This window comes from Nannobrachium achirus (assembly GCF_963921795.1).
Source record: "Nannobrachium achirus genome assembly, chromosome: 1".
Classification (NCBI taxonomy): Eukaryota; Metazoa; Chordata; class Actinopteri; order Myctophiformes; family Myctophidae; genus Nannobrachium; species Nannobrachium achirus.
Window position 1 is genome coordinate 70,517,258 of NC_137810.1, and position 72,089 is coordinate 70,589,346.

At 41.8% G+C, this 72,089-nt stretch overlaps 1 protein-coding gene across 1 annotated transcript; it reads left to right on the plus strand.

The window, feature by feature from the left end:
* Nucleotides 1-265: 265 nt before the first annotated feature.
* On the plus strand, nucleotides 266-57,496 carry LOC308289679 (uncharacterized protein; the record flags this gene model as incomplete). The annotated part of the gene is made up of 4 exons (XM_080731419.1): nucleotides 266-433; nucleotides 18,676-18,757; nucleotides 42,095-42,885; nucleotides 56,946-57,496. 4 exons carry the CDS (start codon nucleotides 266-268, stop codon nucleotides 57,492-57,494), a joined length of 1,590 nt encoding a protein of 529 aa, XP_080587545.1. The 3' UTR covers nucleotides 57,495-57,496.
* Between the last annotated feature and the right edge of the window lie 14,593 nt (nucleotides 57,497-72,089).

Below are 72,089 nucleotides of genomic sequence, written 5' to 3' on the forward strand. Positions count from 1 at the left end.
TTTTTGATTGACAGGCTTGGAATTCTTCTGTGTGCGTAAGGTCGGTGGGCAGGTTTGAATGGAAAAGTTCCGGAAAAGACGCGTTGTGATTGGCCAGTAGTGTTTTTGAGTGGCAGCCTGCCCTCGACACTTCCTCTTTTGAGCCCACCAAGGCGAGACGGGTCGCTCCAATCAACTGCAGTGGGTTGACGAGGTATCTAGCTTTTTATATCTGTGGTGTGTACCTGTAGCGTGACTGATAGCTCAAACAAATTCAGCAGCAAACATGGATATCCGTCCATTTCTGAAGCGTAAAACGCCAACACAGGAGCCGCAGCCGCCTGACGACGGCAGCCAACAGCAGCCGGTCCCGACCATAGCAGCAGATTCTGCCGAGATACCAGCGGCCCCAGCAGAGCCGCCAGGCCCGCAGCCGCTAGGCTGCGGGCCATCAGTTAGAGTGGATGAGGCCCCAGAACCACCACCCAGCCCGGGGCCATCAGTTAGAGTGGATGAGGCCGCGGGGCCTTCGGTGGATGATCTTGGGGAAAAACACAAGCAACCTGTTCTATCTGAATTCCCCCAAAAAATGATTGGAAAAAGCAGAAGATCTTTTTCCACCATTTATTGCAATAAGCACCCATAAGGTTTACAGTTTACAGTTTAGGCATTTAGCAGACACTTTTAATCCAAAGCGACTTACAATAAGCAAATAAACATCACAATAATAAACAAGATTAAGTGTCAGTACATCAACAGCAATATAACAAATGTAAATGAATATATATCTAGAAAGAAAAACTATATAATCCGTAAAAAAAATCTAAAAACCTAAAAACAAATGCTAGCTAGCTTCATGTATGTATGGTCCGTAAAAAAATATTCCATGGATGGAATATTCTATTGCAAAGGACGCTGTCTTTTGTTTTCCCTGCCGGCATTTCCAGAATGACAGCAGCGTCAAGGATTCATTTCGTAAGGACGCAATATCTGAAGGCCATAAGAACTGCATCATTAAATGGGACAACTTTAAAAAGAGCACATCTACAGGCTCTATTGCAGCTAAACTATCAGATAGTCATAAAGCTACTGTTGAGAAGAACAGATCTTATTTGTGCAAAGTGGTTGATGTCAGTTGTCTGTTGTCTAAACTTGGATTGCCTTTCCGTGGACACAGGGAGGGGAAAGAGTCAGACTCACAGGGCAATTTTCGTGAGTTTTGCAGCTGGTATTCTAAATATGATTCTGATTTTGAAAGCATGCAGTCAAATTATTTTAATTCTACAAGTCCAAAATTCCAGAATGAAATAATTGAAATATGTGCTAATTTGGTTTATGCAGACATTGCAAAAACTGTGCAGGATAGGCCTACGTTTTTTTTTTTTTTTCTTCTTTCTATTATGGCAGACGAGGCTAGGTCCTCCAAAACGGAACAGTTGTTGATTTGTTTAAGATATACAGAGCAGCTTGAAATCAAGGAGCGTTTTCTGTGTTTCCTTGACTGTTCAGCATCTCGTGATGCGGCTGGGATCGTGGACGCTATAAACACAGGACTGGAGATGGGTGGTCTCAACAACATCCCAATTGTTGCACAGAGTTACGATGGTGCCTCTGTAATGTCGGGGCACCTGTCAGGAGTACAGCAGGGCATCAAAGAGACCTATCCCTACGCAGCTTATATTCACTGCTTGGCACACAAACTAAATCTGGTGCTTGTAGAGTGTTGCACTGTCAATCGCAGCGTGAAAACATTCCTGAACGTTATTGATAAACTGTTCTCTGTATTTGCACAACCGTCAAATCACCATAAATGTATTGAAATCCAGAAATCACTGCACATGAAAAAAAGGAAATGGTACAGCCCAGTGAGACGAGATGGGCATGTAAGTGGAGGGCCGTGCATGCAGTTAAAACCCACTACTCTGCTATCACTGGGTGCCTAAAAGACATTAGTGATGAGGGAGGGAGATGGGCTGTTGATGCCACTGGCCTAAATGAACACATGACAAGAATGTCATTCATTGCATGTCTTGTTTTATCTGAGGATATACTGCGTGTGATCCACGTTACACACAAGGCCCTGCAGTCCAGCAAAAGACGTGGCGGCGGTGACTGTAACTGAGGAGGATGCTGAAGCAGTAGCAGCCCCTGCCCCTGGCCCAACTGCAGACAAACAAAAACGGACCACTCCAGTGACTCCACCCCCCTCCTCCCCAGGGGCGTCACAAGGGGTAGGAAAGTGGGACTGAGTTACCGGGGCCCAAGGTGGAGGGGCCCTAGTAACTTTAGCTATTGAAAAATAGCAGATGTACAAGCTCAAAGCGCGGCACCGAGTGCCGCGCTGCGAGCTTGTAGATCTGCTATTTTTGAAAAGTTGTGAATTTTTTTGAAAATCTTTGAATATATATATTTTTAAGAGAACATTTCGAACTCAAATTTTGCTTCTGGGGGTCCCTGGAACTAAATATTTTGAGATCGGGGTCCGTGGCCAAATACATATCATCTTGGGGGTCCTTGACATAGGTTTCTTGCACACATTTTCACGTTTTTTCAAAAATAGCAGATCTACAAGCTCGCAGCGCGGCACTCGGTGCCGCGCTGCGAGCTTGTAGATCTGCTATTTTTCAATAGTTAACATTCATGGGGGGCCCGCAGTGACACCTTGTACCCAGGGCCCAGAATTTGGTGTGACGCCCCTGCTCCTCCCTGTCGGGTTTCCTGATAACGTCTACTTTGGGCCAACGCCAAATGGATGATGAAAGTGAGACAGTCACAGAAGTGAGTCAGAGTGTGAACACCAACACCTTTATCTGCCCGTATTGGATTCTCTGATCGCCGAACTTGACAGACGGTTCACGGGGGAGTCAATAGAACTTGCACAGGCATGTGCAGCAGTGTTTAAATGTGACAAGAACGGAGTCCAACCTCTCCTAGAAAGATATGCACAGCCACTGAAAATCCATCCTGTCCTGCTTGGAGCAGAGATGGATCTGGTGAAAGCCTCGGCTGCCTCGTCAAGCACAACAGTTTCACTTGACCTTGACCATCTTAAAAAGACAGTTAAAAAGGACAGCTGTCCCAATCTGTTCAAGATGCTACAGTTGGCACTGACTCTGCCAATTGGATCTGCTACCACAGAGAGGAGTTTCTCTGCCATGAGGAGGATTCCATGTTGGCTGCGCTCAACAACACTTGCCATTCTGAACATTGAGGATGACTTCACAGCAAAGTTGTCGCCTGAGAAGATTGTGGATGTATATGCAGGACGCAAGAACAGGCGTTTACTTCTACACTAGGTGAGACAATGATTCAATATGACTTACAGCCTGCTGTATACTGTTTACTGTACTGTACTGTGTGTGTGTGTGTGTGTGTGTGTGTGTGTGTGTGTGTGTGTGTGTGTGTGTGTGTGTGTGTGTGTGTGTGTGTGTGTGTGTGTGTGGGGAAATAAATCTTGAAATATTCTGTAACCTAAACTCTTCCTTGATCTTCATTTGACTCTTAATCATCATATATCTCTTGACTCTCAAAACAGCAATAAAAAAGAACAGCAGAGAGCAAAACATTCTCCCGTAAATTCCCGCGGAAAGAGGTGGATATATAAACATCTGATGGCGGCTACATCTTGTGTACAATTATGCTGTGCAGCACTGTGGTCTGCCTTTGGTTGTTTTGTGTTTTATAAATAAAAAATACTTGTTTTAGGAGCAGGCTGTCTTGAACACACCTATAGGTATATAAATACATTATTGACTTGCTGCCATGCGTTTGTCTTATTAGAAACATTACAGTTAATTACGTGTGCATTTAGATTTTCCTTCTACAGCCTGGAGTAGAATCCTTAGCTTTTTAAGTTAACACGTTGCAGTCCGAAATAGAATGGGGGTTGGTAGATTAGCCGTGAAATTTCTATTATTGTATTGTGATCTGAGACATAATATTATGTTTATAAACATGACCCCGCAGCCCCTCCATCTTGAACAGCGCCGCTGTTTTTTCTTTTTTTTTTCCCCCCAGGCCAGTAACTCACCATGATTTTCTCGATCTCCGTTGGGATAGAATGGGGGTTTTGGCCGATCGTCGATGTCCCCGTGCGTTTCGCGTGCGCGATCCTTTCACGTAAATGTCCCCGCAAATAGTCCATGTGTGACTGAAGAACAGACCTGAAAAGTTTCGCTAGCATAGCCCCAAGCATGGCTGCAGGAGGAGCTCGAGTGTGTAGACAGTAAACGGATGGGTGGAAGGTGCCTTGGAGAAGGAGAGGCGCTGACGTCACCTCTGCTTCATGCACGGTCTGCATGAGCCATCAGTGCACGAGTGGTGACTAGGGAAGGTTAGACGATCGCCGATTTTCGGATCAAAAGCTTTTATTCCGGTTTTAAAGACAAAGTCCGGGAATGTGCGACGTGGCTGAGAGTCCCTGGGGGGATGTGCGATATAGTACGGTTTTAACATTAAGGGGCTCCCCTTGGCTTAGAAGGTGTTAAGTTCATGTTGGGTCTGCTGTCAAGATGTGAATTAACAGAAGACCAAATTACAAACGTATTGCAATTTAAGTTGTAAACATTTGCAATTCTAGTTGTATACATTTTCCCTGTATGTATATGGATGTTTTAGTTTGTTATTTTGACTGGTCTTAGTGAATTCATGTTGGTCATGTTGGTTAGTTTTTGTCTCATTGTTTGTCAAATTAAATGGGACTGTCTTTTGTGTTCACATGTTCTGGGTTGCTCAACCACCTTTATTAGGCAGATTGGACCAAGCCTAACTTCATCTGGTATCTGTCATCCTTGACCTAATATCTAAAAAATAAATTGATAAAAAGGCTGCCGTTCCGGACCTTACAGGCCATCGGTCGGTAACCTTTCCTCATAACAACACACATCTTCACCCTACAGCAGTTTGGCTCACACTGATCCAAGGGCAGGCAAACACACTGGAGTATATATAGACAACTCTTAACAGGACACAGCTGAACACTGTGGGCGATTAACACGTGATTGGCTATGAGTCTAATAGGACACAGTTGATTGGCTATGGGTCTAACAGTTACAGAACACCAGAGATGGACAGAGTAGGCCTACTCCAGGGGCGTCAATTGGGTATGGCAGGGGTATGCAGCTGCCATATCCTGGGACCAGGGGGGTCCAGGGGTATGCAGCTGCCATACCCTGGGCCCAGGGGGGAAAATAAAAGTTACTTTTAAATATAAATCCATGAATGTCTCTTTGTCTATCTGTGCTAGTTATTATGTTGTTAAATTACAGTAAAATAACTACAAATGCAAAAGGTTACAAAATGGTCACTTTAACAAGGTATTATAATTATATTCTCTACACTTGTATTCACCCCATCTTGACAAAATGGTATATTCCCAGGTTCTGCAGGTCAGCTGCACAGGTGCAATGCACTTGAACAACCGTTCCAGACCTTAGCTTTTTCTGAACTGACACCACTGGCCTACTCGACCCCAGTACCTGAGTAAGAGTACAGACACTCTACACAACAAGTAAAAGTAGCTCAGTCAAATGTTACTTGAGTAAGAGTAAAATTGATTTTAAATGTAAGTATTCAAGAGTTCATGTTTTTAACCCATTCAGGCCTAAGAGTAAGAGCACATGAATTAATGGATGAATTATTGTCTTTTTTTCACAATTAATTTATGGACCTTGAACTAGGGCATTAATGAACTGTGATTTTTGCAAGTCGACTCGACTCAGTAAAAAGTTGAGTTGAAGTCTGACGACATCACATCACACAGGACCCCCCAATTATTTTGGGGGGGGTCCCCAGATGATTAACTTAATGTGAAACATTGTTTTCTCACTCAGCTGTAAACAAACCAACATAAAGTTTAAGTGTATAGAGGGTATCTTCACATTTCTAAAGTGACAATTTAAGGACTTTTTAATACCTCTAAAATGACAGATTAAACATTGTCAAAATTGTCAAATATATAGAGCCAGAAATTGTGAAAATAGCAGATCTACATGCACGTGGATCTGCTATTTTCACAATAGAACTTTTTGGCAACTTCGACTTTCTCTGGTGGGAGTCGACTTGTGTAATGAAGTTGACTGAGTCGACTTGTCGACTTTTTCGTTAATGCCCTACTAGTCGGGGACCCAGTCCCCAAAAATGCTGTACTTTTTATTTCTGTTTTATCTATTAGTTTGGCAATTAAGGTCCACAGAATGAGAGGCCTGCTCTGCCGTAAAGTTCGTGAAAAAAAGTTAGAGGCATTTTTGTGTAATAAAGCCTTCATTTTTTGACCCTGTGATATGAACTAGGTTTCCTTTCTTAAAGTGCTCTTTAAGTTGTGTAGAATGTCAATAAATCATTCCCAGATAAACAGAACACATGTGTGAACAACACCAAGTCAAGAAATAATCTCCCAAAGCCTTTCCAAATGATTTATAGCCATTTTATGTACAAAAATGTACCCGTTTCTTGCATTTTTCCCAATAATTCTATCTTTACTTCAATTGTAATCAACTTTGCCATGGCTTATGACATCAGGCAATGTTTCATCCTTTTCAGCAATCTTTATAGTTATTCCACACAAAATATTATTAAAATCAACCCTAAATTAAAGGAACTGTGGTGATTTTATTACCCTTATGCTCCGAATTCATTTAGCCTTTTTTTTTGGCAGAAAAAAACCTGTACCCCCTCAAAAAACGTAAAATGTAACACAACAAATTCAAGTATTTTTTTTTATCATAAACAGCTGTTATCTTATACAGTATATGAATTGATAAAACAGGAAATTAAACATTTAGCTGAATACAATCAAGATTATGATATCTAATATCACGAAAATGAAAATAACTAACGATTAACTCATTCACTGTCACTGTCCTCAAGTATGAGTTCAACTCGTGAACATTTGTTTGGGTCCCCAGTGCAGAGACATGCAATTACACACTTGACCCCGGCTCTTGCACATGAGCATCCTCTGGTACACTTGCTCTTCTTGCAGTGGCAGTATTTGGTGCGTTTATATTCTGCAGGTTTGGCATCCTTCAGCATCATGGTTGCCACTAGCTTACCACTGACAAGCTCTCTCCCAAAGTTGGTTGCAACAGGGTAAGTTGGCTGAGACGTGTGCTCGTTTACATACAGCCAACTGATGCAGGGCTCTGTAAAGGTGTAATTGGAAGGCATCTTCAGTAGGTGGAAGACAACGTATGTCTCCTTTGATGTTGCCAAAAAGATGAGCTCGCAGTGCTCGCAGTACAACATCTGCACCACGAACGGGCTGTAGTTGTTGTGGCTACTGACACAGATGTGATCATGATGTGCATATACTACATCACACACATGGATGGCCTACATGAGTTATGGGTAAAGAAGATGGACACTTACCTACCTGCTCATGCAATTGTGGATGCCCTGGCAGTGAAGTATGATGTTGAAGCTTTAGATCTTTCATGCATACTCCTCAGCAGCTACATACTGACTGGATGTGACACAGTGAGCTATCTTTACAGAAGAGGAAAAAGGCGTGCCTACAAAACTGCTGTTGAGCACCAAAAGTCCTTCTGCCTCTGTGCCGATATGGAGACTCTGGGGAAAGTCTGGAAGTTACAGAAGATGTTGTGACGGTGGCTAGACGATACCTGGTTTCACTGTATGAGAGGAGTGATTTCAGTGGTAATCTGGATGCACTGCGAGCTCATCTTTTTGGCAACATCAAAGGAGACATGCGTTGTCTTCCACTGAAGATCCCTTCCAATTACACCTTTACAGAGCCCTGCATCAGTTGGCTGTATGTAAACGAGCACACGTCTCAGCCAACTTACCCTGTTGCAACCAACTTTGGGAGAGAGCTTGTCAGTGGTAAGCTAGTGGCAACCATGATGCTGAAGGATGCCAAACCTGCAGAATATAAACGCACCAAATAAGAAGAGCAAGTGTACCAGAGGATGCTCATGTGCAAGAGCCGGGGCCAAGTGTGTAATTGCATGTCTCTGCACTGGGGACCCCAACAAATGTTCACGAGTTGAACTCATACAACAAATGTTCACGAGTTGAACTCATACTTGAGGACAGTGACAGTGAATGAGTTAATCGTTAGTTATTTTCATTTTCGTGATATTAGATTTTATTCAGCTAAATGTTTAATTTCCTGTTTTATCAATTCATATACTGTATAAGATAACAGCTGTTTATGATAAAACAATACTCGAATTTGTTGTTTTGTTTTTTGAGGGGGTAAAGGTTTTGTTTTCTGCCAGAAAAAGGCTATATGAATTTGGAGCATAAGGGTTATAAAATCACCACAGTTCCTTTAATTTAGGGTTGATTTTAATAATATTTTGTGTGGAATAACTATAAAGATTGCTGAAAAGGATGAAACATTGCCTGATGTCATAAGCCATGGCAAAGTTGATTACAATTGAAGTAAAGATAAAATTATTGGGAAAAATGCAAGAAACGGGTACATTTTTGTACATAAAATGGCTATAAATCGTTTGGAAAGGCTTTGGGAGATTATTTCTTGACTTGGTGTTGTTCACACATGTGTTCTGTGTATCTGGGAATGATTTATTGACATTTTACACAACTTAATGAGCACTTTAAGAAAGGAAACCTAGTTCATATCACAGGGTCAAAAAATGAAGGCTTTGTTTGTTACACAAAAATGCCTCTAACTTTTTTTCGCGAACTTTCCGGCAGAGCAGGCCTCTCATTCTGTGGACCTTAATGACCAAACTAATAGATAAAACAGAAATAAAAAGTACGGCAGAAAATCACAGGTACCCCTCTTTTCTTTGAGCTTTTGGCCATGTGGGTCCCCGACTACTACCTTGAAACTCTTGTTTCAGAGAATTTTAAGCCACCTGTACTGATGTACATACGTTGAGCAACTATGTTATACAAAGCCTGCAGAAACACCTCTAAAAACTGTAATAAAATGAATGGGATCATAAAAAAGGACAGTTGTGTCATTCTCACGTTTTATTAAACACCCCCCGCACACACATCACATCAGGCAAGGCATCGCTATCTCCCCCTCACACAAGGTCCATTCATTGTTCTGCATTTGAGCCACGGACCACCATTATGAGATTTAACCTCTCAGAGCCAAGATTTGTCTTGTCCACACTAGGGCATAACGAAAAAGTCGACAAGTCGACTCTGTGGACTTCATTACACAAGTCAACTCCCACCAGAGAAAGTCGAAAGTCGAAGGTATATATAGTTATATATAAAAAAAATCGCACTGTTTCCAGGTATGTCAAATATCATTCTGTGATTAAAATGTGATTAATTGAGATTAATGTATTAGCCTGCCTACTGGAATCAGTTTTAACCCTGTCATCGCAAGCGCAAGTAGTTAGCGCATGCACAAGTAATTTAGTTTTGGGTTAAAACTGATTCCGGTTTGGTAGTTCCGGCCAAAATGTAGTCCGTTTTTACTACAAAATAACGTAGGATATCATCCGGTCTAGACCGGATCAACCGACCTTTTTAGTAAACGAATACCAGGCTTTCCCCAGAAAGCCAGGTGACGCGAGGTTATCTCTTAATCACTATATATATGATCACTATAAGATAATCACAATTATTTTACATATTCCTCAGAATCCTTTCCCTTCATCTGTATGAATTAATCTGTTGAAAAACAACATTGGTTTTGTTTAAAATTGGTTTTGGTCAAAATTGGTTTCTAAAAGTCCACAAGGTCACAAGCTCACTTGCACTATAAACTATTTGCACTATACAAGCATATTTAAAGTATTAAACACGTAATATTGCCCTACAAATGATGTATTAAGATTATTGTTAACGGACATTGTCATTGTCATTAATTTGTGTATTTAAGTCATCATATCTTTCTTCTAGTGCAATGTTTGGTAACAAAGCATAAAAGCATAAAACTATTCTTCTATTCTTGTGTCAACGTTCAAGGCCAATATTATTGTTGTTGATATCATTGTTTGTATGATAATGAATCAGCAACTACAATGTAATGATGGAGTCACTCCTAGAAGTGTTCAGTCGTTGTGGATGTTTCTCGTTTGGACCAAAGAGTTCTTGGCTGCTGAAGACCAAGAACTAATTATTTATGTAAGAACAACCTATTTTAAACACTTATGGCTTTTTATATGTATCTGACTGTGCCTGATTGATATGAACTTTTTATATTTTCATAAAATAAAATACTTTGTAAACATCCTAATTGTGATGAAGGACATTCTATTTAATTACTTGATTGATTATTGATTATTGATAATTTGTGTTTCAGCCTAGAGAGAGGGATTGGCAGCTAATTGCAGGTGCCAGGTGTGTCCTGGAGTGTGGGGGTTGCTGCTAGTTCAGCTCAGTTTGTCTGCAGCATTCAGAGAGTGAGGAGCTGTTTAGATGAGTGAGGAGCAGTTTTTCACCTGTTTGGACATTATTCTTGTGTTTTTGGATAACATTACATAAGAGACTTTATTTTCCTTATATGCAAATTTGGGACTGCGTTCAAGCACCCTTTTGTGAACCTTTTTGTTTGGAATAAAACTACTTAAAGAGAAGAAGAAGCCTCTCTTGCATTCTTACAGATGCACCACAGCGGTCACCACTCCCCAATCAGCGAATGTAATTATTCTACAGTTCACTAATCGTACTCTGTAGTTCGCTTAATAGATGTAAACTTTAATTAAATCTTTGTCTCAGTCTGTGATTAATAAATGCATTATGACGTTAATAATAGGACATTATTTGATGCTCTATCAACAATACCATTAATATTTTACTAAATGGTTCCTGTGTAGATATATTGAAAATGTCCTTGACATGAAACTGTTTGAGCGCCACTAAGACACCAAACTCATCTTACCAGCTTTTTTCAATCCTTTTTCAATCCTGCCATAATTACTGTCATTCAAAAGTATGCAATATTACAGAATACTAAGATATTATATTGTACTGTCATCAGTAAACTCTGTGCTATTCTTCTGCCATAAACACAATGATCAATACATGATGTCATACAACGTCATACTGTACTATAATACTGTATATTGTCCAAACATGTAAAAGAACATTAATGTTCCAATGTTCCAGCATGGATTTAACATCAGCCTGTTTAATGCAGTACCTTTGTCAACCTGTAGGTGTCCTAAAAGACCACAGGAACATAACATGGTCAAAATAATGTCCTATTAACACAACACAAGAAAGGGGAAGGTCTCATGACCCAAACGTTGATCTAATAAATTATTCTCTTGAACTTGCAAGATCGAGGCACGTTTGTTTTCATTCTTTTCTCTATAAACTATACGCAAGGCCAGTGGTTCTCAAAGTACCCAGGGGTACGTGTATTTTTCATTCAGTAGGTGGGGGTAAGTGGGGAACATAGAACCTGGGGAACATAGAACCTTTTTTTGCGGGGGTAAATAGGGAACATAGAACCTGGGGAACATAGGAAATGAGCTCAGTACGGTGTTTCTCAAAGGGACCCCCGGGGTTCCTCCAGTGGGTTCTAAATGGACCCTTACAGGTCCATGTGTTTCTATTTATTCATTCTCCAGAACCAACCGTCTCAGTTCAGTCAGTGTGTTGGTGTTTGCATGACTTTCATCATTGACTGATTATTGTTGTGATCACTGAAGTGTAGTTACCCAATGTGACCACGGGGTGGCATCTAAGTGCAGCATCATGTAGTTTGCTTGTTTGTGCATGTTTTTTGTTCTTCAAAATACTTAGAAAATAGCACATGTACAAGCTTGTGATGTGCTGTGAGCTTGTACATCTGCTATTTGTGAATTATACAATAGGTTACAATTATTGTGGCGCTGTATATGGCATAAAATGATGTTCTAAGCCATTGGTTCTCAAAGTGAGGTCTGGGGACCCCCAGGGGTCCTTGGGAGGGTCCCCAGGAAAAGTAGTTAACATAGCATCACAATCAATTGAACCACTTTATCCATTGTTATGTTGGCTATTCAAAAATAGCAGATCTACAAGCTCACAGCTTGTAGGTGTTTGAAAATATTTGAAAAGAAATATATATATATATATATATATATATATATATATATATATATATATATATATATATATATATATCGAAAATGTTTAGAATGTTTAAAATAATTGTGAAAATTGTTTAACACAAATGCTCTCTTCTGGGGGTCCCTGTTCAAAATCATTTTCAGATGGGGGTCCTCGGCCAAACATACATTTGGGGGTCCTTGGCATCTAAAGGTTAGAGAACCAAGGCTTAAAGGACATCCCTCATCTTACAGGATGTCATTTGTATAAACTGTAGATGTGAGTGGACTAGGATTTTCTCACTCAGTGATCACCCTCCAAGGCCTATTTGTAGTTTGGGTTCAGCTTTATATCAATTTCACCACTTTTGCAGTAAATGTTTTTATACAAGAATCCATGTCATGCATAGGAGGCCTTAGAGAGAGTTGTGTTTGGTCCTGTCTTTCTGTGTGTTTGTTTCTGTGTGTTTGGTCCTGTCTTTCTGTGTGTTTGGTCCCGTCTTTCTGTGTGGTTGGTCCTGTCTTTCTGTGTGTTTGTCTCTGTGTGTTTGGTCTTGTCTTTCTGTGTGTTTGTCTCTGTGTGTTTGGTCCTGTCTTTCTGTGTGTTTGTCTCTGTGTGTTTGGTCCTGTCTTTCTGTGTGGTTGGTCCTGTCTTTCTGTGTGTTTGTCTCTGTGTCTCTGGCTCCCGGTTGCGGCCCGCACTGAATACAAAACACTGATGCTGACCTTCAAAGCAGCCAAAGGTATGGATCCTCCATACCTCCAAAACCTGATCAACCCCTACACCCCCACCCGCTCACTTAGATCAGCCAACACAGGGATGCTGACAGAACCCTCGCTAAAAACTCCAGGGCAAAAATCCACTCATCCGAGACAGTTTGCCCTCCTGGCCCCCAAGTTGTGGAATAAACTCCCTGTCGCACTTAGAACAACGGACTCACTCGCTAGCTTTCGCCGTGGACTGAAGACTCACCTTTTCAGACTCCACCTAAACCCTTAGCACTACAGAAAAGTCAGTGACCATACATGAAGCTAGTTAGCATTAGTTTTTTGTCTTTAGGTTTTTAGAACTTTGATTATACTGTGTTTTTTCTAGATAAATATCCATTTGCATTTGTTATATTGTTGATGTTCTGACATATTATCTTGTTTATTATTGTGATGTTATCTGCTTATTGTAAGTCGCTTTGGATTAAAAGCGTCTGCTAAATGCCTAAACTGTAAACTGTAAACTGTGTGTTTGGTCTTTTCTTTCTGTGTGTTTGTCTCTGTGTGTTTGGTCCTGTCTTTATGTGTGTTTGTCTCTGTGTGTTTGGTCCTGTCTTTATGTGTGTTTGTCTCTTTGTGTTTGGTCCTGTCTTTCTGTGTGTTTGTCTCTGTGTGTTTGGTCCTGTCTTTCTGTGTGTTTGTCTCTGTGTGTTTGGTCCTGTCTTTCTGTGTGTTTGTCTCTGGTCTGTTGCTGTTGGACTGGTTTGACTCACAGAGAGATGGGTGCAGTCTGGCACCATGCCAAGAGCACTTGAGGACGTTTAGGTGTGTGTGTGTGTGTGTGTGTGTGTGTGTGTGTGTGTGTGTGTGTGTGTGTGTGTGTGTGTGTGTGTGTGTGTGTGTGTGTGTGTGTGTGTGTGTGTGTGTGTGTGTGTGTGTGTGTGAATGTAATGAATGTTTATGTGAATGGGTGAATGTGATGAGTGTGTGTGTGTGTGTGTGTGTGTGTGTGTGTGTGTGTGTGTGTGTGTGTGTGTGTGTGTGTGTGTGTGTGTGTGTGTGTGTGTGTGTGTGTGTGTGTGTGTGTGTGTGTGTGTGTGTGTGTGTCAGTGTGTGAATGGTAATGTAATGCACAATCTCTGTAAAGCGCCTTGGATACACACACACACACACACACACACACACACACACACACACACACACACACACACACACACACACACACACACAGGGTGGGGATGGTGTTGTTACAGCACACACTTGTGTTTGTCTTTCTCTCCTGATTTCGTCAAACTGGAGAAACTCCTGTTTAGTTTAAAGACATACCGTATCGTCTGTTCTGTTTTATACACTCCTGTATAGCTGCACTTGAACAACCGTTCCAGGCTGCCATATCCAGCCCAAGAAACCGTAGAAACAGGGGAAAAAATGTATCATACCTGTTGCTAAGGTATGGCAACATGACTGGTGCTTCACGCGTGTGCAAGACACCAGTCATGTTGCCATACCTTTTGGTCCCATCCTATTTTACAGTACACTTTAAGACATAATAAGACATAATAAGACAGAATAAGACAGAATAAAGCCATAATAAGAAATAATGTGTTGGCAATTAGAACTAATATTATTTTATAAGATAATAAAGCAGTCCCGGCAGTAGGACCGGCGGCTGCCGCACGGAACGGTAGGTAGGACCCGCATCGCTGGTAACAGCCGCTGCAGCCACCACCACACGGACGGGAAGTTTACCTCTACGGGACCTGCTGGTCCGTGCGGCGGGAATGCTGGTCCTATCGCCGGTGATGCAGTGCGACTGCTGGTCGAACTGCCAGTCGTGTGGCAGTGTCTGTCGCTGCAGTTCCGCGGCAGGTGCCGGTGCCAGAGAATGTATTTGCTCTTTCTACTATTCTGTCTTTGTTTCTGTCTAATAAAATATATTAGCTCTAATTACCACCACATTATTTCTTATTATGGCTTTACCCTTATACACTGCTCACCTGTGGGGCAGGTACATGGCTAAATCCTTACAGCGACTGAATGTAGCCTACAATGATGCTCTGCGGCTGTTATTGCGTGTGCCTAGATGGCACAGCGCCAGCCAATTATGTGTTAGCCTGCGGTTACCTACTTTTAAAGCCCTACTAAGAAACTTGATGTACAGATTCATGTGTCGGTTGAATGAATCTGAGAATGACATTCTAATGAAACTAACGGACCCTACTAAAAGCTCTCTTAGGTATAGCTCAAGTCTGTGGCGCCATTGGCGCAGAAGCCTTTTTGTTGCGCACTGACAGCATATGGTAGTTATGTGCCTTTTATGTATTTTATGTATTTTTGTATAATGTATTGTTGCTGTTGTTGTCATTGGTGTTTTTGATATGGACCCCCTGTGTGTTTCCTGAATAAAGATTATATATATTCTGTCTTATTATGTCTTAAAGTGTACTGTAAAATAGGATGGGACCAGCTTTTTCTGAACTGACTGATTCATTCAGACCAACACTCCATTATTCTGTATAAGAATCTTTAAAACATTGAAATGTAGACACCCCCCACCCATTCATTATGATTAGATCTAGTTGATCCTGCTGGGGAAATATTTAGCTCCACCCAGGTGACCTCTATCACAGTTAGAGGGTCAGATAATTCATAGACATGGTGACACATAGCGGGGCTTGGAATGGAACCCTGAAACTTGCTTTGCAGGTTGGCTCTGTTTCTACCCATATATCACTGAGAGAGAACAAGCATGGTGTCTTATCTTACCAGTCACACAATATGGTTAAACATTGACCGTGTGTGTGTGTGTGTGTGTGTGTGTGTGTGTGTGTGTGTGTGTGTGTGTGTGATATGGCTGCAGGTCAATGTACCACATTGTTTCATAATGGGGGCAGGGCAGTCCGTCCTCTAGGATTGAGAACAACACACAGCTGTTAGTGAGTTGATTCACGTTCACCTGAAGAGACTGGACTCCATTTAGTTTGATTCACCTGTAGAGTCTGGACTCCATTTAGTTTGATTCACCTGAAGAGACTGGACTCCATTTAGTTTGATTCACCTGAAGAGACTGGACTCCATTTAGTTTGATTCACCTGAAGAGTCTGGACTCCATTTAGTTTAATTCACCTGAAGAGACTGGACTCCATTTAGTTTGATTCACCTGAAGAGACTGGACTCCATTTAGTTTAATTCACCTGAAGAGACTGGACTCCATTTAGTTTGATTCACCTGAAGATACTGGACTCCATTTAGTTTAATTCACCTGAAGAGACTGGACTCCATTTAGTTTAATTCACCTGAAGAGACTGGACTCCATTTAGTTTGATTCACCTGAAGATACTGGACTCCATTTAGTTTGATTCACCTGAAGAGTCTGGACTCCATTTAGTTTGATTCACCTGAAGAGTCTGGACTCCATTTAGTTTGATTCACCTGAAGAGACTGGACTCCATTTAGTTTAATTCACCTGAAGAGACTGGACTCCATTTAGTTTGATTCACCTGAAGATACTGGACTCCATTTAGTTTAATTCACCTGAAGAGTCTGGACTCCATTTAGTTTGATTCACCTGAAGAGTCTGGACTCCATTTAGTTTGATTCACCTGAAGAGTCTGGACTCCATTTAGTTTGATTCACCTGAAGAGTCTGATCCGTTTTACTTGGCAAAACAAAATGGAGTCCAAAGCGTAAAGATTGTTGCAGGGTAAGTGATTTTAATCACTACCGTGTTAAATGGATTTTTCACCCCCAGAATTATGTTTTTTCCTATCCATTACTCACCCCATGGAGAATGAATTCATGGACATTTGTCTTTGTTTGTTTTTATCGCATTCCAGCGACAATAATTTGAGGAGGCTCTTTGTGTCTCTATAGGGAACAAATCAGACTCTTTGCAGGCTCTTTGTGTCTCTATAGGGAACAAAGCAGACTCTTTGCAGGCTCTTTGTGTCTCTATAGGGAACAAAGCAGACACTTTGCAGGCTCTTTGTGTCTCTATAGGGAACAAAGCAGACTCTTTGCAGGCTCTTTGTGTCTCTATAGGGAACAAAGCAGACTCTTTGCAGACTCTTTGTGTCTCCATAGGGAACAAAGCAGGCTCTTTGTGTCTCCATAGGGAACAAAGCAGGCTATTTGTGTCTCAATAGGGAACAAAGCAGGTTATTTGTGTCTCCATAGGGAACAAAGCAGGCTCTTTGTGTCTCCATAGGGAACAAAGCACTCTTTGTGTCTCCATAGGGAACAAAGCAGGCTCTTTGTGTCTCCATAGGGAACAAAGCAGGCTCTTTGTGTCTCCATAGGGAACAAAGCAGGCTCTTTGTGTCTCCATAGAGAACAAAGCAGGCTCTTTGTTTCTCCATAGGGAACAAAGCAGGCTCTTTCTGTCTCCATAGAGAACAAAGCAGGCTCTTTGTGTCTCCATAGGGAACAAAGCAGACTCTTTGTGTCTCCATAGGGAACAAAGCAGGCTCTTTGTATCTCCATAGGGAACAAAGCAGACTCTTTGTGTCTAGTTGTAAAAAGGAGAACTGTCAAAATGTTAAAATAATATATATAATAATTGTATCTAATAATAATTGAGTGTGTGGCCACGGCATGCACACTGACTGCACACAGAAAGACAGTTATACGTTGTGTTTTGCTCTGTGTATGTTAGTGACACCCGACACCGTTGTTTCAGCTGCAGACAGAGGAGAGGCAGGAAAAGACTGCTCTCCTCTCTTCCTTAAAGTTTTCCCCCATGAGCTTCTCTTGAAAGAAACATTTAAGAAACTGTAATAATTATGACAACAGTGAAAATGTAATGTAATATTTGTCCGTCTGTAATGTAAAGGAGCTGTAAGCAGCTTCTCTGTTCTCTGCTGCTCTCTGTCACTCACTGGTTTCACTCCAGACTCACTGCCTGCTCTCTTCACTCGTCTGTCTATGACCACAACATTTAGTTGAGTTAGCTCCGCCCCAGTCGATCTGCAAGCCCACAACGCACCGCTGACATAACGTGGTGTGGACTTGTAGGTTAGCTTTTTTGTCCCTGCACGAGGCCATTGTACGTTGAAGCAAATATAGCAGGCACCAGCAAGCAGACCCTATAGCCGCTTTCCAATCCGAAGGGTTCACACTTTGAGGTGCGCATTTGAAGGGCTATGACGTCACTGGGCCGCGCCAAATAGCAATCTACAAGCTCACAATGCGTTGCGTTGCGACGCATTGTGAGCTTGTAGATCTGTGACCAGTGACGTCATAGCCCTTGAAATGCGCACTTCAAAGTGTGAACCCTTCGGATTGGAAAGCGGCTTATGACATGAAAGTAGCACTGCTCTATGTGTAGCAGGTGTAGGTTAGCCTAGTAAACTGACTCCTCCCATCTACGAGGCTAGGTGTAGGTGTGGCTGTGGGGAATGACAGGGAAGTGATCCCACAGAGCAGGGGTCTTCAACGTTCTAAGGCCAAGGACCCCTTAGTTGAGAGAGAGATGAAGCAGGGACCCCCACAACCCATAGATTCCATATAGTTTCATCATTTGACGGCACAATCATCAGTGTATTTTGGATTCATGTCAATTTGTGTTTTCAGATATTTAACCACTTGAACCGTCAATACATAATACATTTGGCCTTTCACTCTGTACTTAGTCTGCTCTTTTTCTCCTCTAAACCAAAGCTCTTTACCAAAAATAGCCGATCTACAAGCTCACAACGCCTCGCAGCGCGAGGTGTTGTGAGCTTGTAGATGGGCTATTTTTGGCTAAAGTTATCAGAATATGGACGCTAGGGTTCAATTGGTTAATATAAAAAAGGAGGAAGAAAAAAAGCTTCTATCACACAAAGATTTGGAGGACCCCCTGTAGTAACTCTGAGGACCCCCTAGGGGTCCCGGACCCCCTGTTGAAGACCCTTGCCACAGAGTGACTGTCAATCAACAACAGCCGTGGTGGACTGGAGGAGCACAGAATGAGTTCCTATGAGCTTAGACTGCGTGTGTTTCTGTGGTGTGAATGCAGGTTCACCTCATGATGATGAACAATGGCTTTCTGTGGTGTGAATGCAGCTTCACCCTCATGATGAGCAATGGCTTTCTGTTGTGTGAATGCAGCTTCACCCTCATGATGAGCAATGGCTTTCTTTACTTTACTTTATTTGTTTATTTAGACGGGACAATGCATATTAATGAACACTACATAAATGCAATGTAAATACACCGGAATTAGCAAGAATGCTACATTTCATCCATAGTCCCCACATGACAAAACGATACATACCAACAAACAGTAACCCTACATTAGGAGAGGGCATTTAAAACATACATACAAGTACTGTATCATTCCTCCTGTAAACAAGAAACAACACATATTACCAACAAAACCCTACATTAGAAAAAATAAATCAGATGAAGCCACTCCTCCTCGACTCTTTGCACATGTATTTCTGCCATGCACATCAGCAGCATCTGAACAGTCAGGGGACAACCTACAACCTTTAACAATGGATTCACAAAGTCATGTCAATTACAAAATGTTGACTTTCACTACAAAAATGCAGCGTTGTTTTATCTATGGTTTTGATTGATTGAAGAGTTTATTAGCAGTTTGCAATAGCAAAAAAGTTTCATGACAGCACAAATCACTGGTACAAGTTCAACTACGTACCGGTAAAAGGAGATCCTAGTAAGCTTTATGGCTTATTTACACAGGAACCACTTTATGTATCTCATATAACACTGACAGACAGACGGACAGAACAGAGTACTTTGCATAGGATAACATCAATTACAAAAGCAGAAATTAAATAATAAAAAAGGGCAATAAACACAACAGATGGGTCTAGTCTATTTAGGCCTGAGGGTGACTTTTTTTGAAGGAGGCTAGGGATTTGCTCTCTTTTAAGGCCTGAGGTAGGGCGTTCCACATGTTGGTGGTATAGCTGGATAACGAATTAGAGCCTTGTTTAGTGATAAATCTAGGTTGAACATGATGGAGCTGCCTCTGGTGTTGTGATCATGGACACCCTTGACCTTTAGGGTGTCAGGTACATATCTTGGAGGTGTAGTGTATCTTGTACACCAGTAGTTAGTCAGGTACATGGGTATCTTGGAGGTGTAGTGTATCTTGCACACCAGTAGTTAGTCAGGTACATGGGTATCTTGGAGGTGTAGTGTATCTTGTACACCAGGCCCATTGCAAGATGCTGTACTCTATCATTAGTTTATTATTATGTGGTATTCATAATCATAATGCTTTGATGTGCCAAATCTCCCTGCCTCCCTCCCTCTCTCTACTTTACTGTAAATCACGTGTCTTCAACAGCAGTTGGCCAATGGCCATGAGAGAGAGAGAGAGAGAGAGAGAGAGAGAGAGAGAGAGAGAGAGAGAGAGAGAGAGAGAGAGAGAGAGAGAGAGAGACCTGGGTGTCATATAGCTAGGTGTCATATAACAACAGCAACAACAGCAGCAGCAACAGCCAGTGATAAACATACAATAAGATTAGAATATAGACTGGATATGAACAACATCTATCTAAGCCCACACTCACCTCCCCTTTCCACTGTAAATCAGCTTCTTCTGTTTATTGTATTGGTGTCAGGCAAATTCACCTAAAACTATTGGTGTGATTACTATGGAGTGCATAAGGTCAGGATAGCCGTGTGTATACCAGACCTACTAATGGTCACGGTTTGACAGGTGACACCACTGTCAATTTAAATTACAAAGGGATAATATGCAAACATGGACAGAGGGTAGGCGAAATGGCTCTTAAACGGCCGTGTCTGTCTGTTGTGTGAATAGGCTATTAGGCTATTGTGCCAATTGTATTTGAGCTTGTTTTCATGCAGGGTGAACCCTGTCCTCACGTCAGTCAGCCCAATGATCTTCTATTGTGTGTTTAAACACTGACTACAGTCAGGCTATACTCACAACATAATAACTTGGAGTTGGAATGAGACATGGTGGAACTTGCCCAACTCGTTCCCTGACTATTATGTGTTCACCTGTGTATGACGATATCATCTAACTGACTGTAGCCCTAGAGCTGTAGAGGCGGGTCAAAGTCACATTATAAAGGAAATTAAAGTGCGAAGCTCGGGAACCCTTTTGAGACACGACAACAACTGTGAACTTGACAGTCTGTGCGGATGACAAAACAAAACAGAATGGACCAAACTTAACCAACTTTACGTAAAGTAAGTGTTGTTGTTTTAATATTCACTACTAGAACCACTTGGTTCTCACAGGAACAGTTTATAGGCTACTTTATGCTTCTAGTTTCTACTAAAGCTACCACTCCCTGTTGTCTAGTCTGCCTGTCTGTACTTGTTCTCTGTGGTTAATCTGGTTATGAATCTTATGATTGATGTCACCAGCAAAATAATTATTTAGACAGAGCAGAACTTTATGAAATAATTATGTTGATTATTTAACCCTATAAGTAACGCTTGTATTTGGTATAATTATTTATGACATTTTATGTCGGTAAAACTGCGTCAGCTTTGCACTTTCCCACTCGGCTGAAACCTTTGGTTTTCATTGTGAGTTAAGAGTGTCATCCGGTCTGGAGCCCGCCTACTGTATCCTGTTATTTGCGTGCACACACACGAACACACTGCTAGTGGAATGGCGCACACATGCAAACACGGAACGTTTCCGTTGCAGAACAGATGTGCAATTCATGCAGAAAGACTTGATCCCAGTTTCTATGGTCTACTGCTCTGCTTGAATATAAGAGGAGGCTGCATGCCTATGTCTGCCTATGCCTATGACTCTTTTCAGACTCTACCTAAACCCATAGCACTACTGAAACACTCAATGACCATACATGAAGCTAGTCAGCATTTGTTTTTAGGTTTTTTAGAATCCTTTTTTCTTTACTGATTATAGTGATGTATATCTGCTTATTGTAAGTCGCTTTGGATTAAAAGTGTCTGCTAAATGCCTAAACTGTAAACTGTAAACTATGTGAGGGAGTTGTTTTAAGGGTGTGGTGTGGTTTGGTTGGTTTCCTTTTGAGTATTTAGTGTTTGTGAATGTAGTAAGCAATGTTACAATTAACAGTTTTAGAATCAAAATAATTGTAATCCAATCAAGAAAACTATGTACTGTATATTTTAAATATTTTAATACAAAGGAACTGTTGAGCTGGCGACATCTCAAAGCTGCCAGCAGTCCATGACTTGTTTTAGTGAATGAAACATTATTTTAACCAGGGTACAGTATGTTAATCAATAGTATTATTAACATGATATTCAAAGGTCTACCTTGTTCTGTTGGAACATGAGCGTCTCCCTGTTCTTCTATTGTGATATTTCAATTCTGTGGTGCAGTAGGACACCTGTTGGTTGACAAGAGCTACTGCATGCATCTGCATCTACTGTAGTCTCAGCATTATGATGGTGATATTGTTGTTCATCTACTGTAGTCTCATCATTATGATGGTGATATTGTTGTTCATCTACTGTAGTCTCATCATTATGATGGTGATATTGTTGTTCATCTACTGTAGTCTCATCATTATGATGGTGATATTGTTGTTCATCTACTGTAGTCTCATCATTATGATGGTGATATTGTTGTTCATCTACTGTAGTCTCATCATTATGATGGTGATAGTGTTGTTCATCTACTGTAGTCTCAGCATTATGATGGTGATATTGTTGTTCATCTACTGTAGTCTCATCATTATGATGGTGATATTGTTGTTCATCTACTGTAGTTTCAGCATTATGATGGTGATATTGTTGTTCATCTACTGTAGTCTCAGCATTATGATGGTGATATTGTTGCCTCATAGCAGCTCACAGTTAATATTTCAACGTATCATCCTATGTCAATGTCATATTAATAATACAGAATGAGATTGAAATATTACTGACACTGTTCTAGAAGTGTGTGTGTGTGTGTGTGTGTGTGTGTGTGTGTGTGTGTGTGTGTGTGTGTGTGTGTGTGTGTGTGTGTGTGTGTGTGTGTGTGTGTGTGTGTGTGTGCGTGCGTGCGTGCGTGTGTGTGTGTGTTTTGTACATTCATTCATTAATCATTTACTATTTTCTGCTAACCTTGACAGGTTAAATAAAGACCAAAGATGAGTGAGCGTGTGGAGAGAGAGGAGGAGGAGGAGGGAAGAGACAAACATCTCATCCACAGAGCAGAGTCTCCAACAGCCAGCTATGGGTCTAAAGATGAACCTGGACCTCCACGCTTAAAGTAAGACAATCCTCCTGTACCATATACACACACTGGCAGTGGTGTAAAGTAACTAAGTACATGTACTTAAGTACATTTTTTAGGTATTTGTACTTTATGGGTATTTCCAATTTACTGTACTTTTACTTCTACTCCTCTACATCTCGGATCCAAATATTGTACTTTTACTCCACTACAATTATTTGACAACTTTAGTTTTGTCTTTTTAAGAAAGTCCAAAGCAAAGCCCATAGACCTTATTCACACTGCGGCCATCTTGTATCACATGACCACATGGGGTGGCAGCCTGCATTACAAACCATTGTAAACAATGGAGCGATGGTCCCAAAATATGAGTTTGTTCAACCAATGTCTTTTGACCAAATTGACAAATGGGCAGATGACAACATCAACATCCCCTAAAGGATTCAAAAGAATCCACAATATTCATGGCAGTTAGGTTGCAATTTTACTTGCTACATGATCTGAACTTTCCTCCACTTGGAGACATCATCTGCTCCAGTGCCTGACATTATCATTCAGGTCCAGTCTATGTGTTCATTCACATGATCATTGTATGAATATTGTTGTGATTCCAGAAGTCTTCACCACAGAGCAGAGTCTCCAACACCCAGCTGTGTGTCTATGAAGAGTGACGCGTCTATGGGAATGCCTCCTCACTTCAGTGAACCTGGACCTCCACACACACAGTATGTCAATCCTCCTGAGCTTCTTAAACTGTAGCTTACTGTATGTGGGAGCCGCGGGTGAAGAGAAACACTTCCATTTCTAGTGATATTTTATCAGAGAACAAGAACACGATTCATGGGCAGAATCTCCACTTTTGTCAACAAAAGTGCCCTCCTCATGGTACTCCAAAATCACTAAAGACTAAGCTCCAAACCTCCCAAAACAAACTGATTCGGCTACTTCTCGACCTGGGGCCCATGACCCATGTTTCTCCCACACATTTTGCTAGCCTAAGATGGCTCTGCGTTGAAGTTAAACAACTAAAAATGGGAGTGACTTTAAAAAATAGTCAACGCAAATCTGCCCTCCATCCCCTCAGTACCCGCATATCTGACCAAACATCTCCAAAACGTTATTGACACCCACAACCACTACACCAGAGGGAGCGCGCACAATGATCTGATAACACAAACTCATAAGCCAAATATGGGTAAATTCTCCTTCTACAACACTGCCACCCAGGTGTGGAATTCCTTGACTACCTCCCTTAAAACATGTATCTCGCTGGCATCCTTCCAAACTGCCCTGAAAACTCACCTTTCAGGAGGCCAGAGAAGGAGGTAGTTATCACTTCTCCCATAGACAGGTGAAAACTCACCTTTCAGGAGGCCAGAGAAGGAGGTAGTTGTCACTTCTCCCATAGACAGGTGAAAACTCACCTTTCAGGAGGCCAGAGAAGGAGGTAGTTATCACTTCTCCCATAGACAGGTGAAAACTCACCTTTCAGGAGGCCAGAGAAGGAGGTAGTTATCACTTCTCCCATAGACAGGTGAAAACTCACCTTTCAGGAGGCCAGAGAAGGAGGTAGTTATCACTTCTCCCATAGACAGGTGAAAACTCACCTTTCAGGAGGCCAGAGAAGGAGGTAGTTGTCACTTCTCCCATAGACAGGTGAAAACTCACCTTTCAGGAGGCCAGAGAAGGAGGTAGTTATCACTTCTCCCATAGATAGGTGAAAACTCACCTTTCAGGAGGCCAGAGAAGGAGTTGTCACTTCTCCCATAGACAGGCCAGAAGTGAGCACCCCCACCTTTACCTTAGCCTCACCCCCTTGTTACCCCAATCCTGTACGTATAGTGTTTTTATAACTGTGATATTATTGAATGTTTTCTTTGCTTGCTATTCATTATGTCCTGTCCATGAATTAAATACTGAGGGCTTTCATCCTAAAAAAGACTGTAAAAGGTCATATTTGAGATGTTCCTTTTAGGCAGGGTGTTTAACTGTACTTGTACTGTACTACATTTATACTGTATTGACTATACTTTTACTGTTCTCCATTTTTGTCTAATAAAATAATCAATCATAATGTTTTTCCTATTACTTCAACATGGAGTTTTACTCTCTTGTAAAATGCAATGTAACAATACAGAATCTATAACAAACAGACTCTTTCATTCACATGATCATTGTATGAATATTGTTGTGATTCCAGAAGTGTTGACCACAGAGCAGAGTCTCCAACACCCAGCTGTGTGTCTATGAAGAGTGACGCGTCTATGGGAATGCCTCCTCACTTCAGTGAACCTGGACCTCCACACACACAGTATGTCAATCCTCCTGAGCTTCTTAAACTGTAGCTTACTGTATGTGGGAGCCGCGGGTGAAGAGAAACACTCCCATTTCTAGTGATATTTTATCAGAGAACAAGAACACGATTCCTGGGCAGAATCTCCACTTTTGTCAACAAAAGTGCCCTCCTCTTGGTACTCAACAACAACATAAAGAAATCACTAAAGACTAAGCTCCAAACCTCCCAAAACAAACTGATTCGGCTACTTCTCGACCTGGGGCCCATGACCCATGTTTCTCCCACACATTTTGCTAGCCTAAGATGGCTCTGCGTTGAAGTTAAACAACTAAAAATGGGAGTGACTTTAAAAAATAGTCAACGCAAATCTGCCCTCCATCCCCTCAGTACCCGCATATCTGACCAAACATCTCCAAAACGTTATTGACACCCACAACCACTACACCAGAGGGAGCGCGCACAATGATCTGATAACACAAACTCATAAGCCAAATATGGGTAAATTCTCCTTCTACAACACTGCCACCCAGGTGTGGAATTCCTTGACTACCTCCCTTAAAACATGTATCTCGCTGGCATCCTTCCAAACTGCCCTGAAAACTCACCTTTCAGGAGGCCAGAGAAGGAGGTAGTTATCACTTCTCCCATAGACAGGTGAAAACTCACCTTTCAGGAGGCCAGAGAAGGAGGTAGTTGTCACTTCTCCCATAGACAGGTGAAAACTCACCTTTCAGGAGGCCAGAGAAGGAGGTAGTTATCACTTCTCCCATAGACAGGTGAAAACTCACCTTTCAGGAGGCCAGAGAAGGAGTTGTCACTTCTCCCATAGACAGGCCAGAAGTGAGCACCCCCACCTTTACCTTAGCCTCACCCCCTTGTTACCCCAATCCTGTACATATAGTGTTTTTATAACTGTGATATTATTGAATGTTTTCTTTTCTTGCTATTCATTATGTCCATGAATTAAATACTGAGGGCTTTCATCCTAAAAAAGACTGTAAAAGGTCATATTTGAGATGTTCCTTTTAGGCAGGGTGTTTAACTGTACTTGTACTGTACTACATTTATACTGTATTGACTATACTTTTACTGTTCTCCATTTTTGTCTAATAAAATAATCAATCATAATGTTTTTCCTATTACTTCAACATGGAGTTTTACTCTCTTGTAAAATGCAATGTAACAATACAGAATCTATAACAAACAGACTCTTTCATTCACATGATCATTGTATGAATATTGTTGTGATTCCAGAAGTGTTGACCACAGAGCAGAGTCTCCAACACCCAGCTGTGTGTCTATGAAGAGTGACACGTCTATGGGAATGCCTCCTCACTTCAGTGAACCTGGACCTCCACACACACAGTATGTCAATCCTCCTGAGCTTCTTAAACTGTAGCTTACTGTATGTGGGAGCCGCGGGTGAAGAGAAACACTCCCATTTCTAGTGATATTTTATCAGAGAACAAGAACACGATTCCTGGGCAGAATCTCCACTTTTGTCAACAAAAGTGCCCTCCTCTTGGTACTCAACAACAACATAAAGAAATCACTAAAGACTAAGCTCCAAACCTCCCAAAACAAACTGATTCAGCTACTTCTCGACCTGGGGCCCATGACCCATGTTTCTCCCACACATTTTGCTAGCCTAAGATGGCTCTGTGTTGAAGACAGAGTTAAACAACTAAAAATAGGAGTGACTTTAAAAAATAGTCAACGCAAATCTGCCCTCCATCCCCTAAATACCCGCATATCTGACCAACATCTCCAAAAAGTTAGCGAGACCCACAACACCAGAGGGAGCGCACACAATGATCTGATAACACAAACCCATAAGACAAATATGGGTAAATTAAATTCTCCTTCTACAACACTGCCACCCAGGTGTGAAATTCCTTGACTACCTCCCTTAAAACACGTAGCTCGCTGGCATCCTTCAAAACTGCCCTGAAAACTCACTTTCGGGAGGCCAGAGAAGGAGGTAGTTGCGACCATAGGTCGCATTTACTACCAAAACCTCCACCGGCTGTCTGTCCGTCCGTCTGTCTGTCTGTGAGTCAGTCACACTTTTGCCCTGCTCATATCTCCACAACCGTTGCCCCCATCCATGCCAAATTTTGCACACACACTCCTTACCTGCCAAACTACAACCTCCAAGGACCCCCGGAGCTCCAGGGACCCCCAGGTCCCTCGGGGACCCCCAGGTGTAAAAAATGACCAAATGTGCAAAAATGACCAAATGACCACCCCAACGGGGCTGCTCACGGGGAATTCCTGGGGACCACCCACTCCTGGTGCTCCAGAACGGATGCAAAAGTGGTGGCGCCCCCAGTGGAGGACCCCCTCCACTGCAGCTCACATAAAATGCCGTAACTCCGGCTAGGAGCGTCCGGGAGAGCCGGGGCCGGTACCTATTTGTCCGCCAAGGCAACGCGGAGACCCCACCCCTCATTTCTCACATGCCCCTCTTCTAGCGCCACCTTCAGGCCGATTTTTAAAACACATTTTTGGACACTGCTCCTACAGTTTTTGCCCTAAAATCACGCAAATCGCTACACAGTATGTCTACACTCATCCCATCAACATGAATCTGTCCCATATAGCGCCACCTTCAGGCCGATTTTTAAAAACACATTTTTGGACACTGCTCCTACAGATTTTGCCCTAAAATCACGCAAATCACTACACAGCATGTCTACACTCATCTCATCAACATGGATCAGGAAGATTTTGGAAAAACACATTTTTGCCCTATTTGTGGAGATAAGCGACCTACGGTCGCTTATCTCCCGATTAGGGAGTCTTACTGGTTATAACTTCTCCCATAGACAGGTGAAAACTCACCTTTCAGGAGGCCAGAGAAGGAGGTAGTTATCACTTCTCCCATAGACAGGTGAAAACTCACCTTTCAGGAGGCCAGAGAAGGAGGTAGTTATCACTTCTCCCATAGACAGGTGAAAACTCACCTTTCAGGAGGCCAGAGAAGGAGGTAGTTGTCACTTCTCCCATAGACAGGTGAAAACTCACCTTTCAGGAGGCCAGAGAAGGAGGTAGTTGTCACTTCTCCCATAGACAGGCCAGAAGTGAGCACCCCAACCTTTACCTTAGCCCCACCCCCTTGTTTCCACAATCCTGTACAAATAGTGTTTTTATAACTGTGATATTATTGAATGTTTTCTTTTCTTGCTATTCATTATGTCCATGAATTAAATACTGAGGGCTTTCATCCTAAAAAATACTGTAAAAGTTTGAGATGTTCCTTTTAGGCAGGCTGTTTAACTGTACTTGTACTGTACTACATTTATATTGTATTGACTATACCTTTACCGTTCTCCATTTTGTCTAATAAAATAATCAATCACAATGTTTTTCCTATTACTTCAACATGGAGTTTTACTCTCTTGTAAAATGCAATGTAACAATACATAATCTATAACAAACAGACTCTTTCATTCACATGATCATTGTATGAATATTGTTGTGATTCCAGAAGTGTTGACCACAGAGCAGAGTCTCCAACACCCAGCTGTGTGTCTATGAAGAGTGACGCGTCTATGGGAATGCCTCCTCACTTCAGTGAACCTGGACCTCCACACACACAGTATGTCAATCCTCCTGAGCTTCTTAAACTGTAGCTTACTGTATGTGGGAGCCGCGGGTGAAGAGAATCACTCCCATTTCTAGTGATATTTTATCAAAGAACAAGAACACGATTCCTGGGCAGAATCTCCACTTTTGTCAACAAAAGTGCCCTCGGGACTCTTGCTGGGCCCTCATTCAGTCCCTCTTTGACTACGCTTGCACCTCATGGTACTCCAACAGCAAAGAATCACTAAAGACTAAGCTCCAAACCTCCCAAAACAAACTGATTGGGCTACTTCTCGACCTGGGGCCCATGACCCATGTTTCTCCCACACATTTTGCTAGCCTAAGATGGCTCTGCGTTGAAGACAGAGTTAAACAACTAAAAATGGGAGTGACTTTAAAAATAGTCAACGCAAATCTGCCCTCCATCCCCTCAGTACCCGCATATCTGACCAAACATCTCCAAAAAGTTAGCGACACCCACAACCACAACACCAGAGGGAGCGCACACAATGATCTGATAACACAAACCCATAAGACAAATATGGGTAAATTCTCCTTCTACAACACTGCCACCCAGGTGTGGAATTCCTTGACTACCTCCCTTAAAACATGTAGCTCGCTGGCATCCTTCAAAACTGCCCTGAAAACTCACCTTTCAGGAGGCCAGAGAAGGAGGTAGTTATCACTTCTCCCATAGACAGGTGAAAACTCACCTTTCAGGAGGCCAGAGAAGGAGGTAGTTATCACTTCTCCCATAGACAGGTGAAAACTCACCTTTCAGGAGGCCAGAGAAGGAGGTAGTTATCACTTCTCCCATAGACAGGTCAGAAGTGAGCACCCCCACCTTTACCTTAGCCCCACCCCCTTGTTTCCCCAATCCTGTACATATAGTGTTTTTATAACTGTGATATTATTGAATGTTTTCTTTGCTTGCTATTCATATGTCCATGAATTAAATACTGAGGGCTTTCAAAAGTAAAAAAGACCGTAAAAGGTCTTATTTGAGATGTTCCTTTTAGGCAGGGTGTTTAACTGGAGAACGGGGTAAGATGAACCACTTCGTGCTTATGTTGCCCTGGAAGCAAGAAAAAGTGAGCTGGCAGTAAATTCAAAACATCTAGACATATTTCAGGATGTCTGCTATCATTTGAAATTATAAGTAAGTGTCTATGACAAAGGACCATAAAAATATGACTTATTAAAAAAAAAGTGGTCATCTGGTTCAACTTGCCCCAGGTGAGGGGTAAGTTGATCCAGGTAAAGGGGTAAGTTGACCCACGTGATATTCTAAACTTTTAAGAGTTTAAACTTGAACAAAGAATGTATGTACTTATTAGAAATATTTGAATAACACATTTCCCTTTTACAAATAGTCTTATTTCCTTTCTTACGGTTATTTAAACCGTAAGAAAAACCATTAAGACCAATTAAATTAAGTTTGTTATTCAGAACCTTTTAATATCTGCAATTATTAATATAATATTAAAAACTTCTCTTAAATTAGTGTATTCATCAAAATGAAAGATCATTCAGCATAAATTGAGTAGCAAAGACATAATACAAAATATGAATGGTGATTCACATAGTTCAATTTACCCCAAGGCATGTGGTTCATCTTGCCCCACGGCCACCATTTTGACAAAACCTGGCAAGCTTAATGCTTAAGGCTCATCTTTAGCTAAATGATTCACATAGTTTTATACATTGGGATATTACCAACATGCATGATATATAAGTTTAGACCTGGGTACATTTGCTTTAACATAAAAATCATTATACCATAAAAGTAAAAAAATTACTTCGACCAGCAAAAAACACTTTTCGGGGTAGAAATATGCTTTCCACTTTGCCCAGGTGTCTGTAAACTCCACAGCCAGGTGGAAATGATGTTTGCGTTCTTATTGTGGGGTCAAATGACAACTCATGTGTAGGCCTGGGGCGGTATGGACATTTTGTTACCGCGATTACCGTCTTCCCATTTACCGCCGGTACTGCGGTAATTACCGCACCCCCGTATCTATTAATTAAGGTTCGGCGATAAGCCAAAATATTGCAATCATCTTCCCAAAAGTCGCCTCTCCACAGTGGAGAGGCGACACAGCCTGACTGCCCAAGTTATACTTCTCCGTACAGCACAGCGGGTATGGCTTTTAAAGGAGCAGATCTACAAGCTCACAACACATCGCATCCGCGACGCGTTCTGAGCTTTTAGATCTGCACTGTCGGGTTACCATAGTAACGTAGGCTAGCTACTTGGGCTTTTCAGACACAAACAGCTGTGTGAACAAACCAGAAGAGGAAGGGTAGTCAGATCGTGTACAGTGATTCTGTAAACTCACGTCACGTCTCAACTCTCAAATCGCAGTGATTGAGTGCTGCTATATACAGGTTTTAGTTACAAGACTTGACAGAAAAGGTTATAAAATCGCCGACGCGGTGGAAAAAGTAAAATAGTTTCATTTTCGGTTTTAGTCCACGCGGCCCGCGCTCCGACAGTAATCCGCATGAATAAAAAAAGATATGCCACAACACAAGGTATGTATTAACATCCTTGTGTCGCGTGGATTACAGAGAAAGTTTATGCTGCTCCGTCATAGAGTTGTGCTCCGTACTCTACTGCCCTGTGCACTGTGTGCAGGTCTGTGTCTGAGTGACATGTGGCTTCCAAAGATGTGGTACACAGCCCAGAGCAGAGCGGCATGGAGCGCATGCGGTCCTCGCTTCTCCCCCGTTTTAAAACTCGCTTGTTAAAAAATAGACCTTTTTTTGTCTTTTTACCGCGGTAAGCACAATGACACCGCGGTAGACCTCGGTATACCTCGGTATACCGCGGTACGGCGGTACGGCGGTACGGCGGTTACCGCCTCCATCCCTACTCATGTGTATAGTTTTAAAGATAAAGGGGGTGGTTCATCTTACCCTGCGGTTCATCTTACCCCGTTCTCCCCTACTTGTACTGTACTACATTTCAATTGTATTGACTATACTTGTACTGTTCTCCATTTTTGTCTAATAAAATAATCAATCATAATATTTTTCCTATTACTTCAACATGGAGTTTTACTCTCTTATAAAATGCAATGTAACAATACAGAATCTATAACAAACAGACTCTTTCATTCACATGATCATTGTATGAATATTGTTGTGATTCCAGAAGTCTTCACCACAGAGCAGAGTCTCCAACACCCAGCTGTGTGTCTATGAAGAGTGACGCGTCTATGGGAATACCTCCTGTCTTCAGTGAACCTGGACCTCCACACACACAGTATGTCAATCCTCCTATTATACAATAGACACATATATGTTATACACAACGCCATAACACAACAAAGTAATATCACGATAATGAGCAAATAATGGATAAAAACAAGACACAGAGTCTAATAACAGTATCCTCCCCTTTCATGCTGTATTCATAGCAGTGGTTCTCAACCTTTTCAGGCCTTGACCCCCAAAATAATCATATTTGAACTGGAGACCCCCAAAATAATCATATTTGAACTGGAGACCCCCAAAATAATCCTATTTGAACTGGAGACCCCCAAAATAATCATATTTGAACTGGACAGTGTTGGGAAAGTTCACTTTAAAAATGAACTAGTTCAAGTTCAAATTCAAAACTTCTAAAATGAACTAGTTCATTTCATAGTTCATAATTCTATATTTTGAACTAAAGTTCATGGTTCCCCAAAATGAACTAACTTAGTTCTTTTTCGTTCTTTTTTAACCATAATATTTTTATACTTTTGGCTATTCAAAAAAAGAAAAGAAAAAAAAAGAAAAAAAGTTTAGACGTTGCTGCATGCTATTATTTGTCAAAATTATTGACACAGCCCATATAGAACCACACACAGCAATAATTTCATCCAAATTAACATTGAGGTGCCCACAATATTTAGGTGCCCAGTGCCCAGTCTTCCTGCACCTTTATTGTGAAGGGCTGAAGGCAGAAGTTTCTAAACCTCGCGCACAGCATGTTTCCGCGTTGGTTAAAATAGCTGATCTACAAGCTCACGTTGTCTCGTGGATGCAACGCGTTGTGAGCTTGCAGATCAGCTATTTTCGCCGTGCAACACACATGACAAAGTATAGTCAGGCTTTACTTGCGAGACGGATTCACAGTGCAGCTGCAGACAGCACCGCATATCAACGTTCACAAGGAGCTGCGTGCAGTGCGTACTATTATTGTCTCCACCAGCCGAAGGCAGGGGGAGAGTATGTTTTCGCCCCTGTCCGTCCGTGCGTCCGTCCGTCCGTCCGTCCGTGCGTCTGTCCGTCCTCCGAGTTTGTGTACAGCTAATCTCCGGTGCCGTTGGCCCGGTCACTTTCAAAATGAGCACACACACTCCCTGGATGCCAATTCAGAACCTCTGCCCCACATTTCTTAAATGGCCCTGTTCTAGCGCCACCATGAGGCCGATGTTTGCAAAACACATTTCTGTACACTACTCCTAGATTTTGTCCAAAAATCACGCAAATCGGTAGACAGCATCTCTACAGTCATGTGATCGACACAGATCTGTCTGATGGTCCATATTCCATCCTGATTGGCTGATATTGGCTTTCAAAGTTTGTAAGATTGGTCCATTTCGGATAAAATGCCTCAAATCACAAATGCAGAGTGCAACTAGAAGCAGTGCTCTTCCGAGCACAGGTCTCCACCAGGCTGTGTGTCCTGGTGGTGCTACTGTATAATAGGCCAATGTAAAAAGGGTGGCATAAGTTCTTCACCATAGATCTTTCATGGAAATCAGACGCTGCATGCATGATTTGAAGCATTGTGTTCCAAAAATTTGTTTTGCTAAAGGCTACCTGCTGGTGGCGCTATAACAGGCCAATGTGAAAAAAGGTAGCTTTTGTTCCTTGACCTAGTGGGAATATGTGTGCAGTGTTGGGAAAGTTCACTTTAAAAACGAACTAGTTCAAGTTCAAGTTCAGAACTTCTAAAATGAACTACTTCATTTCTAGTTCATAATTCTATATTTTGAACTAAAGTTCATGGTTCCCCAAAATGAACTAACTTAGTTCTTTTTCGTTCTTTTTAACCATATTTTTTTTTTATACTTTTGGCTATTCAAATATATATATATATATATATATATATATATATATATATATTTATATATATATATACATTTTTAGACGTTGCTGCATGCTATTATTTGTCAAAATTATTGACACAGCCCATATAGAACCATACACAGCAATAATTTCATCCAACTTAACATTGAGGTGCCCACAATATTTATGTGCCCAGTCTTCCTGAAGGCAGACGTTTCTAAACCTGGCGTTAGCGACACCCATAGGAATGGAGTGCCTCCTTCCGAGTCTTAACAAACAGGTGTTTCATACGAAACACTTGTGTTTCCGCGTTGGTTAAAATAGCTGATCTACAAGCTCACGTTGTCTTGTGGATGCGACACGTTGTGAGCTTGCAGATCAGCTATTTTCGCCGTGCAACACACATAGGACAAAGTATAGGCTTGTGAGACGTAACGAGGAGGAGATTCACAGTGCAGCTGCCAGCTCCAGAGTGCAGAAAGCACCGCATATCAACGTTCAAGAGGAGCTGCGTGCAGTGCATTATTGGAGCATGTGAATGAAAAGAGAGAGGAGAGGACAGGCGACCGCGGAGGCGCGGACCGCCGCATGAACGGCCGACGAACGCCGACGAACGCCGTTCACGGGCGTCAGAATGACCGCGTTCGACAATATCGTTCATCAAGCGAAAACAATTACGTTCAGTTCACGTTCGCCCAAAATACGAACGTGTTCACGAACGATCGTTCTTTGAACGCGTTCGGGTACAACACTGTATGTGTGGCAAATTTCACGGTAATCGCAAGCTGCGTTGATGATTTGAAGCATTTTGTTCAAAAACGGAGCAATCCTGCAAACTTTGGAAGCTAATATTAGCCAATCAGGATGGAATATGAAATATCAGACGGATCGGACTTGATCACATGACTATAGAGATACTGTGTACCGATTTGCGTGATTTTTGGATAAAATCTCAAGGAGTAATATCCAAAAATGTGTTTTACATAAGTCGGTCCAAAGGTGGTGCTATAAAAGGCTGGTGTGAAAAATGCAGGGCAAAGGTTTATCCTTAGCCTCTAGGGAGTGCGCTTACAAAGTTTGAAACTAATCGGTGGAGTTATAGGTAAAACCACAAATCGGCCTGTTACAGCGCCACCAAAAATTAAGTGGCTTTTCTTCCTCGGCCTAGTGGGAACGTGTGTGTGCAATTTCATGATAATTGCACTTTGCGTTTGGGATTTGAGGCATTTTGTTCAAAACGGCTCAATCCTACAAACTTTGGAAGCCAATCTTAGCCAATCCGGATGGAATATGCAAAATCGGACAGATCTGTGTCGATCACATGACTGTCGAGATGCTGCCTACCGATTTGTAGGATTTTTTGACAAAATCTGTAAGAGTAGTGCACAGAAATGTGTTTTGTGAACATTGGCCACTAGGTGGCGCTAGAAAAGGCCCATTTGAAACATTTAGGGCAGAGGTTCTAGATTGGCATCCAGGGAATGTGTGTGCTCACTTTGGCAGCGACCGGGCCAACGGCGACTGAGATTAGCTGCACACAAACTGTGAGGACACACGGACGGACACACGGACGGACGGACGGACGGACGCACGGACGGACGGACGGACGGACGGACGAAGGAGAAAACATACTCTCCCCCAAGCCTTCGGCTGGTGGAGACAATTAACATGAAATCGAGCACACAGCTTCCCACTAAGCCGAGGAAGAAATGCCACTTCAAAATATTATTATTTGACAATCTAGCTAATTTGACCATTTCTTCCTTTTTTATAGTTTGTTGATTACTTTTGATGAAGTAATAAAGGTCTCTTCTTTTTTCAACTTTTTAACTTTTTTGGTAAGAAAAGGGTTACTTAATAGCCCAGCAGATGAATGGGTCATTTCATCAGAATCGTTCACTTTGATGCAAGCATGAAATTTAGCGCAAATACTCTCTAAGGGCCACTCTCATAGAAAAAGGCACTGGCCACTCAGAATTCCAAGATGGTGACCTTATTTTTCAAAATGGAAGCCACCTTTTCAGAGGAGATCTTGATATAATAAGAATAAGAATCGTTCACTTTGTGATACAAGGATAACATTTGGCACATTTACTCTGTAAGGGCCACTCTTATGGAAAAAGGCGCTGGCCACGCAAAATTCCAATATGGCAGCCCCCGAAATCCAAGATGTCTTTCCAAAAATCTTGTTTTTCCTTTATAACTCGAGTTGCATTCATTTTAAGACACATATATGTATTGAAGTTGAATATAAAGATGGATATTGCGGATGTTTTGGTACCAAGTACATGTCTGTATCTATTACGGTTCTTGAGATACAGCATATAGTCGGAGCAGATTAAAGGCAAATTTTGAAAAAAGGAACAAATGATTCAGTGGCCAGTGCCTTTTTTCATAAGAGTGGCCCTTACAGAGTAAATGTGCCAAATGTCATCCTTGTATAACAAAGTGAACGATTCTTATTCTTATTATATCAAGATCTCCTCTGAGAAGGTGGCTTCCATTTTGAAAAAAAAAGGGTCACCATCTTGGAATTTCGAGTGGCCAGCGCCTTTTCTATAAGAGTGGCCCTTAGAGAGTATTTGTACCAAATTTCATGCTTGCATTACAAATGAACGATTTGTATGAAATTAGCCATGAATCTGCTCTGAGTGTATGCTGTATCTCAAGAACAATAAGAGAGTGGCATTTTAATACATTTTACTGCTTTCCAGTGATATTTTATCACAATGTTTTTCCTGTTACTTCAACATGGAGTTTTACTCTCTTGTAAAATGCAATGTAACAATACAGAATCTATAACAAACAGACTCTTTCATTCACATGATCATTGTATGAATATTGTTGTGATTCCAGAAGTGTTGACCACAGAGCAGAGTCTCCAACACCCAGCTGTGTGTCTATGAAGAGTGACGCGTCTATGGGAATACCTCCTGTCTTCAGTGAACCTGGACCTCCACACACACAGTATGTCAATCCTCCTGAGCTTCTTAAACGGTAGCTTACTGTATGTGGTAGCCGCGGGTGAAAAGAAACACTCCCATTTCTAGTGATATTTTATCAGAGAACAAGAACACGATTCCTGGGCAGAATCTCCACTTTTGTCAACAAAAGTGCCCTCAGGACTCTTGCTGGGGCCCTCATTCAGTCCCACTTTGACTACGCTTGCACCTCATGGTACTCCAACATCAAAGAATCACTAAAGACTAAGCTCCAAACCTCCCAAAACAAACTGATTGGGCTACTTCTCGACCTGGGGACCATGACCCATGTTTCTCCCACACATTTTGCTAGCCTAAGATGGCTCTGTGTTGAAGACAGAGTTAAACCACTAAACATGGGAGTGACTTTAAAAATAGTCAACGCAAATCTGCCCTTCATCCCCTAAGTACCCGCATATCTGACCAAACATCTCCAAAAAGTTAGCGACACCCACAACCACTACACCAGAGGGAGTGCAGCAGCGCACACAATGTTCTGATAACACAAACAAATATGGGTAAATTCTCCTTCTACAACACTGCCACCCAGGTGTGGAATTCCTTGACTACCTCCCTTAAAACATGTAGCTCGCTGGCATCCTTCAAAACTGCCCTGAAAACTCACCTTTCAGGAGGCCAGAGAAGGCGGTAGTTATCACTTCTCCCATAGACAGGTGAAAACTCACCTTTCAGGAGGCCAGAGAAGGAGGTAGTTATCAATCACTTCTCCCATAGACAGGTGAAAACTCACCTTTCAGGAGGCCAGAGAAGGAGGTAGTTGTCGCTTCTCCCATAGACAGGTGCAAACTCACCTTTCAGGAGGCCAGAGAAGGAGGTAGTTGTCACTTCTCCCATAGACAGGTGAAAACTCACCTTTCAGGAGGCCAGAGAAGGAGGTAGTTATCACTTTTCCCATAGACAGGTGAAAACTCACCTTTCAGGAGGCCAGAGAAGGAGGTAGTTATCACTTCTCTCATAGACAGGTGAAAACTCACCTTTCAGGAGGCCAGAGGAGGAGGTAGTTATCACTCCTCCCATAGACAGGCCAGAAGTGAGCACCCCCACCTTTACCTTAGCCCCACCACCTTGTTTCCCCAATCCTGTACATATAGTGTTTTTATAACTGTGATATTATTGAATGTTATCTTTGCTTGCTATTCATTTTGTCCATGGATTAAATACTCAGGTCTTTCATCGTAAAAAAAGACCGTAAAAGGTCTTATTTGAGATGTTCCTTTTGGGCAGGGTGTTTAACTGTACTTGTACTGTACTACATTTCAATTGTATTGACTATACTTGTACTGTTCTCCATTTTTGTCTAATAAAATAATCAATCATAATGTTTTTCATGTTACTTCAACATGGAGTTTTACTCTCTTGTAAAATGCAATGTAACAATACAGAATCTATAACAAACAGACTCTTTCATTCACATGATCATTGTATGAATATTGTTGTGATTCCAGAAGTGTTGACCACAGAGCAGAGTCTCCAACACCCAGCTGTGTGTCTATGAAGAGTGACGCGTCTATGGGAATACCTCCTGTCTTCAGTGAACCTGGACCTCCACACACACAGTATGTCAATCCTCCTGAGCTTCTTAACATGTTAACACGTACAGAGCAATGAATGTGTTGAGCAAAACTACTCTGCCTGCTCATAACCTTCTGTAGTTTACCATGACTCTCTGGGAGTTTAAATGTCAGAGCAAGAAAGGAAACCTCAACCCTCTTTAGTATAGAGAGAAGCTGGTAGTTTACATACACACCTCTAGTATAGAGAGGAGCTGGTAGTTTACATAAACACCTGTCACCCGTGGTTTACTGGTTCCCAACCTTTTTAGCCCAAGACCCAAAAAGATAAATTAAACGTTTGCCCGGTAGTCCGGGACCAAGCTAGTGAAAATAGTGGATCTACAAGCGTGTGTAGTGCTGTGACCACAGTAACTACTACTTTATACTAATGATAATACAAATAATCTTCATTGTCCCCGAAGTGAAATTTGTCGCTGTCTTTTCAAAAAAAAAAAACAACACATAACACAACACAAACATATCACAATAACAGACCATCAGGTCCACACTGTACACAGAAAACCATCCTATCGACAGGGGCGGGGCAGTTTGTTTAGTGCAGTGATGACTGAGGAAACAAAACTAATGATAAACCAACCTTGTTCCACTTCAGGGTTCTGTATCTTCACCCTGATGGCATGAGGTGGAAGTAGAGATACAGAGGATGATCAGTGTTATTGATATAGTTATTGATACAGAGGATGATCAGTGTTATTGATATAGTTATTGATACAGAGGATGATCAGTGTTATTGATATAGTTATTGATACAGAGGATGATCAGCCTTAAGCCCATTTTCCACTGGCCCAACTCCACACCACTCCACACCACACCGCCCACTTGTGCCAGGTTTTCCAATACAAGGACCTGGGTAGAGCGGTGTGAAAGTGGTACTAAACAGGGTACTAAAAAGTATCCACTCTAGAGTAGGTTTCCAGTGGAAATAAGCCTAGTCTTTTCATGGATCTCCTTTTAGTAGACCTTGTACCAGTGAACTGTACCGTCATGAAACTGTACCTTTTCCTATGCAAACGTCTAATAAAGTCTTCAATCAATCAATCAATCAATCAAAGGTCTGAGCTAGGCCAAACAGGGCCAAACACTTCATAATGACTATAATCACTCACCGACTTTTCATTTAGACCACCAGGATATAGTTGTAATACATGATAATAGATTCTATTGTGTTATAACCACTATTATAATCTAGTATAGTGTATTTTAATTATCATAGTAATACACTAATACTTTATAATGTATTATAATCACAGTTATAATCCATTACAGTGCATTATAATTAGGATAGTTGTAATACAAATTTATATTGTATTATAATCACAGTTAAAAGGGTCAATTTGTTTCTTACCGATAGGGGTACTTTTTTGTAATGGAAAATGTAGATATATTTATGTGGTGCGGTGTGGTGTGGTGTAGTGTGGTGTGGTGTGGTGTGGTGTGGTGCTAAGACTGCAGTCGAAAAGGGGCTTTATTGATATAGTTATTGATACAGAGGATGATCAGTGTTATTGATATAGTTATTGATACAGAGGTTGATCAGTGTTATTGATATAGTTATTGATACAGAGGATGATCAGTGTCATTTAGTATTGAGTGCTAAGCGTGTGATGGTCTTATTGTTCATACATCTCTACTATCCAAAAGCACAAAAGGACAAGAATTGGGCAGAATACCAACAATAAGCCATGGAGAGTATAGGATATTGTTATAACAAACAGTTACAGACCAATAAACAAAAAGATAAATGTCTAAACCAGTCAAACAAAAAGTGCACAATAATATAAGGACATGACAGAGTGGACCCTGTTATTGTCTATTTATACCAACATCAAACAGTACAGAAACATCCATCAATCAGTGAAGAATGATTATGATAATGATTGTATTTATAAAGCATATTTCCAGACATCACAAAGTGCTTTACAGAGCAGGGTAAAAGAACAACATGATATGCATTTATTGACAATCTACAACAGGGGTGCCCAAAAGGTAGATGGTGATCTACAAGGGTTTGCAGGTAGACCACATGACATGCCTCTAAATATATATAATTACAATATAAAATATATGTCAATATGACATCAAGAAGGGCCTGTCAGCTGCCTTTATGGCTTCTAAAGTAGGCAAACCTCCAATGCAATATTTTGTTCAAGAGTCAGTAGCATTACAAAGAACCCCAAACTGTACCACTTCCATACGGAATGGGATGAAGACATTTTCCCCAGTATTTACCATTTATTTACCCTAAAATGTAACGCCAGTGCTGCTATTCCAAAGCCTCCCTCAGGCCCTCAGCTAAAACATTTTGGATGGGTAGATCATGTTGAGCAAGTCATTTTAAAAGTAGATCTCACGTCAAAAAAGTGTGGGCACCCCTGATCTACAACAAACGATCAGTGAATAAAAAGTAGGCACACATTTTAAAATAGACACATGCAGATATTAAAAACTAGAAATGGCAGGAAGAATTTGAGACAAGCTGTGCTGTGAGCAGGGGTGTTGCACCAAATCCTGGGCCCTGGGTTCAAGCATTCACTGTGGGCCCCCCATGAATGTTCTCAGGGGAGGGGTTTACCCCATTTAGACTGGGAACACATTATTACACATTATGTTGTGCTTTAACTATTGAAAAATAGCAGATCTACAGGTTCAAAGTGCGACACCGAGCACTGCCATCTTGTAGATCTTCTATTTTTGAAAAATCTTGAAAATGTGTGCAAGTCTTTGAATAGTTTCTATGTCAATGGTGCTCAAACTGTTTCATGTGAAGGACCTCCAAAATGATATGTATTTGGCCATGGACCCCACATCTCAAAATATTTAGCAAAAGAAGCAAAATTTGAGTTACAAATGTTCGCTTAAAAATACATGTATTCAAAGATTTGCACACATGTTTACAACTGTTCAAAATAAATCTACAAGCTTGCAGCGCTGCACTTGGTGCCGCGCTGTGAGCTATTTCTCAATAGCTAAAATAATTAAGGTCCCTCCATCTTGGGCCCTGGTAACTCAGTCCCACTGTCCCCCCCTTGTGACACCCCTGTCTGTGGGAGTCTCCAGGAGTCTCTTATCTGATGATCTGAGGCTGAACACAGGCTTGTAGGGTTCTAACATGTCAGAGATAGAACTGGGAGACTGTCTATTTACACATTTAAAAGTCATGAGTAAAGTCTTAAAATCTATTCTGGCACTAACAGGTAGCCTAACTAACAGTGGAGAGCAGATAAGATGGAGAATCTAATCCTAATAAAGTTCTTCATCTCCACAGAGAGAGGAAGAGGACTGAGCAGACGTCCAGATGTTCAGGAGAGACATTCACAACCACACCTGGACTGAAGACATCCAGTCAGACCAGCAATGGAAAAAGTAAGACTGGACACAATTTACAATAGGCTATTTAAATAGCACAAATTAAAAACAGAATAAAAATAGAAAAAACATTGTCAAATAGGGTAACATCTATCAACTCTGGACTAAAACAATTCAGATTAATATCTTTATTATCCCACGAGAGAAAACCAGTCGCCCAATTCAACATTATTATTTGATATTGGTTATGTTTCCCCTAATGTATGATATGATATTTAACACATTAATAATGTGTGTATACTTGTAAGAATGTAAAGTTATGAATGAAGCTGAATGTTTAAAATGTCTTCATTGTCTTCTCATAGCAGGTGTCAGTGTGCAGGAGGATTTAAAGGTTTATAAGATCACTTTGAACAGTCTGGATCGTGTGACAGACGTCACTGAAGTGCCCTCCCTCAACAGCATCTTCACAGCGCTCTACATCACAGTGGGAGAGAGTGAAGGGGTTAATAACCAACATGAGGTCTACCAGCTTGAGACGCTCTCCAAGAAGAACACCCTCCATGACCAACCAATCAACTGCTGTGACATCTTTAAGCCCCTCCTCCTTGGCAGAGAGACACCAATCAGAAGAGTTCTGACCAAGGGAGTCGCTGGCATTGGAAAAACCTTCTCTGTGCGTAAGGTCGCTCTGGACTGGGCAAAGGGTTTGGAAAATCAAGATGTCATTCTCCTGGTTCCCTTCTCATTCCGGGAGCTGAACTTGGTCAGAGATGAGCAGCACAGTCTTCTCTCACTGATCCATGTTTTCCATCCAACGTTGAAGAAGGTCACAGCAGAGCAGCTCGCTGTCTGGAAGGTTGGCTTCATCTTTGATGGTTTGGATGAAAGCAGGTTGTCCTTCAACTTCAACAATGACATCATCTCTGATGTCACAGTGACATCATCAGTGGACGGGCTGTTGACAAACCTCATCGAGGGGAATCTGCTCCCATTGGCTCTCATCTGGATAACCACCAGACCTGCAGCAGCCAATCAGATCCCTCCTGTATATGTTGACCTGGTGACAGAAGTACGAGGGTTCACCGATCCCCAGAAGGAGGAGTACTTCAGGAAGAGATTCAGTGATGAGGAGCTGGCCAGCAGAATCATCTCACACATGAAGACGTCAAAGAGCCTCCACATCATGTGTCACATCCCAGTCTTCTGTTGGATCAGCGCTACCGTTCTGGAGGACATGGTGAAGACAGACGAGACAGGACAGCTGCCCACAACCCTGACTGCCATGTGCTGCCACTTCCTGTTGGTCCAGACAAAGAGGAAGGAGCTGAAGTATGATGAGCCTCATGAGGGGGAAAGAAGAAACAAGAAAAGAAACAGAAAAGAGAGAGAGAATCAACAGAAGATGATGGAGACTGACAGGGATGTTCTTCTGAAGCTGGGCAGGCTGGCGTTTGAACATCTGGAGAAAGGCAGCATCATGTTCTACCAAGAAGACCTGGAAGAGTGTGGTCTGGATGTGAAAAACGCCTCACTGTACTCAGGAGTGTGCACAGAGATCTTCAAAAGAGAGGGCGTGCTCTTCCAGAGAGCAGTCTACTGCTTTGTTCATCTGATGATCCAGGAGTTCCTGGCTGCAGTCTACCTGTTCCACTGTTTCACACAGAAGAACATGGAGGTACTGAAGACATTCCTGGGACGTGACAAATATGAACGTGAATACACCAGTGACTCCTTGGAGGACTTCCTGTCCAGAGCCAACCGTAAAGCCATAAAGAGTAAGAATGGTCACCTGGACCTGTTTCTCCGCTTCCTTCATGGTCTCTCACTGCCGTCCAACCAGAGTCTGTTAGGAGGTCTACTGGTTCAGACACAGAACTGTCCAGAGAGCATCCAGAAAGCCATCAACAACCTGAAGAAGATGCATGAAAGCCTTGCCTCTCCTGACAGATTTATCAACATCTTCCACTGTTTGATGGAGATGAACGACCACTCAGTGCATCAGGAGATCCAACAGTACCTGAAGTCAGGGGACAGATCAAAGACAAAACTGTCTCCAACCCAGTGTTCAGCTCTGGCTCACATGCTGCAGATGTCAGAGGATGTTCTGGAGGAGTTGGACCTGGACAAATACAACACATCAGAGGAGGGCCGAAGCAGACTCATCCCAGCTGTGAGGAACAGCAGAAATGCTCGGTTAGTAGTCATGTGAATAGAAAACTTAGAACAGAAACAATGCACTGTACCTTCACAACACTACAATATAACTAAACATGATAACACGCACGTACGCACGCACGCATGTACGCACGCGCACACGCACACGCACACGCACACACACACACACACACACACACACACACACACACACACATACACACACACACGCGGGCTGGGTAGAATATTGGGTAGAGAGTGCTAGAATAAATTCAACGTTTCATTGATACAAACTGTGTGTGTGTGTGTGTGTGTGTGTGTGTGTGTGTGTGTGTGTGTGTGTGTGTGTGTGTGTGTGTGTGTGTGTGTGTGTGTGTGTGTGCATGCAAGCGTGTGTGTGCGTGTGTAGCACAAATAAAATATTTTCTTTCGGCCCACAACCTAGAGAAAGTAATCCATGCCCTTGTCTCGTCAAGGCTGGATTACTGCAACTCCCTTTACATAGGGGTTGCAAACTCCACCCTCTCCCGTCTTCAGCTCGTACAGAATGCTACTGACTGACTGGCACCTCTGGCCAGAGGCTTCTGAAAGTCAATCTAACAGCCAATCTAAGGCTAAAGGGTGACAGAGCTTTTTCTGTGGCTGGCCCAGCTCTCTGGAACAGCCTTCCATCCCACTTAAAACACACCTCTTCACCCTAGCATTTGAGCCCTAGACCCCTCCCTCCCTGTGCCTTTTATCTGTCATTGTTTTATATCTTAACCCTTGGATGCATGACCAACCAATACCTACACTCTTCCATGAGTGGGGTCAAAAATGACCCCAATTAAAATCAATGCGTTTTGCAATAAACTACTTTGCTCTCACACGTAACTCTGCCATACTTTTGCCTAGCAAAGTGATTTCAACTTTAAAACACTCACACGACTTGGGCCTTTTTTTCTGCCAATAGGGATGAGCTGTAATTGTTGAAGCCCCGCCCCCTCTGTCTACTAAACACGTGCAGCAGCTGTCACACTTTGCTGTCACACTTTGCTGTCACATGTAACTCTGGCCTACTTTTGCGTAGCAACGTGATTTCAACTTTAAAACGCTCACACGACTTGGCACTTCTTCCGGCCAATAGGGACAAGCTGTAATTGTTGAAGCCCCGCCCCCCTGTTTTCCTATTGGCTGGGCTTTAAACAGCCATAACTCCAGTTCGCAGCATGGTACCGTCTTGAAATTTGGTGCCTGGACTTAGACCACCATAGGGATGAGCTGCAATTGTTGAAGCCACGCCCCCTCTTTCCTCCTATTGGCTGGGCTTTAAACAGCCATAACTCCATTTTGCAGCATTGTACCGTCTCAAAACTTGCTGTCTGGACTTAGACAGCCAATATGGACGAGCTGTAATTGTTGAAGCCCCGCCCTCTATTATAAGTTTGTTGTTTCCACCCGCCCTGACGGTCGCTTCTCGCCCTTAGGGCGTCTTACTGGTAATAGTAGTAGTAATATAGTAGTAATAGTAGTAGTAATAGTAGTAGTAGTAGTAGTAGTAGTAATATTAGTAATAATAGTTGCGACCGTAGGTCGCAAGTTTAGTATGTGAACGGTCATAGCTTGTCCATATGTATGTATGTATCTCTGTCACGCCTGACACTGTGGTTCTATGGGTTTATTGCTCTGACATCATGCTCTGATGTCACTGTGATGTTTTTATGCCCATAGATGGAGATCCCTGTCTGTAGAACCAGCTACACAGATATGGGATGTCTTGGCCTTCTGTCTTGGCCATATATGGATTCTGTTAGTGCGGTATGTGGCCGATGTTGTCTCCATATATGGGTATTCCCATATAAAGTCCTGTTAGATATGGGCTTAATATTAATGACATCAGGGAACTCCATGTATGGGCATAAAAGGGATTCTGTTAGTGTATCATAGTGAAGCCAGAGCGTGAAGCCAGAGTGGCAAACCCATTCTGTTAGTGGTTCCCCTGACATCACAGTGACATCAGAGCATGATGTCAGAGCGACAAACCCATAGACCCACAGTATCAGGCGTGACAGAGATACATACATAGATACGGACAAGCTGTGACCGTTCACATACTAAACTTGCGATCTATTGTCGCAACTATTTTACTACTATTACTACTACTATTACACTATTACTACTACTATTACTACTTTTATTACTACTATTACTTACTACAATTACCAGTAAGACACCCTAAGGGCGAGAAGCGACCGTCAAGGCGGGTGGAAACAGACTTGTAAGAGGGTGCGGGGCTTCAACAATTACAGCTCGTCCATATTGGCTGTCTAAGTTCAGACACCAAGTTCCGAGACTGTACAATGCTGCAAACTGGAGTTATGGATGTTTAAAGCCCAGCCAATAGGAGGGAAGAGGGGGCGTGGCTTCAACAATTGCAGCTCATCCCTATGGTGGTCTAAGGCCAGACACCAAATTTCGAGACGGTACCATGCTGCAAACTGGAGTTATGGCTGTTTAAAGCCCAGCCAATAGGAAGACAGGGGGGCGGGGCTTCAACAATTACAGCTCGTCCCTATTGGTCGGAAAAAGTGCCAAGTCGTGTGAGCATTTTAAAGTTGAAATCACGTTGCTACGCAAAAGTATGCCAGAGTTACGTGTGACAGCAAAGTGTGACAGCAAAGTGTGACAGCAAAGTGTGACAGCAAAGTGTGACAGCTGCTGCACGCGTTTAGAAGACAGAGGGGGCGTGGCTTCAACAATTACAGCTCGTCCCTATTGGCTAAAAGGCCCAAGTCGTGTGAGTGTTTTAAAGTTGAAATCACTTTGCTAGGCAAAAGTATGGCAGAGTTATGTGTGAGAGCAAAGTAGTTTATTGCAAAACGCATTGATTTTAATTGGGGTCATTTTTGACCCCACTCATGGAAGAGTGGGGTAGTGATACAAAAACTGCAATTTCTTAAAATTAATGAAAGGAATGATAAAAATGCAAATGGCCTCATGTCACAAACATGTTTTATGAGGAATACCTGGAATATGAAAATATTTAAACTTTTAATTTTAAAGATATTAAAGAATAACAACCCCTGGGGTCGTTTTTGACCCCACTCATGCATCCTAGGGTTAAATGTTTTGTTTTTATAGCTGTACTTACAAGGTTTTAAATGTTTACAAATGTTTCTATTGTTTTTGCTTTGTATTGTTTTTGTTTTTACTGCGTTCTCATGATGTACAGCACTTTGGTCAACCTGGTTGTTTTTAAATCTGCTTTATAAATAAATGGACTTGACTGTGTGTGTGTGTGTGTGTGTGTGTGTGTGTGTGTGTGTGTGTGTGTGTGTGTGTGTGTGTGTGTGTGTGTGTGTGTGTGTGTGTGGTCTGATTGACCACCTCTAATTACAGACTTGTTGGCTTTGGTCGTCGCCTCCGGAAGCAACACATGGAAGTTGTGTCTTCAGCTCTCAGTTCTAATCCATCCCATCTGAGACACCTGGACTTAAGTTACAACGAGCTGGACCTGGATCTACTGGATCTACTCTGTGCTGCACTGAAAAGTCCTCATTGTAGACTGGAGACTCTACGGTGAGATTAATTTACAATCATTATTTCCATCAGTGATTTATCATGTGATTATAATATGAATATTGTGGCATGAATAAGGTTGATATCATAGTAACACACATTGACTGGGATAATGAGGAGGTACAGTAACTACAGTATGTACATGTTCACTAAATTCACTCAAACCACTCAAAGACTGTCTGTCTGTATCAGTGTATAACAAAAATCCAAGTAGCAATACCACAATGCAGCTCTGTTACTTGTAAAAGTAATAAATACACTTTATTACCAACTACTCATTATGCAGAATGCCCCCTTTTTATGTTTTCAAAATTTGTCGAAATAAAAAAGTGTATAATAGGTGATAAAATAGGTAATTTATGTATATTGCAATAATCTAAATCAGATCTGAAGTAAATGGTTACTAAAGTTTTCAAATAATTAATGTTGACAGTATTTGCCTCTTAGATGTAGTGCAGTAGAAGTATAAAATATATAAAGTTGACATAATCAAGTAAAGTAAATAAAGTAAAGTAAACTTGTACTTAAGTACAGAAGTTGAGTAAATGTACTTAGTTCCATTCCACCACTGGTCTGTATGGTCTCTTTCTCCAGCAGATGTCCTTCCTGTGTCTGTGACATCAGCAGTTATCAGCTTCACTTGTCTTAAACTGTCCATCAATTGACCTTTGACCTGTTAGGTCTTATGTGTATAATGAAGCAATAAGCCACAAGAGGCATGTGGTTACCCAGTATTTTATAACGTCTGAAAGGCGTGGTGAGACACGCTTGGTGTTTTTACAAGCCCCGTCCAGAGGCACTCAGTTACCTTCCTATGTGTGTGGGCGGTGCTTAGAAGCCCCGCGCGGCAGGATTTGAGAGAAAATCAAGCACTCCTTCACAACACTGTGGAAAGAAATAACGCACATGGGTTTGATATAAACTGATTCAAAGTGTGGATTATTGTGTAATTTAGACACTGGTTTAATCAGAAACCAGCCTATCAGAATCAAGTATTGGAACTAAACATTGTATAAACTCTGTTTTCAGTCACTTTGCTGGATCTTCTGTTTTCATCCTGTTGCTGTTTCCTGTCTGTTGGGAGATTAAGTAAAGATTATTTAGTTCATGTTACTCAGTCTGGTTTTCTACTCTAAAACACAGACAGTCCATCCGGACCAGGTCCTTTAATAGGTGGTTGTAAGCAGGTTCTCAGAATAATGTATTTTATAGCAGACAATCAAACATTGTGTGTTTTATTTGTCATTTAGACTGATGAACTGCTGGTTGTCAGAGAGAAGCTGTGAAGTTCTGGCCTCAGCTCTCAGATCTAATCCTTCTCATTTGAGAGAATTAGACTTGAACTTCAACGTGTTGCCGGTGTCTGGACTGAAGAACTTCTCTGGACTGGAGTCTCTGCAGTGAGTAGACTTGGACTGTGTCCATGTTGGTTAGTGCAGTGATTCCCTTGTTTCATGTTCCAATGGCATAACGTCTATTGTGCTAGTCTGCCCCAACAATCCCCTCCTCCCACCCCATTTATACAGTCATGCACCTGCTGAAGATTCATGTTTATGTGTATAATCTGTTGCAGTAAAATATCCAGGCAAAATACGCAAAATAAGCTGGGCTTGCATGCTTTCATTAATTAACCCTGCATTTTTACACATAAAGTTTATAAAGTCATCACCTCACCCGTTGTTCACGTTCACACAGAAGCAAAACTGCTGTGAAAAAAACAGTGCTCCTGTGTGTGTTTGCGTGCGTGCGTGCGTACATGCGTGCGTGTGTGCTCGTGTGTGTGTGTGTGTGTGTGTGTGTGTGTGTGCGCGCACCGACTCTGTGCAGGGCAGAAGATATAATCTCTTCCCTTGCTCAATACAACGTAATCTCTATATTATCTGCTCCGTTAAAATTCAAATAATGACAATTTAAATTAATACTACTTGATGCAACATTTATTGCACTCCTTGTAAACTGAGCTTTGCCACGTTCATAAAGTTATACTACAGTAGCCTAGTAAGGAAAGGGTGAGTCACCTTTTCAATCACCTTTTCTAATCAAAACACATATTTTTCTTTTGCAAGATCCCACAATTTTAGCAAATTCCCGTCATTTCACTAGTAGCAGAAACACTGTAGTGTCAGGTAGTGGAGGCGTTGTGTTAGACAGTCAGACATTGATGCATTGTTGTTCTACTTCCTACAGAGTGAAACATGGAGGAGAATTCTGGAATTCTAATCCTAATCCTCAACTCCTCTCAAGATGTGAGTATCTGTCTGTCTGTCTGTCTGTCTGTCTGTCTGTCTGTCTGTCTGTATTTGTATACAGTGTTTTATCCTCTGTTGGCCCCTCCCTCCCTGGATGCTGTCCTGAAAGCTCTTCAGTAGAGCTTCCAGTGAATGCAGGAGGTTTCTCTGCTCTTGGCCTGGTCCTTCACACCAGCTGATGCTTGTTTACAAAACACTCCCTCTACCTGACACACCTTCTGCAATGTTCAACCCTCCTTCTGCCACACATTCTGCTTAATGTCCCCCAAACACACTGGCCCTCTTTTATCAACGTGGTGCAGATCAAAATGTTGGCGTACACCGACATTTAGGCAAGTCTCTCCATTTATCATTTCAATGTGACTTTGATGTTGGTGTAGGGCGGGATCAAATCTCACATCAAGTTCAGAGGTGGTGTAGGATTCATCTTACACCTCTTATTCCATTGTAGACATGCAGGGCAGCATTGTCTAACTATCTGACAGACAATGGACACATGTATTCACTTGGAAATGCATATCTAACACACTAATAAATAATCCTGTGAAAATATAACATTTTATAAAAATATATAACCAGCTACATCATGGACATGTACGCTGATTTTATTTCCAAGTTACAATGACAAGCAATCAAAATCTAGCGATATGGAAGCAATCTACATTAAGTGCTTTAACACTAACAGTCTATTGGCAGATCTGGCTCAGAACAAGCATAGATACGAACGCATGCGAGAGTATTTTCGGGAACTGTGAGCCTCCAATTTATAGTGACGTGAATCCTTTATTAAGGATAAAACCTGAAGGTCCAAATCTGGCTGTGCCCAGCCCAGTGCACACTGTGGATGATTTATTTGAGGGTCCACGGCCCACCGGTGAGATGGCCAGCCAGTGCGGAATACCGGTACATGATTGCTATAGTTTAAGCACCCAAACGTGCCCAAACATAACCGTGGGGTCTCTCAATGTATACAGTAGCTACTGTACATGCTGGAGTTAATGATGAAACCCGACGCTCCACCTGTGCCCACAGCGCACCATCTTCCCCGTGGGCGCCGTGGATTTATTTATGCCACCTGGAGATCACTCAACACCAGCCAGCCTTCATCCATCAATGCTTAGAGCCTCATTCATTCTTCAACCACTGCATTCAGATGACCTTTAGTTTCCAGGATATCTGTCATTAATGTGGCGAGCTGTGAGATCATGGCCATGGGGAATTATTGCTTGTAACCAAATGAACGCGCACGGATATGGTTTAAATTAATATCCCAAAGTATTCATGGCAGTGACTTGTGTCATTCATGTCGGCTGCAGTGCTATAGCCTCCTTGTCAAAGATTGTAGCGTTGGTTAATCCCACATTCCCACTGTCAAAGACTGCTGTGTAAACCAAAATGCTGCTGTTCCAAGCCCAGTTGTGTGTGTGTGTGTGTGTGTGTGTGTGTGTGTGTGTGTGTGTGTGTGTGTGTGTGTGTGTGTGTGTGTGTGTGTGTGTGTGTCTGTGTGTCTGTGTGAGAGTGTGTGTTTGAGCTTAAAAATTCAGCCCGAGCCCTGTTGTTAGGACGTATTCCACTTGTTCTGGCCGTAAAGTCGGGGCCGTCCGCCGCCACCTACCTGTAGACCCCCCCACCTACCTGTAGACCCCCACCACCTACCTGTAGACCCCCCCACTACCTGTAGACCCCCCCACTACCTGTAGACCCCCCCACCTACCTGTAGACCCCCCCACCTACCTGTAGACCCCCCCACCTACCGGTAGACCCCCCCACTACCTGTAGACCCCCCCACCTACCTGTAGACCCCCCCCACCTACCTGTAGACCCCCCCACCTACCTGTAGACCCCCCCCACCTACCGGCGGACCCCCGCCACCTACCTGTAGACCCCCGCCACCCACCGGCAGACCCCGCCACCTACCGGCGGACCCCCGCCACCTACCTGTAGACCCCCGCCACCTACCGGCAGACCCCCCCCACCTACCGGCAGACCCCCACCACCTACCGGCAGACCCCCGCCACCTACCTGTGGACCCCCACCTACCTGTGGACCCCCGCCACCTACCTGTGGACCCCCACCACCTACCTGTGGACCCCCGCCACCTACCTGTGGACCCCCACCACCTACCTGTGGACCCCCGCCACCTACCTGTGGACCCCCACCACCTACCTGTGGACCCCCACCACCTACCTGTGGACCCCCACCACCTACCTGTGGACCCCCGCCACCTACCTGTAGACCCCCGCCACCTAGCAGCAGACACTGCAGCCCAATAAAAAGGCCGTAACTCGGGCACCCCGGCGGACCCTCGCGGACCCCATTAGGGAGTCTTAAGCTGGTTGCACACTGCTGCGTTTTTCGTTGCAAAATGCGTTTTTCAGGGCAAGGAGAGAGAGAGAGATAGAGAGAGCAAGGGACCGAGTGGTGCGCGAAACGGGCGTCAGTGTGCAAACGTGACTGACATAACGTGAGGTTGATTTTTTTATTCACGCGCTCCGAAATTCACCCCGATATTCGGCCCGAAAAACGCAGCACTGTGCAACCTGCTTTACTGGTAGATCTGCTATTTTCAGAGCGCAACACCCGAGCAGAATCAAACATAAAATGACTTGTCTTTTAGTTCTACTGGATCTCGTCTCCACTAGTCCCTCCCTAACATTTTAGTCTACTTTTATTTATTTTTACAAAATTGTCAGTAAATTCAGTCTTAGTCATATTATCTTAAATGTGTGTTTAGTTTTTATTTAGTTTCACACAGTGACAAAAGTTGACAAACATTTTTCGTCATAGTTTTAGTTGACAAAATCAACACTAATAGCCTATCAATCATAATAAAAATACCCGATCTACAAGCTATTTTTAATGAAAAAAACTACATGGGGCATAATAATTCATAACTAGAAAAGAAAATTTCGAAGAAATTTTAAGTGTGCCTGCAGCTCGCTAAGTGTGTGCAACCTTGTATGTGTTAACATTAGCATCTTTGTTAGCATTAGCATTTGTTAGCATTAGCATGTGTTAGCATTAGCAATATGGTTTCTTGTTTTTAAGAAATAGGCTCCTCCCACAAGTTCCGCAAGGCGATTACGTTGTCCCGTCGCTCCCGAGATCGTTTGTGTTTCGTTTTGAGAGGGTCGTTCCCCCTGAAAAACTTGTTTTGGCATGAAACGGTTACGTTTTGCGCGTTTGTGGTGCCCCCTATGGGTCGAAGTGGAAATGCTTTTGGATATATGTTCAGTATAGCGCCCCCCACTTGTGGTTAAAATTTGGTGTTGACTGGATGTTTCGTTTGTGATTTATGGCTACTTCTTACAAAACGGGCTCCTCCCGCTAACTTTGGAACCCTGTTACAGAAGAACGGTATGGACTATCAAAATATCGTTTAAATATGTTTATCGCATGAGTGCATAGATCGTGTGTATCGATTTTTGTGACATTTGGAGAAAATATGTAGGAAAAGGAGCAAAAAGTGTGTTTTGAAGAAAATTCAAAATGGCGGAAAATCTATCCTGACGCAAATGGGCGTGGCCTATATGAGGAGATGCGTCATGACCCAAGGAATCCAGGGAAAAAGGAATTTTAATTTTCCGACCCACGGTTCAAGAGTTACAGGCCGAAAGGTAAAGTGGACTGTTATAGCGCCACCATGAGGCCAACTGACGAAATTATTTTTCATTTAATCCTTGATATCATTATAAATCTCCTCTCCAAGTTTTGAAACTGTAGCCCCTATGGTTTGCGAGAAAAAAAATATTGAATGTGAGTTTTTGCGATTCCCATTATAAGTCAATGGGTAAAATTAATTCACTAATAAATTAATATCAATTAAACGATACAAATTTTCTCTTAGAAAAGTAATAGCACACCATTCCCGGCCGAGCCGCACGTTTTGATGTATATATTGCGGTGGTGGCGTAAATCGTGCAGCAGTTATTACGGCTCCAAATTTGTGGGATCATTATTATTAATTAACTAGAAAAGAAAATTTCTAAGAAATTTTAAGTGTGCCTGCAGCTCGCTAAGTCTGTGCAACCTTGTGTAGCGGTTGGTGTTAGCATTAGCGTTATTAACATTAGCATTTTTTGCATAAGCTTTAACATTATTGTTCTTCATATGACACCACCCCTGTACGACAAACGGTTCACGAGAAAACGGGTCACTTCCTGTTTGGTGAGGGGCACTTCCTGTTTGGCGAAATAGGCCCCAATTAAGGTCATGGACGATTAATGAATTAAAGCTGCAAGCAGCGATGACCGGGCCCTCGTAGCTCTACCCACGTCACAAGGCCAGCAGCCAATCAGAAACCAAACAGGAAGTCAGCCATTTCGACTAATTAGTGGTGTTTTGGCGCATTTTTGACCGTTATCACGGGTCGCACTTTAACGACAGTTTTTTGAGAAAAAATTGTTTTGTGAGAAAAAAAAAGTTTTTTGAGAAAAAAAAAAGTTTTTTGAGGAAAAAGAAAAAAAATTGAGAAAAAAAAAATTTGAGAAAAAAAAAATTTGAGAAAAAAAAAATTTGAGTAAAAAAAATTTTTTTGAGAAAAAAAAAATTTGAGAAAAAAATTTTGAGAAAAAAAATATTTTGAGAAAAAACAATTTGAGAAAAAACAATTTGAGAAAAAAAAGAATTTTGAGAAAAAAAAAATTTTGAGAAAAAAAAATTGAGGAAAAGAAATTGAGAAAAAAAAATTGAGAAAAAAAAAATTGAGAAAAAAAAATTTGAGAAAAAAAAATTTGAGAAAAAAAAATTTGAGAAAAAAAAAATTTTGAGAAAAAAAAAATTTGAGAAAAAAAAAATTTTGAGAAAAAAAAATTTTGAGAAAAAAAAAAATTTGAGAAAAAAAAATTGAGAAAAAAAAATTGAGAAAAAAAATGTTTTTGAGAAAAAAAAATTTTGAGAAAAAAAAAATTTGAGAAAAAAAATGTTTTTGAGAAAAAAAAAAAAAAATTGAGAAAAAAAAAATGTATGACACCAGCCGCGAGTCTGTACGACAAACGGTTCATGAGTTATAGAGGCACTTCCTGTTTGGTGAAGGGCACTTCCTGTTATAGAGGGGGCGGGGCTTAATCAATTACAGCTCATCCCTATTGGCTGGAAAAAGACCAAAGTTGTGTGTGCATTTTAAAGTTTAAATCACGTTGCTAGGCAAAAGTATGGCAGAGTTATTTGGCGCCAAAGTTTCTGGTTTTTTTTCGGAGTCCCCCATTCAAAGTCAATGGAGTTTTTGGGCGTCGTTTTTTGCGAATTACGTCGCAATGGTAACGCGGATCGGAAAGAAAAGTAATAGCACACCATTCCCGGCCGAGCCGCACGTTTTGATGTATATATTGCGGTGGTGGCGTAAATCGTGCGGCAGTTATTACGGCTCCAAATTTGTGGGATCATTATTAATTAAGTATGGGGGAGTACAATAAGTGTTCTGCTATTGCATAGCAGGCACACTTAATTAAGTGTGCCTGCTATGCAATAGCAAAACACTTATTGTAATCCGCCATACTTAAGTCATTAATTAAGTCATTAAGTCTTTCGCCACGAATTTCTGCACGTAATAACTGCCGCACAATTTACGCCACCGCCGCAATATATACATCAAAACGTGCGGCTCGGCCGGGAATGGTGTGCTATTACTTTTCTTTCCGATCCGCGTTACCATTGCGACGTAATTCGCAAAAAACGACGCCCAAAAACCCCATTGACTTAGAATGGGGGAAATTTCGGCACGTAATAACTGCCGCAAGATTTACGCCACCTCCGCAATATATACATCAAAACGTGCGGCTCGGCCGGGAATGGTGTGCTATTACTTTTCTTTCCGATCCGCGTTACCATGGCAACGTAATTCGTAAAAAACTACGCGCAAAAACCCTCATTGACTTTGAATGGGGGACCCAGAAAACCCAGAAACTTTGGCGCCACATAACTCTGCCATAATTTTGCCTAGCAACGTGATTTAAACTTTAAAATGCACACACAACTTTGGTCTTTTCCGGCCAATAGGGATGAGCTGTAATTGATTAAGCCCCGCCCCCTCTGTATTCCTATTGGCTGGGTTTTAAACAGCCACTACTCCAGTTCACAGCATGGTACCGTCTTGAAACTTGGTGTCTGGACTTAAACGGCCAATAGGGACTTATTACTTAAGCCCAGCCCCCTCTTAAGCCCCGCCCCTATCTTCCTATTGGCTTAGCTTTAAACAGCTTTATCTCCAGTTTGCAGCATGGTACCGTCTCGAAACTCGATGTGTGTACTTACATGGCAAATAGGAACTATCTGTAAATGCTTAAGCCCCGCCCCCTCTGCCTTCCTATTGGCTGGGCTTTAAACAGCCATGTCTCCACTTCCCAACACGTTACTGGTCACAAACTCGGTGGGTGGTCCCACAGTCCCAACGGCTAACCGCTAATGCTAATGCTAATGCTAATGCTAATGCTAACAAATGCTAATGCTAACACATGCTAATGCTAACACATGCTAATGCTAACAAATGCTAATGCTAAAAATGCTAATGCTAATGCTAACACATGCTAATGCTAACAAATGCTAATGCTAAAAAATGCTAATGCTAACATATGCTAATGCTAACGAATGCTAATGTTAGCAAATGCTAATGCTAATGTTAATTCTAACAAATGCTAATGCTAACACATGCTAATGCTAACATATGCTAATGCTAACAAATGCTAATGCTAATACATGCTAATGCTAACAAATGCTAATGCTAATGCTAACAAATACTAATGCTAACACATATGCTAATGCTAACACATGATAATGCTATGCTAACATATGCAGATGCTAACACATGCTAATGCTAAAAATGCTAATGCTAATGCTAACAAATGCTAATGCTAACAAATGCCTAATGTTTAAAGGAAAACAAATCTATGATAATGCTAATGCTAAAAAAATATTAATGTTAAAGCTAATGATAAAAATGCTGATGTAAAACTGCTTTACAAGGTTGCACACACTTAGCAAGCTGCAGGCACACTTAAAATTTCTTGGAAATTTTCTTTTCTAGTAAATGTTTTCTCTTCCTACAAATGTAGTGGAGTTAAAAGTACAATATGTGTCTTTGAAATGTAGTGAAAGTCACAAGTATCCAGTAATACAAATACTCTTTAACTACACAACATTAACTTATTGTGTACTCAGTTACTGTAAACCAATCTCTCTCTCTCTCTCTCTCTCTCTCTCTCTCTCTCTCTCTGTCTCTCTCTCTCTCTCTCTCTCTCTCTCTGAATATTTTAATACCTTTTAAATATTAAATATTTGTAATGTTTCCTGTCTTGTTCTCTCATCAGACTTCCATCGTCTCACACTGGATCCAAACACAGCGAGCAGAACACTCTGTCTGTCTGAGAGCAACAGGAAGGTGACTCGGCCAGAGGGGGAGGAGCTTCAGTCATACCCTGATCATCAGGACAGATTTGATGATAAGTGTTATCAGGTTCTGTGTACAGAGGGTCTGACTGGACGCTGTTACTGGGAGGTAGAGACGAGTGGAGAGGTTAGGATTGGAGTGGCTTACAGAGGAATCAGCAGGAGAGGAGAGGGTCCTAATGGACTTGGGAACAATGATCTGTCCTGGAGTCTGCGCTGTTGGGGAGGCGGAGGCATTTACTGGGTCTCTCACAATAGTAGGACCACTGTCCTCCCTGTTGATTCCTCTAGGCGCTCCAACAGAGTAGCAGTGTATGTAGACCATGCTGCTGGGACTCTGTCCTTCTATGACGTGTCGTCTGACTCACTGAAACACCTTTATACCTTCCAGTCCACATTCACTGAACCACTCTACCCTGGGTTTAGGCTTCCTTATGACTACTCCTCCTCCTCCTACTCCTCAGTGTGTCTTTGTGAGGACAGATAATGTCTCTGATGAGTTGACATCAACCAATATGGTTGTTATGGATGTGTGTTTGAACACAGGAAGCATTTTGGACATCCAAGGTTTCCAGCCAACAGCAACATAGTTTATGTATATATTTATATTTTATATGTCTACAGTACAGTCAATACTGCAACATAGAAATACTCTGATAAAAGTAAAAGTCCAGAATTCCAAGTAAAAGTGCAAAAGTATTGGCATCAAAATGTACTTAAAGTTGTGTTGATTTCACCGACTAAAAATATGATGAAAAATGTCTGTCGACTTCCTTTTTTCACTGACTAAATAAAAGCTGAACAAACACTGAGCTATGATGACTAAAACTAAGACTAAATATAGAATTGTCAATTTCGTAAAATGTCAGGGAGGGACTATTAGTGGAGAAGAGATCCAGTAGAACTAAAAGACAAGTCATTGTATGTTTTGTTGCGCTCGGGTGTTGCTCTCTGAAAATAGACGATCTACAAGCTCACAACGTGACGCAGCGCGACAGGTTGTGAGCTTGTAGATCTAGTATTTTCAGCACACAACCAAGTATAAAATCAGGCATGCCATCATGGCCGCCAAATAACATTTTAGTCGACTAAAACTAAAATAAAATCAGATGACAAAAATATGACTCAAACTAAATGGGGGGTAGGGGGGATGTCTCATAAGGATGCAGCTGCAGCACACAGTTCTCCCTTACCCAAAGTGGTGGCGGTGTCTCAATCGTGGGCTGGAATGTGTAGGCGTCCGTGTGTCTCTATAGAATCAATGTTCAATTTCAATTCAAAGAACTTTATTGGCATGAGAAAACATATGTTTACATTATCAAAGCAATGTAATGTCACACTGCGGTGCTCTAGACAATGTTCTCTGTCTACTGTCTCCCCTCTGCTCTGTATGGCTAACACATTCAAGTATCAAATTAAATGTTAAACACTTCATCTATTTAGAAAACAAGAAGGTATGTTGACTAAGACAGTCCAAATATGGAAACATATTTTTACTTCAATATTGTCTTCAGTTCATGTAGGATTATTTTAAAAGTAGGCTAACTACAGTTGAATTGCAATTTGACTTCTATGGGCTGGCTTGCAGTGCACCGTTCTCCCTTACCCCAAGTGGTGTCACTGTCTCAATTGTGGGTGTGAATTTGTAGGTTCCCGTGTGTCTCTATAGATGCCTTAACAATGCAGGCGCAGGTCTGCACCAAATGAACCCCACCGCCCATATGATGCAATGGATAAAGTGGTCACTGCACTCACCTTTAAAAATGCATTCCATGTTTATATTGCATGTGTCGTTGTTGCTTATGTTTAGCATAACTTCCACTGGCAAATCAATTTCTTGTCCAAACAATACCCTGTAAGGCAGGGGTCTTCAACGTTTTCAGGCCAAGGACCCCTTAGTTGAGAGAGAGATGAAGCAGGGACCCCCACAACCCATAGATTCCATATAGTTTCATTGTTTGACGGCACAATCATCAGTGTGTTTTGGTTTCATGAATAGGTTGGTTTTGGTTTCATGAACAGTAATAGACCACTGTCCTAGTGTCTATTACTGTTTTTTATTATTATTATAGCTATGTTTTTGCTTTTACTTATGCATTATTTTAATTTTGTGTGAAGCATTTGTTGCGTGATTTGTTTTTGTTCTTTGCAACAAAGGAAGGTGACTCTGCCAGAGGGAGAGTCACAAATTATTTTACCAAATATGTTTATATCCATCAGACAATTCCAATTTACTGTGGACCTTTTTTCTACTTTTATAAAAAATAAATGTTGAATACAACCAAATCTTTGCAGTTTCCTTAATAGTGGTATACTTTAAATCCTCAGGTCAAGCTCATTAAGTCTAATCAGCTGTGTGATTAATATGAAATGCATTATGCTGTCTGGGCCTGTTCCCATACACACCCATTGTAACTTCAAACTCCATTTTAACCAGGATAAAGTCATCAAAAACATCCTTTTTTCTGGTGACTCATACTGTCCTACTAATACATTTAGTTTTTAATATTCTTTTGTGGGAAATGGAAACATTCAATACAATCAGATTAACGTTCATGTTCCAGCATGGATTTATTACCTTCTGTTTTTAGTTACTGCAGTACCCCTCTTCAACCTGTAGGTGTCCTACCTGACCACAGGAACATAACATAACATACTCTATACTCCAGAGTGGTCAAAATAATGTCCTATTCACAAAAGAAAAAAACTAGAAGCAGTGCTCTTCCGAGCACAGGTCTCCACCAGGTCAGGTTGGTCCTGGTGGCGCGTCCGCCGCGCCGCTAAATGTGAAAAGGGTGTCATGTTTTCTTTGGCCTTTAACGGCAATGTGACATGATTGCATGCATGATTTGAGGCATTTTGATCCAAAAATGTGTTTGGCAAAAGTCGACCTGCTGGTGGCACTATAACAGGCCAATGTGAAAAGAGTGGTTGTTCCTTGAGCTAGTGGGAATGTGCATGCAGAATGTCTCTGTAATCACAAGCTGCCTGTAGAGATACTGTCTACCGATTTGTGTGATTTTTGGACGAAATCTGCAGGAGTACTGGCAAAAGTTAGTTTTGCAAAAGTCTGCTTCATGGTGGCGCTAGAACAGGCCCATGTGAATTAAAAACGTGGGGCAGAGGTTCTGAATTGGTATCCAGGGAGTGTGTGTGCACCGTTTGGCAGTGACCAGGCCAACGGCGCCAGAGATTAGCTGGTCAAACCTGATGGACGGACGCACAGACACACAGACACAAACACACGGACGGACGGACAGGGTCGAAAACTGAGTCTCTCCCCATGCCTTTCGGCTGGTGGAGACAAAAAGTTAGGGATTGCAGTAAATTGTAATGTTGCTCTAATACATGATTGTCTTGAACTAACAAGAGGCAGTGTGCAGGTCTAATCTTTCATCCTACTACTTTTTGTCTTTATTTAAAGGCCAGTGGTTCTCAAAGTGGGGTTCCGAGGACCCCCAGGGGTCCTTGAGGGGGTTCAAGGAGGTCCACAGCTAAATTAGTCTTTATATTAATAGTGTATAGCATCACATCAAAGAAGGAAAAATACCAAATTTTATAAGCATCTCTTAATTTAGAAAAAAATATATTGCTTTCTACAAAACAAATACCTTAAATTAAATACATTTGTTCAACCAATGAAAAAAGGAGAGCACTCCAAATGGCCAGGGGGACAGGCGGGCAGACTTGTGCACTTTAGACAAAACATGTTCAATAAAATATATATTTTTTGCGTGCACTTTTTAACTATCAATACAAATAAAACAATTGTGGGAAATACATATGAATTCTATTATGTTTAGTTGTTTTGTAATAATTTAATTCAAGAGTAGGCCTAGTCATGTCATGTGACATGATTTTCTTTTGGCATTCACGTGCGATGGAATGGAAGACGGAAGTAAGTGAGTCTGTCCTCTTCCTACCTGAACCCACAGACATAAAAAGGTCGACGCCTCTTCCGGCTCTCTGGTACCCGTCTCGCCTTGGTGGGCATTTTTGATTGACAGGCTTGGAATTGAATGGAAAAGTCCCGGAAAAGACGCGTTGTGATTGGCCAGTAGTTTTTTTGAGTGGCAGCCTGCCCTCGACACTTCCTCTTTTGAGCCCACCAAGGCGAGACGGGTCGCTCCAATCAACTGCAGTGGGTGGACGAGGTATCTAGCTTTTTATATCTGTGGTGTGTACCTGTAGCGTGACTGATAGCTCAAACAAATTCAGCAGAAAACATGGATATCCGTCCATTTCTGAAGCGTAAAACGCCAACACAGGAGCCGCAGCCGCCTGACGACGGCAGCCAACAGAAGCCGGTCCCGACCATAGCAGCAGATTCTGCCGAGATACCAGCGGCCCCAGCAGAGCCGCCAGGCCCGCAGGCCCGGCCGCTAGCAGCAGCCCCAGAACCACCACCCAGCCCGGGGCCATCAGTTAGAGTGGATGAGGCCCCAGAACCACCACCCAGCCTGGGGCCATCAGTTAGAGTGGATGAGGCCCCAGAACCACCACCCAGCCCGGGGCCATCAGTTAGAGTGGATGAGGCCCCAGAACCACCACCCAGCCCGGGGCCATCAGTTAGAGTGGATGAGGCCCCAGAACCACCACCCAGCCCGGGGCCATCAGTTAGAGTGGATGAGGCCCCAGAACCACCACCCAGCCTGGGGCCATCAGTTAGAGTGGATGAGGCCCCAGAACCACCACCCAGCCCGGGGCCATCAGTTAGAGTGGATGAGGCCCCAGAACCACCACCCAGCCCGGGGCCATCAGTTAGAGTGGATGAGGCCGCGGGGCCTTCGGTGGATGATCTTGGGGAAAAACACAAGCAACCTGTTCTATCTGAATTCCCCAAAAAATGATTGGAAAAAGCAAAAGATCTTTTTCCACCATTTATTGCAATAAGCACCCATGGATGGAATATTCTGTTGCAAAGGACGCCGTCTTTTGTTTTCCCTGCCGGCAGTTCCAGAATGACAGCAGCGTCAAGGATTCATTTCGTAAGGATGGAGAGAGTGACTGGAGTAAGCTGGGCTCTAAACTGGACAAACACGCAATATCTGAAGGCCATAAGAACTGCATCATTAAATGGGACAACTTTAAAAAGAGTGCATCTACAGGCTCTATTGCAGCTAAACTATCAGATAGTCATAAAGCTACTGTTGAGAAGAACAGATCTTATTTGTGCCAAGTGGTTGATGTCTGTTGTCTGTTGTCTAAACTTGGATTGCCTTTCCGTGGACACAGGGAGGGGAAAGAGTCAGACTCACAGGGCAATTTTCGTGATTTTTGCAGCTGGTATTCTAAATATGATTCTGATTTTGAAAGCATGCAGTCAACTTATTTTAATTCTACAAGTCCAAAATTCCAGAATGAAATAATTGAACTATGTGCTAATTTGGTTTATGCAGACATTGCAAAAACTGTGCAGGATACGTTTTTTTTTTCTATTATGGCAGACGAGGCCAGGTCCTCCAAAACGGAACCGTTGTCGATTTGTTTAATACAGAGCAGCTTGAAATCAAGGAGCGTTTTCTGTTTTTCCTTGACTGTTCAGCATCTCGTGATGCGGCTGGGATCGTGGACGCTATAAACACAGGACTGGAGATGGGTGGTCTCAAAAACATCCCAATTGTTGCACAGAGTTACGATGGTGCCTCTGTAATGTCGGGGCACCTGTCAGGAGTACAGCAGCGCATCAAAGAGACCTATCCCTACGCAGCTTATATTCACTGCTTGGCACACAAACTAAATCTGGTGCTTGTAGAGTGTTGCACTGTCAATCGCAGCGTGAAAACATTCCTGAACGTTATTGATAAACTGTTCTCTGTATTTGCACAACCGTCAAATCACCATAAATTTATTGAAATCCAGAAATCACTGCACATGAAAAAAAGGAAATGGTACAGCCCAGTGAGACGAGATGGGCATGTAAGTGGAGGGCCGTGCATGCAGTTAAAACCCACTACTCTGCTATCACTGGGTGCCTAAAAGACATTAGTGATGAGGGAGGGAGATGGGCTGTTGATGCCACTGGCCTAAATGAACACATGACAAGAATGTCATTCATTGCATGTCTGGTTTTATCTGAGGATATACTGCGTGTGATCCACGTTACACACAAGGCCCTGCAGTCCAGCAACTCCACGCTCTGCCAGGCTGCAGAAAATCTAAAAGCTCACTTCAAATCTCTGAGGCAGGCAAACACTGATACGTGGAGCACGGTGTGGGAATCAGAGAAAAAGTTCAGCGAGGACAAGGTGAAAGACGTGGCGGCGGTGACTGTAACTGAGGAGGATGCTGAAGCAGCAGCAGCCCCTGGCCCTGGCCCAACTGCAGACCACTCCAGTGACTCCACCCCCCTCCTCCCTGTCGGGTTTCCTGATAACGTCTACTTTGGGCCAACGCCAAATGGATGATGAAAGTGAGACAGTCACAGAAGTGAGTCAGAGTGTGACAGAGAGTGACACATTTCGCCAACACCTTTATCTGCCCGTATTGGATTCTCTGATCGCCGAACTTGACAGGCGGTTCACAGGGGAGTCAATAGAACTTGCACAGGCATGTGCAGCAGTGTTTAAATGTGACAAGAACGGAGTGGAACCTCTCCTAGAAAGATATGCACAGCCACTGAAAATCCATCCTGTCCTGCTTGGAGCAGAGATGGATCTGGTGAAAGCCTCGGCTGCCTCGTCAAGCACAACAGTTTCACTTGACCTTGACCATCTTAAAAAGACAGTTAAAAAGGACAGCTGTCCCAATCTGTTCAAGATGCTACAGTTGGCACTGACTCTGCCAATTGGATCTGCTACCACAGAGAGGAGTTTCTCTGCCATGAGGAGGATTCCATGTTGGCTGCGTTCAACAACACTTGCCATTCTGAACATTGAGGATGACTTAACAGCAAAGTTGTCGCCTGAGAAGATTGTGGATGTATATGCAGGACGCAAGAACAGGCGTTTACTTCTACACTAGGTGAGACAATGATTCAATATGACTTACAGCCTGCTGTATACTGTTTACTGTACTGTGTGTGTGTGTGTGTGTGTGTGTGTGTGTGTGTGTGTGTGTGTGTGTGTGTGTGTGTGTGTGTGTGGGGGGGGGGGGGGGGGGGGGGGGTGGGGAAATAAATCTTGAAATATTCTGTAACCTAAACTCTTCCTTGATCTTCATTTGACTCTTAATCATCATATATCTCTTTACTCTCAAAACAGCAATAAAAAAGAACAGCAGAGAGCACTGCTGATGTTATATTGCTGTTTTGAGAGTGTGTGTGTTGCCTCAGTGCTCTGTTCAGAACTGTGAACTGCCTCTACCTCAGCTCTAATTAACAGAGCTCCTAAAGCACCCTTGCTCATCAACAGATCTGAATAAGCTGTCAAGAAGTCACCTGGGGTGGTAAAACCTCAGTACACAGGAGGAAAACAAAGACACATGAATTGGACCAAAACAAGAACATTATGAATGTATTCAACCTTATTAAAACAAAAGAAAATATATATCCACAAGTTTCCAACATCCCATCGTGCATTGCGCAGAAATTGGACTGAGCTTCCGGCGCTGCAGCCGAGTGTGATCTACAAGCTCACAACGGCTGCATCTGCAACGTGACATGAGCTTGTATGTCTGCTGTTAACCGGAAGTGTGGTGCAGTGTGGTGCAAAACATTCTCCAGTAAATTACCGCGGAAAGAGGTGGATATATAAACATCTGATGGCGGCTACATCTTGTGTACAATTATGCTGTGCAGCACTGTGGTCTGCCTTTGGTTGTTTTGTGTTTTATAAATAAAAAATACTTTTAACTTGTTTTAGGAGCAGGCTGTCTTGAACACACCTATATAAATACATTATTGACTTGCTGCCATGCGTTTGTCTTATTAGAAACATTACAGTTAATTACGTGCGCATTTAGATTTTCCTTCTACAGCCTGGAGTAGAATCCTTAGCTTTTTAAGTTAAGTTCATGTTGGGTCTGCTGTCAAGATGTGAATTAACAGAAGACCAAATTACAAACATATTGCAATTTAAGTTGTAAACATTTGCAATTCTAGTTGTATACATTTTCCCTGTGTGTATCTGGATGTTTTAGTTTGTTATTTTGACTAGTGAATTGTCACGTTGGTTAGTTTTTGGCTCATCGTTTGTCAAATGAAATGGGACTGTCTTTTGTGTTCACATGTTCTGGGTTGCTCAACCACCTTTATTAGACAGATTGGACCTATACAGGCCATCGGTCGGTGACCTTTTCCTCACAACAACACACATCTTCACCCTACAGCAGTTTGGCTCACACTGAGTCAATGGCAGGCAAACACACTGGAGTATATATAGACAACTCTTAATAGGACACAGGTGAACACTGTGGGCAATTAACACGTGATTGGCTATGAGTCTAATAGGACACAGTTGCGGGCGTCAATTGGGTATGGCAGGGGTATGCAGCTGCCACACCCTGGGACCGGGGGGAAAATAAAAGTTACTTTTAAATATAAATCCATGAATGTCTCTTTGTCTATCTGTGCTGGTTATTATGTTGTTAAATTACAGTAAAATAACTACAAATGCAAAAGGTTACAAAATGGTCACTTTAACAAGGTATTATAATTATATTCTCTACACTTGTATTCACCCCATCTTGACAAAATGGTATAATCCCAGGTTCTGCAGGTCAGCTGCACAGGTGCAATGCACTTGAACAACCGTTCCAGACCTTAGCTTTTTCTGAACTGACGCCACTGGCCTACTCGACCCCAGTACCTGAGTAAGAGTACAGACACTCTACACAACAAGTAAAAGTAGCTCAGTCAATTGTTACTTGAGTAAGAGTAAAATTGATTTTAAATGTAAGTATTCAAGAGTTCATGTTTTTAACCCATTCAGGCCTAAGAGTAAGAGCACATGTATTAATGGATGAATTATTGTATTTTTTTCACAATTAATTTATGGACCTTGAACTAGGGCATTAATGAACTGATTTTTGCAAGTCGACTCGACTCAGTAAAAAGTTGAGTTGAAGTCTGACGACATCACATCACACAGGACCCCCCAATTATTTTGGGGGGGTCCCCAGATGATTAACTTAATGTGAAACATTGTTTTCTCACTCAGCTGTAAACAAACCAACATAAAGTTTAAGTGTATAGAGGGTATCTTCACATTTCTAAAGTGACAATTTAAGGACTTTTTAATACCTCTAAAATGACAGATTAAACATTGTCAAAATTGTCAAATATATAGAGCCAGAAATTGTGAAAATAGCAGATCTACATGCATGTAGATCTGCTATTTTCACAATAGAACGTTTTTTTTTTTTTTTTTTTTTTTTTGGCAACTTCGACTTTCTTTGGTGGGAGTCGACTTGTGTAATGAAGTTGACTGAGTCGACTTGTCGACTTTTTCGTTAATGCCCTACTAGTCGGGGACCCAGTCCCCAAAAATGGAGAGGACCTGTGATGTTCTGCCGTACTTTTTATTTCTGTTTTATCTATTAGTTTGGCAATTAAGGTCCACAGAATGAGAGGCCTGCTCTGCCGGAAAGTTCGCGAAAAAAGGTTAGAGGCATTTTTGTGTAATAAAGCCTTCATGTTTCTTAAAGTGCTCTTTAAGTTGTGTAGAATGTCAATAAATCATTCCCAGATACACAGAACACATGTGTGAACAACACCAAGTCAAGAAATAATCTCCCAAAGCCTTTCCAAATATTTTATAGCCATTTTATGTACAAAAATGTACCCGTTTCTTGCATTTTTCCCAATAATTCTATCTTTACTTCAATTGTAATCAACTTTGCCATGGCTTATGACATCAGGCAATGTTTCGTCCTTTTCAGCAATCTTTATAGTTATTCCACACAAAATATTATTAAAATCAACCCTAAATTAAAGGAACTGTGGTGATTTTATTACCCTTATGCTCCGAATTCATTTAGACTTTTTTTTGGCAGAAAAAAACCTGTACCCCCTCAAAAAACAAAACAAACATGTAACACAACAAATTCAAGTATTTTTTTTTATCATAAACAGCTGTTATCTTATACAGTATATGCATTGATAAAACAGGAAATTAAACATTTAGCTGAATAAAATCAAGATTATGATATCTAATATCACGAAAATGAAAATAACTAACGATTAACTCATTCACTGTCACTGTCCTCAAGTATGAGTTCAACTCGTGAACATTTGTTTGGGTCCCCAGTGCAGAGACATGCAATTACACACTTGACCCCGGCTCTTGCACATGAGCATCCTCTGGTACACTTGCTCTTCTTGCAGTGGCAGTATTTGGTGCGTTTATATTCTGCAGGTTTGGCATCCTTCAGCATCATGGTTGCCACTGACAAGCTCTCTCCCAAAGTTGGTTGCAACAGGGTAAGTTGGCTGAGACGTGTGCTCGTTTACATACAGCCAACTGATGCAGGGCTCTGTAAAGGTGTAATTGGAAGGCATCTTCAGGAGGTGGAAGACAACGTATGTCTCCTTTGATGTTGCCAAAAAGATGAGCTCGCAGTGCTCGCAGTACAACATCTGCACCACGAACGGGCTGTAGTTGTTGTGGCTACTGACACAGATGTGATCATGATGTGCATATACTACATCACACACATGGATGGCCTACATGAGTTATGGGTAAAGAAGATGGACACTTACCTACCTGCTCATGCAATTGTGGATGCCCTGGCAGTGAAGTATGATGTTGAAGCTTTAGATCTTTCATGCATACTCCTCAGCAGCTACATACTGACTGGATGTGACACAGTGAGCTATCTTTACAGAAGAGGAAAAAGGCGTGCCTACAAAACTGCTGTTGAGCACCCAAAAGTCCTTCTGCCTCTGTGCCGATATGGAGACTCTGGGGAAAGTCTGGAAGTTACAGAAGATGTTGTGACGGTGGCTAGACGATACATGGTTTCACATGTGGTTTAGGTGACTGTCAGTCAACTTTCAAAAAATTCCATTCTTATAGACAACATGTTTATAGGAAGCACAAATCAAGATGCTTCAGAATTAGGCCTTCGGATAAAAATGCCTCTGAAGAGGCCACAGAACAGCAACACCACGCTGAGCCATGCATAAGTGTGGAGAATGAACCGGTTTCTGATGAACCAAAACCAAATTTAGATCAACTATTTGAGAATTTCAGAGATAATCTCTTTGGATTCATCCTTAAATGTAGAGAGAAAAACCTTCTACATTTATCTGTCCAACAAGACATTACAAATGATGTCAAATTTCTATTCAGTTTTTTCAAAGAAAATTATGATTTGATCATTTCTTCTCAACTTGAAAAAAGTGGTTTTGATATTTCAGTTTGCCCTGAACTAGAGCAGGTTTTGCACTCATCAGACTTCTTTGATAATGCTTTTGAAGCAGTTCGTTCTCCACACATGATTAAAGAACACTGTAAAGCCAAGTTGAATTTAACAGAACCTGTACACTACACATTGAAAGGCTCTTCTGGGCAAAAAATAGGGTCCTATTCCTATGTTCCCATCTCTGAAGTGTTAAAGAAGTACTGTTCTCATGAAGATGTTTGGGATCAAATTATGTCTGAAAATAACCAGGTTATAGATGAAGAGCTTCTGACGGATTATAAAGATGGTCTTTATTTTAAGGAGCATTCTTTTTTTAGGGAGCATCCAGATGCTTTAAGGATACATTTGTTTGAGGACGAAGTGGAGCTTTGTAACCCTCTTGGTTCCAAGAGAACTAAGTATAAGCTATGTGCATTTTACTACACTATTGGAAATTTGAGTGGAAAGTATAGATCTCAACTTAAGCACATTCACCTGGCTCTCCTGGTTCGTTATTCACACATGAAACAATGTGGGATGGATGTCATATTAAAACCAATGATAGATGACTTAAAACAGCTTTCAACTGAAGGCTTTGATGTAAATATCTGTGGAACAGAGCACAAAGTCTATGCTGCTTTAGCAACTTTTTCAGCTGACAATCTCTCTGCGCATATGATTGGTGGCTTCAGGATGTCATTTAGCTCTGGTAGAATTTGTCGTCACTGCATGGCAACTCATGCAGAAATCAATCACAAGTTCCAAGAACATGATTTTGTTTTGAGAACCACTGAAGTCCACAAATATCATCTCCAGTGTTCCCAGCAGAACAAGGAAAGTGCTTCTCTCTATGGTGTGCTTGGCACTTGTCCTTTTGATGCACTAGGTTATTTTGATGTGACCAAGTCTTTGCCCCCAGACATCATGCATGATATGTTGGAGGGAGTTGTCCCACTAACAATGAAACATGTCATTTGCGAAGCACATACACAAAAACATATCAGTATAACTGAGCTAAACGAAGAGCTTCAAAGACTCTGTGTAGGTCAGAATGACAAGGCCAATAAGCCTGTGCTGTTGTCTGAACGACTCCAAACCTCAGGGATAGTGGGAAGTGCTACTCAAAAATGGTGTCTCTTTAGATTGTTGCCTTTTTTAATGGGTCACCGTGTTCCTCCTGGCAACAGATACTGGAATGTATTTTTACTATTGCGAGATATTGCAGATATTGTCATGGCAGCTAAGGTGCGGAGAGATGAACTAGCATGTCTGCAATTACTTATTGATGAATTCCTTTCTGAGATGACAGAGGTATTTGGAACTGTTCTAACACCTAAATGTCATTTTCTTATACATTATCCAAGACTAATGCTAATGTTTGGTCCTCTCCGTTCTCTTTGGTGTATGAGATTTGAGGGAAAACATCAGTATTTTAAGAACCTGGCTAGGAACACTCGAAATTTTTTAAACATATCGGCAACACTAAGCGATCGTCACCAGCTCAAACAATGTTGGGAATTTTCATCTGTAAACCTCTTGGGTGATTTTGAAAAGGTTCCTGGTAAAAGTGTCAGCACACCCTTTTTATCGCTACCTTATGATCTTCAGACCGCTCTTAAAACGAATTGTAACTTTAACTTCAGCGCTGACTTAAAGGACAAAGTCAGTCAACGCGTGTCTGAAATTGAATTAGATAACATAAAATATGCTGTTGGTGACGTATTGGTATTGGACCTTTTAGAGACTGAGCAGATTCCTGTGTTTGTACAGATCAAATACATTATTAATATTGACACTATGTGGGTGCTTTGCACTAAACTGCTACTTCCTTTGTCCTTTGAATCACATTTGCATGCATATCGTGTAAAAGTAGACACTGACTGGATGTTGTTCAAACCTGGAGACGAATTGGACCACACATCACTTGACACATATACCGTGGATGATAATTTGTATGTTTCTTTGAAACATTCTATATAGGTTTTGGGCAGAATAGCTAATGAGGAACTGTGTGCCATTATAAAGGCAATACTGTAGCTGTCAGTCTGACATAGTCTGTCATTGATTGTAGGGTCTAGTACTCGTGGTTCTGTTTCCCTGGGTCAGTGTTGGTCCTTGGTCGGTCATTGTACTGTATACTCACAAACATACGGACACAGACATCAGTCTTTGTCCTTTGTGTGTCATTGTGTACTGACACTTTGTTTTAGTTAGTTCTCCTTTGTCCTGCATCAAGTGGTGTAAGTGACTGTCAGTCAAAGTTTACTAAATTCAATTATTATAGACGTGTATATAGATGTGTATAGGCCTTCTGATTAAAACAATGCCTGTGAAGCGGAATGATCAAAGTGTTTATGATGACACGGATGAACATCTCAAAGACCGACTAAAACGGACAGGGGAACAAGACTGATCTAGTCAAAGCATGGTGTGGTTTACTGGTGCCATTTAAAATTAGACTTATTTTTTTTTCCCTCCCCATATAATTTTACAGAAAGAGAGACAGACAGACAGACACACACGCTGGGAGACAGACAGACAGACACACACGCTGGGAGACAGACAGACAGACAGACACACACGCTGGGAGACAGACAGACAGACACACACGCTGGGAGACAGACAGACAGACACACACGCTGGGAGACAGACAGACAGACACACACGCTGGGAGACAGACATACAGACACACACGCTGGGAGACAGACACACGCTGGGAGACAGACAGACACACACGCTGGGAGACAGACAGACAGACAGACACACACACTGGGAGACAGACAGACACACACACTGGGAGACAGACAGACACACACACACACACACACACACACACACACACACAGACAAAGTACACGATTTTATGGATGGCCGGCTTAAAATTGTTATATTTTTTCCAAAAGTGTGGGGAAGATGAATGGATTCATTTTTGGTGGCACCAGAAAACCATGCCTTTTAGAGGTATGCCTAATGCTATACATGCAGTATATAGTTCGACAGATTACAAATTGGATACAGGTGGGAACAGAACCAAGAGAATACTAGACCTAGGAACACAATACCTCATTCTATTCTATATTATTCCAATGCTGCCAATTCCATGCCCATTTGTCATTATAGTGTCTGTCACTACCTGCAACAGATGTGTAGAACTGTTTTAGAGTTTTAAATGCAATGCTGATTTATGATGGCTCAACAGGCTTGATGGCTTCAGCGTTGTGTTTAAGCTCTGAAAGAATTCTACACACTGTTTTTTATTTTATGTTTTATTATAAACTTTTACAGCATTGAATTGTTATGCTTCCTGTTGAAATGTGGGTGCATAAAAGTTTACTTGTGTTTACAGCTGATTTTCACAATGCCTCAGAGTGTTAAAGGACTCGACTACTTTGCACTATGTATAATGTATTCACTTTAACAGTATTGAAAAGCCTAAAAAGTTCTTATTTTTCTATTTCCATACAGCTGTACAGTTGCCATTTTGAAGTCCATTGGAAGAAAAATAAAAGTTATTGCATTCCAAGTTTTGTCTCTGAATATACATTTGTATTGGGACAATTGTTTCCTCTAGGGGTACAGAAATGAACTAGGAGGTACAAAGAATATTTTTTAAAGGTACAAATAAAAAGCTTCAATTTTGACACTCGGGGGGTACAAAAATGATCTAGAGGGTACAATATTGTCACTATAGGGGTACAAAAAGTATCTAGGGGTAACAAACAAGAAGGTACAATATTGTCACTATAGGGGTACAAAAATGATTTAGAGGTACAAACAAGAAGGTACAATATTGTCACTA